Consider the following 71,562-nt stretch of genomic DNA (forward strand, 5'->3'; position numbering starts at 1 on the left):
CAGCCCTCCCCCACCCCTCCACCCAACTTGGGAGCTACCTGGTTTGAATGCTCTGGACAAGCAGCAGTCTTCCCAGCAGTCCTTGCTCAGCACAGACCTATACGTACGGGATGTACCTAGAGCCAGGCTGAAGACCTGGCAGTCAGAAAGGGACACTGAGAGTTAGCGCTTTATGAGTGTCTCCTCTTTCAGGTTGGGAAGGTCCAGGCCTGCTCCACTAAGAAGCAGGGGCTGTGGTCATGAGAGGCCAGAGAGCCTTCCATGCTATGGAGTCTGGAGATGGAACTCGGCGGCTTTTCTCATTGCGCGAGCTCACCTGCCCTACTTTTTCTTTGTAATCCATCTACTCACCAACGTGGTAAGATGCTTCCATTTTCAGGCTACTGTGATACTGCTCTCAATGTGGGTATCCAGATAGCCACTCAACATCCTAGTTTTAAATCTATGTGTTATATTCCCTGGAGAAGTGGAATTGCTGGCTCACATGGTAATTCTACAATTCACTTTTTTTGAGGGGGGGAATCATCTTTCGGAGCATAAAGATACAGAAATTGACTCACCGAAAGGTTTCTGTGCCCATGTATAAAAAGATCTTCTGGGCCCCAGATTGAAACCACCTGTTTCAACAAGTCACCTCAGAATGTAGAGGTAAGGTGGTAGGAGGGGCACGAGTTTGCAATTAGGTCCTGGTGGTGAGAATCTAGTGTGTATGTGGACTCAGACACCTTTACAATCACAGCACATGGAAGGCAAAGGTGGATTCTGAATTCCAGGGCAGCCTGGTCTACATAGTTTCAGACCAGCCAGGATGATACGGTAAAACCTTGTCTTAAAAGGGGGTGGGGGGAACGGGACACCCCACACAGCACTAGGAGTGGAGAGATGCCTCTGTGGTGAAGAGCACTTGCTGCTCTTCCAGAGAATGAGTTCAGTTCCCAGCACCCACGTCCAGAGGTCACAGCTGCCTGGGACTCTAGGCTCCTGGAGATCTGATGATCTCTTCTGACTCCCTAAGCACCTGCACACACACAGCACACACATGCACAGATGCACACACGTACACAAAAGCCACAAGTATCCTGTAGAATAAAGGTTACAATAGTTCCTTTCTCAGGGCTGTTAGGAGACTAAGGACAAACTAAATGGGGTGACACCTTGTAAGCAATTAGGAGATGCCTGGCCACCTGAAGGCCCAAAGTTTTTTTATGGGAGTAAAAATCTTGAAGGTCGTAGAAAGTTTTAAGCAGGGGAATTACATGGATTAGTGTTCTGAAAAAATCACTCTGGGGAAGGCAAGGAAGATGGGCTACAGAAGGATATCACAGGCGAGTAGGCAAGTAACAGGGAATAATGGGACTGTCACAACAAATACGCCCAGGAGAGAGAAAAGGCCTGTGCTATGATAAAAGTGCCAGCAAGGCAGGCTTTAAATGTGCGGAGGTGGCTCTCACCTGTATTCCAAGAGTTCAGGAGGTTGATATGGGGGAATTACTTGAACTTGAGTTTGAGGACACCAGGGCAACATAAGATTCTATTTAATAACAACAAAGGAAATGCCCTGGTATTCACCTGGATGTGGATGCTGGAGAAACAGGAGTCCTAAGAGAGGACTCAGCACAGACTAGACCAGTTTTCTTCCTCATCCTCCTCTGTAGCTACCCCTTCTTCCCTGCTCAGTAACCAAAGGCCACCACAGCATCTTTCCATTTCAAGTTTTAATAAAGCTTAATGAAACATATTTTATCTCTTGTGTTTGTTTTAACCCCAGTACAAAAATACAGTTGGTGAATTGACAAAATGGCTTCATGTAGGGTTTGCAGACTTGAGAGTTTCTCTAACAGCAACAGGGAAAGCATGCTTCCAGTTGGGGCTGTCTCAGCGCACAGCCATTCTTGACACGCATTCGTGCAAACAGGGAAGCCTGAGCAAAGGGTGGGCAGGCACAGGGGTTCCGGGAGAAGTCCAGGAGGATTACCAAGACAAAAGGAGAATGCCGCCTTTAAAAATTGGTAACTCCTGCAATTTGTACACTATAGAAAAGATCCTTCTGATTTGTTTCACTTCAGCTTGAGTACAGTAGGAGAAAATGGGTAAAGACTCAAATACTGACATGGAGTTAATCCCCAAGTGGCTCAAAGTTAGTATCAAAGAGTTTCATTCTTTACATTCAAAGGAATGGATACTTAGGAAAGGGAGCAGGTGACAGTCAGTCGGCCCCGCTGCTGGCTCCACAGAGCAGCTTCTGTCAGTGGCCTCTCCACAGTGAGAGCTCCTGCCAGTGTAGGTAGAAGCATGGTTTCTGGTGGCTTAGCGGTTCTGGGTGATTCTTCAGGATTCTCTCTCTGCTGCTTTTCTTCCAGAACACTCATTCATGTCACAACTCATCCTGAAAGTGTTTCTCTCTGAAGGCGTCGCCCGTCAGCCTCTCCTGAGCTTCCTTCATCCCTTGAACAACTGGAATAAAGGTAAGGGGTGGGGAAGTGTGGAGCGCCTTTAATATCTGACCGGTGACAACACAGACTTTAAATGTTTTAGGAAGAACAAGATCAAGATCTCCTTCTGGTTTTCAGCCCTGGCGTCAAGGACCTGCTTTCCCTTGAGAGAATGCTACTCCCATCGGACTTCGACAAAAATTAAGCAGAGGATGAATAACACAGGTGTTTCATAAATATCAAGACCTACAAACCCGCTAGTTGTTACTTTGGTTAACCTCTAGCACTTTTGCTGACCCCCTGTCACGGCTACACGTGCTCACTTGACACTCAGGGAGGAGGGAACACCCTCCTGCTGCCCCCATGATCAGTCACATTGATCATGATGTGTGTGTAAACACGCACATATGTGCCTACTACAAGAGGAAATGATCTTTACTGAAGGGCTTAATCATTTTTACTATTAACCAACAATAATGGAAACAGCCAAGTTTTTAGGGAAAAAAAATAGGAGAAGCGTACGGAAAGGGAGGTGCGGGTGAAATGTCTTCTGCACTGATATCCCCCACAGACTGACTTGTCCTTCCAGGAGGACAGTGACGTGAGTGCAGGCCTGGGAATGGGAGCTCTAAAATGGCAGGGTAGGCGCTGGGCTGAGCCAGTCTGTCCTGGGAATCCTGCAGACCCCGTATGCTTATAAAAGCAGCTCACATGGGTCGTTTCCCTTTATGTTTTACTTACATTTTTGGCAAGACAGGTTTAAATGTTTCCAGTCCCATACCAACTAAGCCATGAGGACTCTGGGAAAAGCCTTGTGCCCACCTTTGGGCTGTGTTAGTGTAGGGATGACAAGAGCAATTTCGTAAGAGTCTAAACAGAAGGAGAATCTGAGAGACACGTGTTTAGGACCGACAGCCCCACTGCCCACCGTGTGGGAAAGTCTGCATCTAATGTCAATCTAAAAACCTGCATTAGGCTGAGGCAGATGCATCCTCCTGACTCAGGGGCAGAGATAGAACCTCTCCGTGTCTTCCCCTTTCCTATTCTGGGAATAAGAGTTCCAAGAACAGGAAACACAGTGACTTGACAGGCTCACAATAGGTGACACACAGCAACTTAGTAAGCAACTAGCAGCACAGGACATCTATTCCAACCCCTGCCTCTAGAATAACAGTGCTTCAAATGCAAGAGACCAAAAAGCAAGGCAGATATGCCAGCCTTCCTTCAGCACTGGGCTAAGGCCATTCCCTGTCTGCCATATGTGCCTTTCCCATTTTCACTAAAACTCACTCTTAGGGACGGACTCAAGCTACGTGTTTCCAGCAAGTCTTACCCTACACACACCCGCTTTCGTAGTGGGAAATGTCCTTGTGTCTTTCTAGGGGTAGATTATTATTCTGTATTACATGTTTACTTATTGTGTGTGCACGTGTAAAGCACTCCTATGTGACAGCACCTGTGTAGCGGTCAGAGGACAACTTGCAGGAGTCAGTGCTGTCCTTTTACCGGTTCTGGGGCTTGAACTCAGGTCATCTGGTTTAGCAGCAGGTGCCTTTACCTACACCATCTTGGCAGAGCCAGAGCCTCTTTTTTTTTTTTTTTTTTTTTTTTTTTTTTTGGTTTTTCGAGACATTGTTTCTCTGTATAGCCCTGGCTGTCCTGGAACTCACTTTGTAGACCAGGCTGGCCTCGAACTCAGAAATCCGCCTGCCTCTGCCTCCCGAGTGCTGGGATTAAAGGCATGCGCCACCACGCCCGGCTCAGAGCCTAATTCCTATACTGCCTGTCCATTTGGTTTAACATCTATAAAACTGCTTTGGCTTCCTCAGCGAAGTCTGTATTCCTCTTCCTCTGGATTCTTACAGGAAGAACAGTATAGGTGTAATGAAAAAACAAAACTAATCAAATCCAACTCTGACGTATTAACTGAGGCCAGGAACCAGTAACTACCTTCATAAGCCCCGGTCCTTCAGCTTCCAGCCAGCCAATGAGCTTTCCCACTGGAGTCTAAGTAGCTGGAGAAAGGCTCAGTTTTATCTTCCTCCCAATTGTATTCAATGTAGGATCTACTCAAAAGCTAGTCATGTGGGCAATGTTCAGCCAACAGGCACATACAGCTAGGTTTCTGTCACAGACCTTGCCCATGACCAACCATCCTTCCTCCTTTCTCTCAGAATGATACCTTGCTCAGCACTGACGTAGAAATACTTGTAGCTGGGGTTTCCACTCTCATTGATGATTTCAGGACGCACCTTGCCACTGGGATCTATTGAAGATAAATGGTGTGAAGACCACAGTTATGACAACAGAAAAGTATTCTGAACACCCGTTGGTACACGAGACCCATCTCTGCAGCCTACATCTCTGCTCACCACCCTCCATGTGAAGTTTCATGCCACAATCATAAACAAGTGCATGGATTTCCTTGAACATAGCTCACCACCTCCATCCCATACCTTGGCAAATGCTATTCCCTTCCTGGAATGTTCCTTTTCGGCTTGATGATAATAAAATTATACATTTCCTATTTGTATCACCCACTAAAACTGGCCACAATTTTTTCTGTATATTAATTTGGGGGTCTATTTATTTGTTGAGATAGGGTTCATGTATTCTAGGATGAGCTAAAACTTCCTATATAACTGAGACTGGCCTTGAACTCTTGACCCATCCTCCTGTCTTAGTTTCCAAGTGCTGGGATCATAAATTTGTGCTACCACACCTGACTGGCCAAATGTTGAATGAAGATTAGATGGTCATCCTAACTTATTATTGAAAGACAGCCAGGCAGTGGTGGTACATGCCTTTAATCCCAGCGCTTGAGAGGCAGAGAGATAGGCATATCTCTGAGAGTTTGAGGCTAGCCTGGTCTACAAAGCGAGCTCCAGGACAGCCAGTTATACGGAGAAACCCTGTCTTGAAACTCTCCTCCCACAAAATTGTTGGAATACAAAGCTGGACATGGTGGTACACACTTTTAGTCTAGCACTTAGGAGGCAGAGGCCAGAGAGAGTGGCAGGTGGATCTCTGTGAGTTTGAGGCTAGCCTGGTCTAAAAGTGAGTTTCAGGATAGCCAGGGTTATTACACAGAGAAACCCTGACTTGAAAAAAACAAAATTAAAAAATTGTTGAAAGACATGTATCTGTTCTGTTATCCCACTGGGTTAGCTGCACAGAGACCCAGGGGTAGAAACTGTTTTTCTCTAGTAGTGTCTTACATGGTGTTTGATATATGAGTGATGTCCAAATGACTATGAATGACTCAGTGCAAGGTTACATTCTTTATCTTGCCCGATAAAAGCAGACACTTCGTGGTGAAAGCATGTTCATCCTCATATTCAGATTCTTAGCACCACCCCTGCCCTGCCCCTCCCCAGGATCGCTCTGTAGCCAGCCTCAAACACATGAAGCTCTGGTGCTACAATTGCAGGCATGCAGCACCTTGCTTCTGACTGTTGGACAGGTGCCTTTGTCACCACTACAGTTCTAGTGCTTATCACTTCTCTCTCCCCACACCTGAGCCTGGGTCACCCAACAAGCTCCAATGTAAGCCTTACCCAAGAAAAGGATGCGTGGGATATAACCCCCATCAGGACTGAAGTCTTCATCCCTGGGCTCCTCTTCATCCTGTTAAGATAAATATAAACCACAGATAACATAATCTTCCTCTCTCCAAAGCCTTCCAGTGGATTCCAGGCTTGCTCAGGCCAGGAGGCTCCATGATCTGCCCATGTCCCCCTGCCTGTTCTCAAACTTCATCTTCTATCTTGTTTGGGTGCCTTTAGCTACAGACACATTCATAACTTGGGCTTCTGGACTGCCTAGACACACACTTCCCAATCATACCTGGGTTCACTCCCTTTCCTGTTTCTGAGTTTTGGTCAAATATAATTTTCTTTTCTAGACACCTATTTTAAATCCTGAGTCACGGTATCTCCTTTACCCTTAACTTTGCCGTAGCATTCAGCACCATCTTATGTATTCCATTTTACCTGCTTCCCCGTGATAGAATGCTACTTCCACAGGGAACGTGTTCTGTTCACTGCAGGACGCCCAGCACCTCCATCCCCACCAGCACATAGGACCCCCTGAGTGCATGAACAAGGCTGACACTGTGGCTACACTTTCTTCTGTTTCTAGTTATTTATGTACACGAGTATTTTGCTCCCATGTATGTCTGTGCACTATATGTGTGCAATGCCCTTGGACGTCAGGAGGCCATCAGATCCCCTGGAACTGGAATCATAGATGGTTTTGAGCCACCATTTGGGTGCTGAGACTCAAACTTGGATCCTCTACAGGAACATACGCTTTTAACCACGTAGTCATGGCTACACTCCAGCTCGTGGCTACACTTTCTTACATGGAGTTACTCACTGGAAACATCTTGTCCTCTGTGAACGTGAAGTCCCAGTTTACCCCAGAAAGTAATGAAATCATGTTCATGGGAAAGAGAGTAATTTATAGCTTGTGGTGAGGTTCCCATTTCAGGGATTAAATAGGGTCATGTATTTAAACTGCTTTAATTAGCACTGGGATACACTAGTTATACAGGGAAAAATGTTTAATACCTCCATGTTGTCTGTTAATGTGTTCAGAAGGTTCTTGGATCTGTGTTTAGCAAACAGTCTCTTTAATGAGACTCATGTCTAGAAGCGTCACTGTGAAGTACTACATGATCCCACACCTGTGCTGAAGAGCACGGCCTGGACGGGAGCACAGCTGCATCATGTTTGCTCACTTACTAGGTTCTTAGCATGTTAACAAAGATCACATCCCTGACCTCAGGCCTTTCTATAAAATGGGAACAATACCAATGACCCCAAAAAATCCCTTCCAAGTCTAACTCTTGATATTCTAAGATTCTGGATCACAAGAGCTGGATCCTGTATAAAGGACATAAAAGATGCTTCCACGAGGAAGCAGGCTGCACATAAAAGCCTCGCATGGCCAACCATCCAGTAGGTGCTCAACTGAACCACAATTTGCAGGAAGTAGTAGCCTCTACATATGACTATCTATAGAACAGCTATAGGAAGATATAAAACATATCACAATCAAAAGCTAAGGATGAAAAAACTCCAAATTTTAGTCACTTACTCAAGTTCTCCCTTCCTCATTGCTCTCTAATGCTGGGTGGCTGATACATCTCCCCCATAAACCTCAGTCTTAGAGGTCAAGAGAAAAACAACACACAAGTAGCCCATTCTGCCCATTTCACTTTATAATAAACCTAAAACAATACCTTAAAAATCACCGCCCCCCCACGCCGGGAGGGCATCTTTAAGTCTTACCTCCAGATTTACCATAACAAAATTATGGGACAGTTCTGAAATTTCTGTAGATTCTGCAAATTTGGGTTTTAAAGCTAAGGAGAGAGAGAAAAAAAAAGATTTTGCAATGACAGAAACATACCCAAACACTAATTAGCATAAACAACACTAACTTTTATTGAAGGGTCAGGCATTAGCATATATATATATTAACCCATCTAATGGAAACGTTGTTAAGTCTAAATAACGAAAATTGAGGGCCGGAAGACGGCTCAGTCTCAATCCCTAGCACCTACCAAAAAAGCCCGGCATGGTGGCACACGCATGTAATCTCGGCAATAAGTGGATCCCTGGGACTGGCTGCCTTGCTAGCCAGCTTTGCCTAATCTGGTAGCTTCAGGTTCCAATGAGAAGGAACCAGCAATACTGCTGAGCAGGTGAAAGCAACTGCCATGCAGGCCTGGCAATCTGACTTGGACCCAGAATCCATGAAAAAGTAGGAGGAGAAAACTGAACCCATGAAGGCGTCCTCTAGCATTAACCCGCACACACGTGAGCACACATATAAGAATAAATAAAATGAAATGAAAAACATGGTGGAAACCAATTGGAAAAAGACACCAAAGGGTGATCTATGGCCTCCACAAGAATACAAATATACATGTCCTCAATGAATATGATTAAAACAACAAAAACAATGCCTGGTGGCACACAGTTGCAGACCAGATTCTGGGGAGACTGAGGCAGAAGGGTAACTTGAACTTAAGTGAGTGTAAGACCAACCTGTGACCTATCTCAATTAAAATAAAAAAACAAAACAAAACAAAAAAAACAAACAAACAAAACGGCACAGGGTGTGGTGTGGCACACCTTTATTTCCAGAGCTCCATACTCAGAGACAGGTGGACTTCTGTGAGGCCAGCCGGGACTACATAATAGACCTTGTCTCAAAAAAACAATATGAAATAAGGACAAGAGCTTTTTTTTTTTTTTTTTCCCCCCGAGACAGGTTCTCTCTGTGTAGCCCTGGCTGTCCTGGAACTCACTCTGTAGACCAGGCTGGCCTCGAACTCAAAATCCACCTGCCTCTGCCTCCCATGTGCTGGGATTAAAGGCGTGTGCACCACTGACCAGCAAGTAGGACAAGAGCTTTTAATTTAAAAAATACAACCATAAAACCAGGCCTGGGTACCTAGATTCTCATCCTGCTTCTGGCACTTACTTTGTTATGTGACTGCAACGTGCATCAAACTTAAGAAATAGGGACAATGAGGGGCTGGGTGTGGTAGTACAAGTCTTTAATTGAGGAGACAACAGGAGGATCTCGGTCAAGGTCAGCCTGGTCTACACAGTGAGTTCTGACATAGCCAGGGCTAGTGAGACCCTGTCTCAAAAGAAATAAAGACAAACTATTCGTGGGCTGAAGAGAGTGGATAAGGGTGTCCTGTCCACTCCCTCTCCTGATGACCCCGGTTCAATCCCTGTAACCTTCACCACAGAAGAATAGACTCTCACAAGTTGTCCTCCGACCTCCAAACACTATAAAAAATAAAACTGTAGTGTATGTGACTGCATGTGCCACAGCACACATGGAGGTCAGAAGACAAGTGTGGAGTCTGTGCTCTCCTTTTACCTTCCCATGGGCTTCAGGAACCACACTCAGGCCAGACTTATGTAGCAAATGTCTTTACCCAATAAGCCATCCCACTGCCCTCCATTGTTTGCCTTTTATAGTTATGTTTCAATAATTTCTATTGAAAAAGGAACCACGCCAGGCGTGGTGGAACACGCCTTTAATCCCAGCACTTGGAAGGCAGAGGCAGGCAGATTTCTGAGTTCGAGGCCAGCCTGGTCTACAAAGTGAGCTCCAGGACAGCCAGGGCTATACAGAGAAACCCTGTCTCGAAAAACCAAAAAAAAAAAAAAAAAAAAAAGAGAGAGAGAGAAAGAAAGAAAAAGGAACCACAATGCTAGCGGTTGGTGGAGGGAGCCCCTGGGCCTCACTGGAATTCTCATGCTCCAGTCCCCCCCCCCCCCCCGAGTGCTGGGAGGAGCCCCAACTCCCCTTCTGCTTGTTTTTGTTTGTTTGTTTGTTTTGTTTTTGATGGGGTCTCGGGCTGGGGGTGTAACTCAGTTAGTAAAGTGCACAGTGCTTATATCCCCAGTACTCAGGTATAGTGACATATGCTAGTAATTCCAGCACTTGAGAGGCGGGAAGATAAGAAGTTTGAGGACATCTTTCACTATATGTACATTTCACTAATGTATGTTTAACCTGGGCTACATGAGACCCTGTCTCAAAACAAAACAAAACACTCATACAATAAATAAATAAAATGCTGGGCTGGATAGATGCGTCAGTGGTTGAAAACACTGCACCTGCAGAAGGCCTGAGTTTGAGTTCCAGGATCCACAGGGTGGTTCACAAGGATCTGTAACTCCAATTCCAGAGGATCCACCCTCTTCTGCCCTCTGAAAGTACCAAGCATAAGTGTGGTACACATATACTCATGCAGGCAAAAATACTCATATGTAAAATAAAACAAAAGTAAATAAAATGGGTACTAAAGAAGAATCAACTAAAATAAAAAAATCCAGGTCATGCCTTTAATCCCTGTATTAGAAAAAAAGAAAAGAAAAAAGGAGGCAGAGGAAGAGGCAGAGGCAGGTGGATTTTTTGAGTTTGAGGCCAGCCTGGTCTACAAAGTGAATTCCAGGACAGCCAGGGCTACACAGATAAACCCTGTCTCGAAGAAAAAAACAAAACAAAACCCAAGCATGTGCTTCCTCCCAGGTGTGGAGATATGGGCCGCTTCACAGCAGCTGACTATGATTTGCCTGGAGTTCTAACAGAGCATGGCTTTGCCAGCTGCAGATAATTTCTGCAATCGTGTGACTCTGAAATTCTGGAAACATTTCAGAGGTATAGAAATGCTAAGGCCCTGAGAGGTGAGGTTGGTTGTGGTTTGTTAGTAGTTGTGCTTAAAGAAGAAACAAAAGGAAAGAAACTAAACCCAGGGCTCTCTCCCTCCCTCCCTCCTTTCCTATCTAATGATAGGAGGTAAAATTGGTGTGTGTGTGTGGGGGGGGGGTGGTGGCAAAAAGAACCCACAAAGTAGCAAAGATCAGCTACAGAGTCTCTCAGTGGGACCCAAGCTAGCCTTGAACTTCTGATCCCCCTGCTTCACCAAGTGCTGGGATTACAGGTATGCACTGCAGTGTCTGGCATTCACATTCCTCTTATTCATTTTATTTATGTGTGCGTGTGCGTGTGTGTGTGTGTGTGTGGAGGGGGGGGGGTATGTACATGAATGTGAGTGCTTGAATGTGAGGTCAGGTGTCAGATTCCCCTGGAGCTGCAGTTACAGGCAGTTAGGTGTAAGTCACCTGCTATGTGTGCTGGGTACTGAACTCCGGTCCTTAGGAGGAACTAGTGTGTACTCTTAAGCACCGAGCCATCTCTCTAGCCCCTTACTTATGTCTGAGACAGGCACTCACTCTGTTGTCAAGGGTGGCCTCACACCTGTGCCCATGCTTCTGCTTCACCCTCCTGAGAGCTGGGACTATAGGCATGAGCTGCCATGCCCGGCTGCATTTTTGAAATAGGGTTTTACTAGTTGTGGAGTTATCAGTGAAAAATAAAACCTGACTGGTATCACAACAGGCAGAAAGAATACACACCACAGTCAAAAATATCCTCTGGTTTTGATTGGTTCCCTCCCTCCCTAAGCCGTTTATGCCCCTCTGTAAAGGATTCCAGCCTCTGCTAAGATGCTCTGTCTATGACATTTGGAAGTGCTCCAGGCACTCAGCAGTGCTTGGCCATTTCTGGTACATCTGAAACCTGACCTTGGGATGAAACACTCGTACTTACCTTTGCAGGCTCCACACCAAGACTTATGGATGATCACCATCAGCGGCAAGCCACTTGAAAACAAACAAAGTATATTATAGTAAAGTCCTTCAAAAATACTCTAACAAAATGATTGGTAATGCAGAAATGTGGTTTTTGTATGGTTTCAAAAAAAAACTGTAAAACAATCCAACTACTTAAGTCATAGATTATTATCAGAAAACTAGTATAAATACTGATGTTTCTATAAATTCCACAGATTTGGGCTTTAAAAGTAGGGAGAAAAAAGGTAGAAGAAAAACATCATATTACAATATTCTAAACGTTACTGTATGTCCAAATGATTACTATTACATAGTTATTGAAAGGGTAAAAAGTAACTTTCATTAGTATGATAAATATAAAATAAGTAATAAAATTATCGACAGGGCCAGGGAGATGGCTCAGTGGGTAAAACACTTGCTGTGTAAGCATGACAGGTTGAGTTTAGATCCCCAGGGCCTACAGTCACCATTAGTGACAGTCCACTAGAACTTCTGGGACATTTTCATTTGTCTTTACAGTCCCTATGCCAACACATACAGTATTACTGATATCAAACATACAGTATTTACCATATACCACTGCTATTCTACATGATTAGCTAGTTAAATAAGTTCTAGGTAAACTATTTAGCTATCTCACCTGAGGCCTAAGAATCTGAATAGACTGACTCGTTAAGGGCTTGTAAACCACAAGTGTAAGTAGATGGCAGGATCCAGGTGATCATAATGAAAATGTGTTGAATGTCACTATTATATGTTAAATACTTTGCATGCATTATACTATACAGCCCCACAAAGAACTCTAGAAACGGTTTTTAAAAATTACAGTTATGGGCCATGCATAGTGACAAACATCTTTAATGCCAGCAATCTGAAGGCTGATTTCTTTTTTTTTTCTTTTTGCCTTTCTTCTCTTTATTTGTGCAAAACCAGAAATTAGCAACACATCTTGTTAAACCCTAAGCACTTTGTTTAGAATATTCCATCTTGCTTCCTTTGTTTTGTTTTATTTATTTATTTATCATATGTAAGTACACTGTCGTTGTCTTCAGACACTCCAGAAGAGGGTGTCAGATCATTACAGATGGTTGTGAGCCACCATGTGGTTGCTGGGATTTGAACTCCGGACCTTCGGAAGAGCTAAGAGCTGTCAGGTGCTCTTACCCACTGAGCCATCTCACCAGCCCGTTTTGTTTTTTTGTTTTTTTTTTAATAAAAAGATTGAAACCCAGTCCCTTAATGTGACTGAGTCCATTTTTCCAAGATGTCACTGTTGGAGATAATTTAAGTGTTTCTGGAGTGAAGGAGAAGGCTGATTTCTTAATTCAAGGCTAGCTTGCTCTAAATATTGAGTTGCTGGCCAGGCAAGGTGATGTAGTGAGACCCCGTCCCTTTTCCCCCAAGTAAATAATTACATTTGCTTGTGTATGTGAAACATAATTCTATTTATTTGAGTGTGTGTGGACCCATGCACGCTTCAGGGAGGGAGAGACCTAGCAAGACATGAGGGAGAGAGCATGTACACTGTGGAGCTCAGAGGTCCTCTCCTTCCATGGAGTAGGCCCTGGGGATTGAACTCAGCTCCTTAGGCTTAGAGGTGAACACTCTTAGCACTCCAGGGCATCTCATCTGTCCTCCTTTTACTTTTGATGTAGGGTCTTTGCTATGTAACCTAAACTAGTCCAACACTCGTGGCAACCCTCCTGCCTCAAGCCACCATGTGGTTGCTGGGAATTGAACTCAGGACCACTAGAAGAGCAGCCAGTACTCTTTTAACCACTGAGCCTATTATTGACAGTCCTAGAAGATGTAGGGTTTGGTTTGTTGTTTTAAGATTTATTTCGTGTCTTTGAGTACGCTGTCTTCAGGCACAGCAGAAGGGGTACTCAGATCCCTGGATGGTTGTGAGCCAACATGTGGCTGCTGGGAACTGAACTCTGGAAGAGCAGTCAGTGCACTTAACCACCGAGCCAGCCTGAACATGTAGGTTTAAATCCAACTCAATCAATAATCGACTAGAAAATCAGATATGAAGGTTGGAAAAGGTTGTTGAGGTTGCCTAGTTCAAACCTACATTTCCTACATGAACCCTTCCTGCCCTTCATATATATCATCAAAGGTGGTAGACACTACCAAGGAAACATTAACCAAGGCGGACCACCAGTTTTCAGAGCATGCATATTTTAGAATGTCTTAGTCCTGTCAAACATCTATTAGCCATTCTAGAATAAGAGTTAGCCGAAATAATCTGTAGGCCAAAGTCAACCCACTGGTTGCTTCTGTACAGACAGACACTCCCTGGGCTTTTTTTTGTTTTGTTTGTTTGTTTGTTTGTTTTTAAAGGTAGGCTCTTACTCTGTAACTCAGGCTGACCTCAGCTGTACAACAATCCTGCTTTCACCTCCCAGGTGCTGGGACTACAGGTGTGAGGATCCTACCTAGTGAAAAACTGAAGGTTGGAAAGCAAGTCTAAGGGATGGAGAGATGGCTCAGCGGTTAAGAGCACTGACTGCCCTTCCAGAGGTCCTGAGTTCAATTCCCAGCAACACATGGTGGTTCACAACCATCTGTAATGGGATCTGATGCCCTCTTCTGGTGTGCCTGAAGACAGCGACAGCATACTCATACACAAAATAAATAAATCTTAAAAAAAAAAAAAAAAAAAAAGGAAAAAAAGAGAAGGAAAGCAAATCTAAAATATTTTTGTGACACAAATATAATTTGGAATATGTTTGTTAACTCTTTCCAAGTAGCAAGAAACTTCCAAGGTCTAGAAAGTCTAAAAAGCTGCATTTTGTTCCTTAGCAGACTATTATTCTACAGTGATATTTCAAATATTAACTTTTCTAAAGCTCTTCCTCAAACACCTCCTAGCCATTGGTCAACAGTCAGTAATAACCCTGTACAGGTTATTCTGGGATGGCTGGCATTCATCCTGCTAAGCATGTTTGCACTTCACACAGCTGCCAAGTCTCAAAAACTGTATGGATAATGAAAATCCAATACTGTTTGCTACCAACAAAACTAAGAGTAATGTTTGCCTTAGAATATTCAATAAACATGCAAAGTGCTACAATATATAGGCCAAGCAATCAAGCCTCTCATATAAAAATACTACATGAACATATAAAATACTAAGTTGCAGGAGGAACATTAAACTACATCAAGAGACCAGCAGATAATTTTAGAAGATTTTATTAGAGAAAATATCTAGTGGCTGTCTTACACAAATATCAGTTTCCCAGGGACAGAACAAAAGATATGTGTTCGAAGTGCCAGGTCAGAAGCAAGAGGCTCTGTGCTCAAAAGTACTTGGGAGTACGAAAGGGCCATTATGAATACAAAACTGTTATCTTCGGTTTCTACTCACAGTTGACTTAATTCTCCACCCCGATGGAAGGCCAACAGTGGTATGTAGTATTCCCAAGTAGACTCCAACCGAAGCCCCCTAGTGTTTTTGAAGCTACCACTCAATGCCTCAGCTTATGCTACACACTCAGGGTATGGCAGTGGCAGTTAAGAAAACGAGTCAAAACTTGGCCATCTTACTACAGTATGCTTTGCAGACCTTCGGACTGTTCTTCCTGGACAAAGTACAGTGGAAGAGTCAGACACGAGCCACAGCTGCTGCCCACTACCTCATTAGTGCAAACTCTGGTTCAGATACTGAAGAAACATGTTGGCCAATTGAGGCAGGTTCTCGTTATTGGGATGCATTTTGGTGTAGGAAATAAACTGGCGACGGAGGCGACTCAATTCTGCTAAGGTCAAGGGTCGGGTAAATCGGAGGGGCTCCGTGGTGCCAGGGAGCTTTAGGAGGTCTCCCGGCACAGCGCTCTTCTGGGCTTCCATCACAGCGGTCAACACCTGGCTCGTGGCCTGATCCAACTGGTGCAGAAAGCTTCCAGAGGCTAGAGGCTGAGACTGTGTAGACTGATGGGGCGGGGGAGCCCGATTCTCAAACAGGGCAGACCGGATCTCCGCGAGGGGCAATGGCTCTTCTAAACCCACCACGGTGAACAAGGGGCGATCCCAGCGGTTCCGGGAGTCGGGCGCCTCAAAGCGCAGCGCTAAGGACTCCAGAACCTCGGGAGGAAAGGCACAGGACGCAGGCTCTGCAGATTTCTCGGACCCCGGGGTCATTACAGCGGAAGGGTTTGATGGCAGGATTTCTTCTGGATCCAGTTCCTTTGGGACAGCGGCCAGAACTCCCCCGTTGGCTACGGGGCTGGTGGCGCGCTGTTCCTCCACAGCGCCAACCACCTGAGACTTCCCGCCGGTTTCGGCCCGCGGCCTCCAGCTCACGCTGACAGCCGGGTCCTGGTTCTCGGAGGCCCAAGCCTCCCGAAGCCCGCGGCTCGGCCAGTTCGGCCGCACGCAGTAAAGTAAGCAGAGCGGCGTGCGCGTGGCCCGGGCGAGGCAGTACAGCTCGTAGCGGAAGCCCTTGATGTAGTTCACCGAGTCCAGGATGACCACGTCCTGCCGGCTCAGGCGCCGCTCCACCGCGGCCCGCAGCGCAGCCCGCAGCGCCTTCTCACCCGCGGAGTCGCTGTACACAGTCGGGTCCTGCGCGCCCAGCACCGAAGCATCGTCCACCACATACACCGCGCGGCCCTCGCTGGCCAGCGCCCGACGGAGCTCTTCCGTCCGCTGGCTCTTGCCGCTGGACGGCAGCCCGCAAACCACGACGAGCGGCATGATCCCCAGGGGAATCCATGTGCGGATGCTTGGCGTCAACTTCCGGCAGGAACCGGAAGAGAAACCCGAACTTCCTGTTCCTCTACGCTCTTAAGGGACCTTTGGTTTCTATGGGAAACCGGAACTCTAACCAACCAGATCAAGGACCAACATTCTCAGAAAGGAGACGTAAAGATTAGAATGGCGTTAGTTATTTACACCAAACGTTAAAGCCCTCAACAGGATAAGATTACCCTCCGTCAAAGAGGGTATTTATTAAATGGGATTTAATGGGCATTCAACGAAATTACTAGCACCACATATAGCATACAGAAGGCAAATTACAAATGATGTTTCTCTATTCAGGACTTACACCTAGTAGCTCTTAGTAAATATTTATTCATAACAACTATTTCAGTCGTCAACATCCTTTCATGGTTGGGGTCAGAGATGAATAAAACTGTTCCCCTAGGAAAATCAAGGTTCAAAAAAAAAAAACTATATATGGAAAACAAACAAAAACAAAGAAAAAAAGAAAATCAAGGTTCGTATCAGGAAGCATTAAGTGTCCACGCAAAGTAAACACTTTTATGGGTAGCTGTACTTTAATGTGAAGAACAGAAGTGAAAAAGCTGCCCGGAAACCTCTTTGAAGACTTGATTGATGCTTGAATTTGTTTCTATTTGTTTGGTAGAGAGGGTGAATGCTCTATGCCACAGCACTATACCCTCGGAGCGAACTTGATTTTGAACTTGAAAGAATAATTGAAATTTTCATCGTGGATAGAGTCGCCAAATACAATGAAGATTTTCCAATTAAATCTGATTTTGAGATTTTTAAAAAGTTGCATAAGCTACATGGGCATATTTAATTTTCCTTTGTGTGAAATTTAAATTTAGCTGGGTATCTTTTTTTTTTTTTAAATTAAACTCGGCAATCCTCCTGCAGAAAGCTTGAGTTGAGACCCCAGTGTCATGAGACTTAGGATCTGTTTTATAACACCAAGCACTAGTGTGGTAGGTACAGAAGTGTAAATGTGAGTATGTGTGTGCCAGGAGTACGATATAATATAGGACACACATGCTGGAGTAGAGTAAGTCTCTAATACAGTATAGGAGACACATGAAAGCCCACTTAATGGCAGTTTAAATACTGGAAAGTAATTTCACTTTTCTGTATTTCAATTCTCTTTTCAATAAAATGTAACAGTTATTTCATAGTTGTACCAATCTCAGAGGCTGTAAAGACTAAATAAACCAATCTTTGTAACATTGGCAGCTCCTTGCTTCTGCCCCCACCCCCACTCCCCACCCCTTATGCTCTAACCCTCCCTGAAACATTACACTATTTTAGCTTAAGGCTAGTATATAACTCGCTGACAGAGAACAAAGAGGCTGTCAGAAGCTCAGCTCTGCTATGTACCAACTGGTGATCTTTTAACTGTTGAGTGACTTTCTCATTTCTAAAAAAGTAACAACAATACTTCATAGAAATGTTGTGAAACTAAATGAGTTAACCAATTTAGATTATTTAACACCCGGTACAGAGTAAGTGCTGACTTTTTGTTATCAGGAAACTTACATAGTTCTTGTGGGGCCTTGACCTAGCCCTTCATCTGAGAGCAATGCTAAGTTAATGGCTAGAAAGCTTTGTTACTATAAACATCCCGACTGTGTTTGATACCTTGCAGCTGCTTCCTTCTTCCCATCTTCGAGAGTCCTCCAGTGAATGTGATCTCCAAAACCTAAAAGGAAAGAGCCTTATAAACTTCCAAAAAACAAAGGACATTCACACAAGAAAGAAAGGAGACATGCTTGTAATATATCCATGAATAGAAAAAAAAAGTTTCCCCTCTGCTAAGAGCCTGGTGTTCAACGCCAGCTTCACCGTTTTCTGGGCATATTGAACCATAGGTAGTCACCTTCCCCAAGTCTGTTTTCATACCTCTAAATGTGAGAACACCATTTCGTTAGTGATTATTAAGGAGCTTAAGTAATGAGTCCTGTGTGAACTACCACACTATGCCAACAATACAGTGAGAATGAATGAGACTGTCTTACACAGTGATCAGAGAGCATCATCACTGAAATGACCGGCAGTGCAGTTTCAGACACACAAAAACATGGATCTGTAACTCCACTTCCCATTAAGGCTGTAGAGTTTTGAATGAAGCCATCTAAGTCCTGGTTCACCATCTATAAAATCAAGACACTAATTTCTACCTCAGAATATTGGTACAAGAAACTAATAAATGAGGTCAGGTCATTAACTGTCATTATTCCCACAGTTCAGCCAGAATGGTCTTTTCCATTTTAGAACTACATTTGTTCATGTATGTGGGCATGCATACGCTACAGTCTCCATGCAGAAATCAGAGGACAACTTTCAAGAGCCAGCCCTCTCACCTGGCAGTGATGGCACATGCCTTTAATCCCAGCACTCAGGAGGCATAGGCAGGAGAATCTCTGTGAGTTCAAGGCCAGTCTGGTCTACAGAGCTAGTTCCAGAACAGCCAGGGATACACAAAGAAACCTGTCTCAAACAAAAACAAAAACAAACAAACAAACAAACAAACACACCAAAAAAGAGCCAGCCCTCTCTTTCCACTGTGTGAGCCCAGAGTTAAGCTCTGGTCAGTGAGATCTGTGGCAAGCTCCTTTTCTCATTGACACAGCGGCGTGGCCTGGCATGATCTCTTTCAATTATATCACTGCTCAATAAGAAACATTTCAGAGGCTATCCAGTGACCCAAGGATAAAAGGTCAACCCTTACAAGGAGCCCTTACAAAGGCTTCAATGAGGAAATTACACATGGCTGGATGTGGTGACAAATACCCTTAGTCCTAGCATACCAAGGCCAGCCTGGTCTACACAGAGTAACAGGTCAGCTAGGGCTACAAGGGAGAACTTGTCTTAAAAACACAAACAAATAAACAAACAGCATACAAACAAAAACACTCTGCCCACTTCTGCAATTCCATTCCAGCATTTTTGTAAGACTGAAGACACAGGAGTGCTTCTGCCCCTCTGTGCTGTGCTGTGCAGTCCTCTCCCCCGAGGGCTCCACCTCTGCCTAGTTCCCCACTCTCACACTCAGGTATGAATAATCCCGGAGGGCATTTCTCCTGATGGGGCCTCCCCTCAAACCACTCCATTCTAGTCCCAACACCACACTTCCCAGACAAACCTCTTGTATCTTTCCCTGCTTCCCTAGCACTTAGCAATACACAAGTATGGACTACTCCAAGTAGCCCATAGAGTGCTCGAAATCTGAGACCAAATCACATAATCTTATGTTATATCCAGAAAAATTGATTTATTCTTTCTAAATTTCATTGTGTGTATGTACATGCATATATAATCCTCTTATCCCTTCCCCCTTTCATTGAGGCCTTTCTAATAAATCTTCCTATTTTCTTGTGTATGTGTCTGTAACAAGGGTTGCTTGCATGAGCCTGGCTGGATGGGAGAATATCTAATAGGTTTTTTTCTGCCAATATAATAAGCCAATTCAAGCTAAATTAAAAGTTTAAAAGCAGGTTTATTGGGGCAGCTCTGGGGGTGGGTTCACTGGTCTCAGAGAACAAAGTCAGGGAAATCTCCAGAGAGAGAGAGAGAGAGAGAGAGAGAGAGAGAGAGAGAGAGAGATGGGGGAAGGAGGGAGGGAGGGAGGAAGAGGGAGAGGGAGGGAGGGACAGAGAGAGGCAGCACTGAGGTGGCTGAGGTTTATCTGCAGCACACACCTGGTGTACCTAAAGGCAGCAGATGATTAAATAAGCAGTTGCTAGGTCCCTGAGAGCAGTCAGGTAGAACTGCCTGTATATTAACAGGGACCAGGTTTGGAGCCTAACATTGTCTACTTGAGCAAGGGCAACTTACTAGCAGCTACAGCACTGAGGAATGACTCCTCCTCCTCCAGAAACCAAGACAAACACAACACCAACAGGCTTTGCCTTTTATCCTCCTTCTCCTGGCTAAACCATAGATTACAGTCCTAAAGGGGCTTCCCCAGGCTGATTCTCTTATTTAGTTACGCCCTTCTCCTATCAAAGTCAGCTATCAAAGTATTTAAATCAAGTAATCCGAGGCCCCCTCCTGGCTACCTTAACTCACAATCAACACAAACCATCTAACCCAGTCAGGGGTTTCTCCTTTTCCCATTATAAACTGCCACTTATCTATGGGCCTTTGTCTCCCCTCAATCCAGAAGCAGTCCTTTGTCCCTCCAGGGCAAATATCCCTCCCCAGCCCTGGCCCTTTTCTCTTCTCTTTTGTCCTCATCTCCTTCCTGTCTTTGTCTCTTATTCACCACCCTTTGTCCCTCTGGGGCAAATAAATCTCCTTTGTGCTGAGGGTGCCCAGAGCCAATTCTGGTCCTTTTACCTATAGCTCCTCAGGGTGGATGAGGGCCTTGTGAAACCCCTGTGCAGGGAGCCACAGTTGCTGTGAGTTCATGGTACAACTGATATATCACATCCAGAAGACAGACATTCACAGCACTCCTTCCCATCCTCCGGATTTTACTCTTTTTTGCCACTTCTTCTGTGACGTTTCTTATATCTGTTATTATTATATGTGTACAGCATATTATACAAGCCAACTCGGGTTACCTTAACAATAATTCCTCTCTCTATATCTTCACTTTTCAGAACTCAAATAGGTATAATAATTGTCTCTCAAAAGGTTACTGCTAAATAGCAAACAAAATACAAAAATGTCTTAGGGTATGAACATCAGTGGCTTTTGCTCTTCTTTACAGTTGAGGCTCCAAGAAGCCAGTCATCTATATCAGGTCTTCTCGCTGCTGGAAAGCCAACCTGGGTTTAACATCCAGCCTTGTGCCTTTCTTTCTTCCCTCCCTCCCTCCCTGCTTGTTTGTTTTTCAAGAGCTGGTTTCTTTGTGTAGCCCTGGCTGTCCTAGAACTTGCTCTGTAGACCAGGCAGAGAACCGCCTGCCTCTGCCTCCTGAGTGCTAGAATTAATTAAAGGCAAAGTGCCACCACAGCCTGACACTTTATGCTTTTTCAATCACTATATTTGTCTTTCAGAAATTTATTTCCCCCACACAAATTAAAATCTAATTGTTATGAGTGTTCTCCCAAAGGAAAATAAAAGTTCCCTCCTGTTAACACACAGGAGCGGTGTCCAAACCAACCACCACCACATTTCAGTCTATGCTGCCAGCTGGCGAGAGCAGGTGTCATTTACCTAAGGCCCAAAGAGTGAATAACAACAGGGTGACGTTGGGAGGATGCCGGGAAACTGGAAGGTGCTCAATGTGTCTGTTATCACTTTACTCACAGGCCTCAAACCTGGACAATTGGCCATGCCCCGCTAAAGAGCCTGAAAAACCCACCCAAAAAAACAATGAAATTCCAGAGAAGCAGACTTTCAGAGTGGACTCACTTCGATAACAGAACTCCCTCCACAAACACAAAGGAAACCAACGTCAGAGGAACAAGCAAAGGTCAGGTCACCCACCCCAAAAGTAAATATCTGCTATCAGGTCGCAAACTGGAGACAGACTGAGACTCTCCGCTAAGCCACTAGAGAAAAGTAGAGGGATTCATGTCCCCAGTGCAGCTCGCTCCCCAAACCTTCCTAGGGGGAAACATTCCCCATGCTAGAACTCCAAGAATGTTCATGATGAATAATTACTGTGCGTTCACCACTACAGAGCCACAAAATGCTAAACAACAACAACAACAAAACAATCAGTCAAAGTAGGAAAGATCATCAGAAGCAACAGAATTAGACCACGAGGACTTTAGGTACCAGGCTTAACAACCACAGAATTAAAAAACAAACAAAAACTACATTTGATGTGTTAGAGAAATATTTATTACATACATTCATGGAATCACAAATTAAACTGTCAAATCTAAACCAGGAAAGGTGGCACACATTTGCAATCCCATCATTCAAGAAGTGGAGACGGCCGGGCAGTGGGCGCACGCCTTTAATCCCAGCACTTGGGAGGCAGAGGCAGGCGGATTTTTGAGTTCCAGGATAGTCTGTCTGGTCTACAGAGTGAGTTCCAGGACAGCCAGAGCTATACAGAGAAACCCTGTCTCGAAAAAAAACCAACCCCCACCCCCCCCCAAAAAGAAGAGGAGACAAGAGGATCTTAAGTTTAGGGTTGTTGCTTTGAGTCATACTAAGTTTTTGAGTTTTGAGGCTAGTCTGGGACTCATTCAATTCTGTTCCAAAATCAAACAACAAAACAAGCAAAAGCAAGGACAGTGGAGCTATCTCAGGCAGCAAAGTGCTTGAATGTGTGCCCCAGAACCCACCTGCCATGGGCTGGGATACCAGCAAGCTATTTTGTGACACTGAGGCGCACTGACAGATGAACTGTGCACATCCCTGTAGATGTTGAAGTTCTAATCTTCAGTACTTTAGAGTATGGCTGTGTTTGAGGATGTGATCTTTAAAGAGGTAATAAAATTGGCCGGAATTCTTTTTCTTTCTTCCCTTAATTAAAAAAAAAAAAAAACTGGTGCTTTGCTTGCATGTCTGACAGCATCGGAAGCCCTAAAACCGGAGCTACAGACAAGTGTGAGCAGCCATGTGGGTGGGTGCTGGGAATTGAACTCAGGTCCTCTGGAAGAACAACCAATACTCTTAACCACTGAGCCATCATCTCTCCAGCCCAGATGTTTTTGTTTTTGTTTTTTTTCCAAGACAGGGTTTCTCTGTGTAGCCCTGGAAGTCCTGAAACTCCCTCTGTAGACCAGGCTGGCCTAAGAGATTCACCTGCCTCAGCTTCCCACATGCTGGGATTAAAGGTATGCTCCACCCACCCTCTTCCCCGACCCTAATTCTTAAAAGAGATTAAATATACACAGAAGGAAGACCCTGTTAACACAGCAAGAGAAGGGCTGGTGAGATGGCTCAGCGGGTAAGAGCACCCGACTACTCTTCCGAAGGTCCAGAGTTCAAATCCCAGCAACCACATGGTGGCTCACAACCATCCGTAACGAGATCTGGCGCCCTCTTCTGGAGTGTCTGAAGACAGATACAGTGTACTTACATATAATAAATAAATAAATCTTAAAAAAAAAAAAAAACAAAACACAGCAAGAGAAGACATCCACCCACAAGCAGAAAACCCTGCCAACATCTTGATCGTTATTTCAAGCCTTCAGAATCATCAACACAAAAAACACAAAAATTTCTGTGGTTTAAGCCAACCAACCTAACGCTGAGGAGCCATCCCAGTCTGTGAAATGTTTGCTACACAGGCATGACAATTCAAGTTCCATCTCCACAATCCATGCAGAACGCTGGGCCTGACGGGGTGCACATGCAGCTCAAGTGCTGGGGAGAGACACGAGGGGTACCCCAGAGTTTACAGCAGCTGCCTAGCCCGGTCCCTGTGAACGATCCCACCTCAAACACAGGGAGAATGGCCCTCTGAAAAACAAGGGCTGTGGTGGACCTGTGGCCTCACACACACACACTCACACACACACACACACACACACACACACACATGCATACACAAATAAGTACATAAAGACAAATAGAGAGCCGGGCGTGGTGGCGCACGCCTTTAGTCCCAGCACTCGGGAGGCAGAGGCAGGCGGATTTCTGAGTTCGAGGCCAGCCTGGTCTACAAAGTGAGTGCCAGGACAGCCAGGGCTACACAGAGAAACCCTGTCTCGAAAAACCAAAAAAAAAAAAAAAAAAAAAAAAAAAAAGACAAATAGAACCCCACGCAATCTATAGTACTTATTAAAGTAGTTCCAGCAAACTAATAATGTCATTATATTTGTCAGAATGCACAAAATATACATTAAGAGTGAACTGGAGCTGGGCATGGTGGCGCACGCCTTTAATCCCAGCACTCGGGAGGCAGAGGCAGGCGGATTTCTGAGTTCGAGGCCAGCCTGGTTTACAAAGTGAGTTCCAGGACAGCCAGGGCTATACAGAGAAACCCTGTCTCAAAAAAACAAAAAAAAAAAAAACCAAAAAAAGAGTGAACTGGAGGGGCTGGAGAGATGATGGCTCAGCGGTTAAGAGCACTGATTGCTTTTCTAGAGGTTTTGAGTTCAAATCTCAGCAACCACAGGGTGGCTCACAACCATCTGTAATAAGATCTGATACCCTTTTCTGGTGTGTCTGAAGACAGCTACAGTGTACTTATATATAATAAATAAATCTTTTAAAAAAAAAAAAAGAGTGAACTGGAATATAAACTGGAGATCTTTGTTAGTAAATGTGTCAACACTGGCTCATCAAATATAACAGTCTACATTAACATAAGATGCGAATAAGTAGGGAAGAGGGTCTGGAGAGATGGCTCAGCGGGTAAGAGCACTGACTGCTCTTCAAGACGTCCTGAGTTCAATTCCCACCAACCACATGGTGGCTCACAACCATCTGCAATGGGATCCGATGTCTTCTGGTTTACATTAAATAAATAAATAGATAAATCTTAAAAAAAAAAGTGGGGAAGGGAAAGGACATATATGTAAACTCTTATTTTCTGCTCTTTTTAATGTGTACTTGCAGGTGTGTGCATGATCTGTGCATGTGGGAGCACATGCATGGCACACGTGTAGAAGTCAGAGGAAAGCTTTTTGGAGTGGATTCCCTCTTACTTTTGTGTTGGTTCAAGGGATCAAACATAAGTGGACACACTTGCGCAGCAAGTACTTCTATGCGTTGAGCCATCACTCAGGCCCCCTTTTTGTTTGCTCAATTTTTCCACAGACATAAAATTGTTCTAAAAATAAAGTCTACTGTTTTTTTTAAAGCATCAATGGATAGGTTAAAATAGCAGCAACCCATAGACAGGCAAACTTCACCTCTCCTGAATGCACCACAGATGCAGAGAGATGGAAAACATAAGAGCTTAAGATAATTAATAGTGCCAGGCAGTGGTGGCGCACGCCTTTAATCCCAGCACTTGGAAGGCAGAGGCAGGCGGATTTCTGAGTTTGAGGCTAGCTCTACAGAGTGAGTTCCAGGACAGCCAGGACTACACAGAGAAACCCTGTCTCAAAAAACAAACAAAAAAAACAACAACAAAAAAAATAGTAATGATAATGGTGTGGGTTTTGTTTGTTTGTTTGTTTTTTGTCTTCTCTGTGTAGCCCTGGCTGTCCCAGAACTCTCTCTATAGACCAGGCTGGCTTCTAACTCAGAGATTCTTCTATTTCTGCCTTGGGAGTGCTGGGACTAAAGGCATCACCATCACCATCCAGCTGGATTTTTTTAAAGCATAGCAGTTTTTAAAATGTGTTTACAGGTATTAATTTATATATCCTCAGAATAACCTTATGATATGCTAATTCTATCCTTCCTCCTTAAAGATAAGGAAACTAAAGTTAAAGAGTTTGCCTAGGGTTACATTGCCCCTGAGAGGCAGAACTGGAATGGAGGTGGTTACTCTATAGTTAAACCATTCCCTACAGTTGGCTAGCTCACTAACAACGGTTAAAGATGAATGGATGAAGGGATGGACCTTGAGAACACTGACTTCAGCTATAGAACACCCACAGGGGATGGGGGATTGCTTTGTTTTTGCTTCTCCCTTTCCTCTTTTTTTTTTTTTTTTTTTTTTTTTTTTTTTGGTTTTTTTGAGACAGGGTTTCTCTGTATAGCCCTGGCTATCCTGGAACTCACTCTGTAGACCAGGCTGGCCTCGAACTCAGAAATCCGCCTGCCTCTGCCTCCCAAGTGCTGGGATTAAAGGCGTGCGCCACCACGCCCGGCCTCCCTTTCCTCTTGAAAGATGACTTAGACAGGTAGTTTTAAACAGCTATTCTCCTGGCCAGGGCAGCACGGAGCCTCTGCAGACAGTGCAGTTTCCTAAGGTGTTATCTGCAAGGCAGTTCATGCCATCCATCTGCAAAGGAAGCTAAAGGTTCCCACATCAACAGCTCTTTTTCCCCACCCAAGACGATATTTAAAACAGGAAAAGTCAGTTCTAAACACAGTATTTATGTCGGTGTCCAAGCTCTTCTTCCTAAAGATTGTTTTAAAGACAACAGAAAAACTCCCCAGGCTCCAGCTGGTGAAACCTAAATAAGGAAAGGTCAGATGTCAGAGCTGGCAGCCAGGCCTGAGTTAGGCAACACTGTACCTGGAAGGTAGAGTAACAGTGTAGCCAAGTGAAGTCTCTGTCAGAAGGCAGCCTTTCTACCATCTGCGCAAATGTTAAATATAGCTAACAAAAATATCTGTCTCATGAAGTGACTGTGGCTGTAAAGGGGACATGGAGCGTAAGTGTTACTGTGCCAGCTTTGAATTCCAGAGACTGAAGTCATCTATTTCTATTACAGGCGGGAGAGCACATGAATGGCCTCTTTCTAGATTCTGCATGGGAGGCCAGAGTGGTGCACTGGGTAAAGACATGGGCTGGGGATTCATCTTCCTGCTCTCGACTTACTAGTTAACTTCTAATGTTTCATTTTAAATTCTTCATCTGTGAAATGGGATGATAATAAAAATATTACCCACCTCATAGTTACTATGTATGAAAAAAATACGCAGGCAGATCAGTGCCTGGAAGCTAGCAGAGAGGAAGGAAATGCTAGCAACCATACTTCTTTCCAGGTGATGGAGTTAAGTTTCTAGTCTACTGAGAATAATGAGCGTGTTTTCGGACACTGGAATGTTAGAGCTGCGGGGCCCTTAGGACACATTCCTAGTTCAACTCTCACTCAATAAATGGTCACTAGGGAAGACCATGGCTGGCTACATGGCCTGTCCAAGATTAAAATCTAGGCCTAATAATTCCAGCCTAGTGCACACTATTCCACACCAGCGTGCTTCCTCTTCATAATGAAAACTGTAGGGGAGGGGAGGGAGGGCTACCCATTGTTTCCTCTCTGCAAACCTCCAAGGAATCTTCTAGAAAGAGCTGGAGGAGCTCTTTAGACATTTTGGAAGAAACAACACTCATCAAAATTTTCAGGACTTCCTGCCTCAGGTAGTACTTTTTACTTTTTTTAGGTGGGGCGAGTATATTTCTTATGTCCAAAGAATCTATACATAAACAACACACAAGACAAACACTTGAAATAATATTAATTCCTTTTAGAAACAAGCAAGTATTCCTCAATGGGGGAAATAATAACAATATTTCACTTACTCGATCTTTTTCAAGTGTGTGACACTTCACACGTCTTTTGCTTTTTCATTCAATTATCACAAACTAGCTCTTCCACTTGGGTTCCCTGGAACTCACAGAGATCCGCTCACCTGCTTCTACCTCCAGTCCTGGGATTCAAGGCTTCAATATATTTTGGAGTTGTTTATTAGGCAATGATGCTAATTGAATAACACAGTATTGACTGCCTGACAAAGAAATGATACACAACACTTCATAATGTTATATGCATTCAACAGTCGATTGAGCAGGGTATGTATGTTATGTGTTGAGTGTCTGAGGTAACAGTCACACCCATTTTGCAGCTGAGGAACAGAGGCAGAGAGATTAAGCTACTTGTCACAGGCATCTTGTCTGGTCACTGGCAGAATACATTGAAACTCAGCTCTGCATACACCCTAGCACTCCAGTCTCCCTCTGTACATACAGTTCTATTCTAAATACACAGCGGCCTGTTTTACAATAGGATCATCAGTATTTGGATCATTTTGACCTAATAGGACCCACTGTGCAGTTTTCAGCACTTCCTTCATAGGCAGAAATCCACATATCACCTTAGAAAAACTTCTTTCTCAAAAGAAAAAAGAAAAGAAAGAGAAAGAAAGAAAAGCTTTGCCAGGCATGGTGGCACACACCTTTAATCCTAGCACTCAGGAGGCGAGGCAGACGGATTTCTGAGTTCGAGGCCAGCCTGGTTTACAGAGTGAGTTCCAGGACAGCCAGGGCTACACAGAGAAACCCTGTCTCGAAAAAACAAAACAAAACAAAAAAGAAAGAAAGAAAAGCTTTTTCTCACCCTCCTAATTCAAGTAAATGCCAGCTCCCTTACCCTCCTCAGTCTGTACTTCCCAGTCTACCACAGTATTATATAAGCTGAAATTCTTTTATTAATCTGTCGTAGATCTATCCTATTTCACTCTCTGACTTAAATATATACCCAATGAAAGCAAGAACCTCGTTTGTCCTCTTCATTGTCATGTCTCTAGTACCCGAGTCAATGATCAAAACACGGCTGATGATCAAAAATCAATACTGAACTGAGGTGACTCATTTAATTTCCACTCAGTCTCATTGCCCACCAATGAATGTAAAAATAAAGAGCTCGAAAAACAAACAGCCAGGCAGTGGTGGCGCACGCCTTTAATCCCAGCACTCGGGAGGCAGAGGCAGGAGGATTTCTGAGTTCGAGGCCAGCCTGGTCTACAGAGTGAGTTCCAGGATAGCCAGGGCTACACAGAGAAACCCTGCCTTGAAAAACCAACCAAACAAACAAACAAACAAATAGGGTCTGGAGAAATGGACCAGTGAAAAGACGCTGTTGCTCTTCAGTGGACTCAAGTTCAGTTCCCATGTTAGAGGCAGCTCAAGACTGCCTGCACCTCCAGCTCGGGCCACACATTTACCTAAACAAACAGACAGACAGACAGACAGACAGACAGACACACACACACACACACACACACACACACACACACACACACACGGCTCCTCTAGCCTAAATGGTGAACTCAAATTCAATGGGGCTGTTTCATAAGGTGGAGAACAAGCAGAAGAGGAAAACACCCAACATCCTCTTATGGCCTAGTCATGTGTACCAGAAAACAGGTGGGCAGATACCACACTGAAACACACACACCACCAGCATCAGAAAAATCCCATACAGTAAAGGTCATAACACAAATCAGTCAAAGCAGGGCTGGAATCCATTTATAACTCAACCAGTTAGTCAATTCAGCTGCCAAAACAAACAAACAAAAAACCCAACTGATGAGGTGTTCAAGCTTAGAAATAGAGCTGGTAATACACGGAATTAGGGGTCCTTACTTCCTAACCTTCATTCATAACCACTGATCCATCGCTCTAAAGAAATCAGTTTCTTCCAACACACTAGCTGAGACACACCAAAACCAACTGTTGGTGACCTAGCAAAAGGTCTACCTTTCATTTGCTCTTTTTTCTGCATCTCCTGGGGGAATAGGGAACCGGGTCTTGGGGGATACGGGGGAATGTGGTGAGGAATCTTCAGACTCAAGCGACCACTACAGGTCACCAGCGACCCTTTTTCTTCTGGCGGGAAGGTGACGGTTCCTGGAGGCGTCCCAAGCGCCTAATATGACACATGAATGGACTCTTAAACAACCTAGTCCTAATTTAAGGGCCATATCTTCCCAAACCCAAGAATTAAGAGTGCCCTCAAGTACAACTTCCTTCTCTTAGACCCTCTCCCGGACCTGGTACTCCTGACCCCCAAGAAATCCCCAAAAGCAGTTGGGGTTAGATAAAAAGGAATCTAAAGTGGCCTAAGATACAGTGAGAAAATAAAGTGTTAAGAAGGCCCGGGGTCCGTAAAGATTACGGTAAGAATGAGGTCTGACCCTTTCCAAGCCCAGTGCGTCCGTCTGAAGAAGTGATGAGGAGCAGGAAACTGAAGCTCAGCAAACAGGTGGCACCGAAACGAAGCGACATCTCCACGGTGGTAGTTGCACAGAGCCACCGGATTGAGGGAACACAGGATTTCCAGCAGAAGCTCCGCTCTGCCCCCTTATCGCCGCTCAGCCCAACCCCTCGGATTCCCAGATTTTTTTTCTCGCCAAACACTGAAGGAAGTGATGTTAGACGGATGTGGGCGGTGCCTCGAGGGTCCGCTTTGGAATGGAGTAAGTTTAAAGGTGCAGATCACGTAGAAGGATGGGGGAGTACATCTCGAGTTTGCTTTCCCTCAGTCCTTGATCTCCAGGCTTAGAGACAGTGCCGGATGAGGTGGGCCGAATTGGTGAGGGCTGGGGAAAGGTTCGGGAAAACCGTTGTTAATTACGTGTGACCTAGCCCCTCCCTCCAATGGACCACTACACTATTCAAAATGCAAATTATTATCTTTGAGATCAGCCTATCACAACAGAGGGCTTGGAATTTCCCGCCCCCTCGCACAAATTAAAAATACTGGACAACAGCATTTCATTGTTAGATTTCTGTTTGGGATTCCAAAGAGACCCGGTAAGCCCGTTTCGCTGTGCACGCGTCTGTGTCTTGCAGGCACGCACTTTGGAGAAGCGCTGGACCCACCCACACACACACACTCGCATCCGCACGACTTCCACTCAGGCATGATGCAACCAACTGACATAAGGTCCAAGAAAACCATGCTTGGGGCCTTTTATTGCACAACTGACGAGGTAGTCCGAGGGAACTGGGACATAAGTCACCTCAAGCACGTAAAGTGTAAAGCTTCTTTCCGTTAAGTCTGTTGCTTTTTGTCTTGGGTCGAGTTACTACCTAACAAGTCAACTGCCGACTTTCCCTCCTGATGAGAGTCCATTAGAGCTCAATGCTTAGTGAAGGACATCCAAAGTGTACAACCCGAACTAGACCCCACACCACCCTTCTGTTAAGACCAAGACAAAAGGTAAGCGCAGACACAATGGGACGCCGAGGGGACCTCCGCCTCCTCCAGGAAGCAGCGCGGCCCCCGTCCCCGGCCGCCAATCAGAATAGTGAGGTGCGCGAGGCATGCTGGGCTTTGTAGTCGGGAGGCAGGCGCGCGGTTGCCGTACCCATCCCCACCTCGCCTCCCTCCCGCGGTCGAGGCGGGGCCGTGCGTCACGTGGACCTCTCCCGCCGCCGCCGCCGCCACTGCCGCCGCGGTCTTTCTCTGTCTCAGCTGAGGCAGCCATCTTGCTCTTGCCGCGTGCTGGTGTTGGAGGACCCTCCCCGCTGCAGGTGAGACCCCCGGCGGGCCCGCCACCCCACGGCCTCCGGCCGCTGCGCACGGTCTCCCCCCGCCCTCCCCTCTCGACACCCGCCGTCCGCTCCGGCTGCCACTTCCGCCGTGGCGCGGCGAGTGGGGGCGGAGGCGGCCGGCCGGGCCTGTCGGTTACGGGCGGCGCAGCTGGGGGTCGGCACCTGAGGGAAGGTCCCCAGCACCACCGCCCGCTGTGGAGGAGCCGGGCCCGGGCTCGGGCCGCTCAGGTCCAGACCCAGGAGGGTAGAACCCTCCTCGTCCCATCACTCATTATTCACAACCACAGTGTCAGACGCTTTGAGCAGCAAATCTGTTGTCATCTCTTTTGCTCCTCCCAAACTGAGGTTAGCACCCGGCCACCAAGCTCTTGGGGCCGAACTAGGTTGCAGCGCTCTTCACTTTGTAATGGAAGTGTTTGTTTACAAGTCTCTCTTAATTTTGAGACAGTTACCTATCCTTATAACCTCTTCACACTGCCTGATGATTGATCACCAGGCACAGTGTTACACAGCTGGTGAATGGCGGTTTCAACTTCCGTTCCCACGTTCTTTCATTATACCTAATTAGTGGCCCTCTGGAAGAATGGTAACAATAGTTACCAACTACTGAGTGTCGTACCTGAACTTGATAATCTATGCTTTAGCCTTCAACTCAGTAAAGTATGTGATGGTATACGTTTTTTTAATGCGGGAGAAACACAAGTACAAAGAAGCTAAATACCTTTCCAAAGCCCTAAGTGGTAAAACCTCACATAAAAAGTCAGGGCTGAAAATTCAAATTATTTTTATCTTTGTGTAAACATGATTAAAGTACCTGGATGCTTATAATTTGGGCATCCAATAAATATTGATTCATCTCTGTATACTCTTTTCGGAAGTCCTTGAGAAAAGTGCAAAAAGGATTTGTGAATATTCCACTCAGTGATCATGTGGCCCTTGAAAGTCATTTCTCCCTTTGGGACACAGAGAGGAACTTTCCAGGCCTTCCAGGCAGCTAACAATTTTGTTTATAATTTATGCCCTGCTGCACTAACAGGTATCTGAAATGACCTCACACTTGAAACAAGAATGACAGGTACATTAAAGATATTAAGTAGGGATTAAACCAGGTGACCTTTTAGGTCTCAGGCTGAGTCTAAATATCTTTTCCTATTAGAATCCTACACAGCCCAATTTACTGTTGGACAAAAGGCCATATTTCTCCTTCCCCTGCTACTTTAAGCTTCTAGGTGCCCTAAAATTATGTCTTTTCCCTAAAATACTCCTTAGGAATAAGATTTCTTAATTCTGTTATACTGACCACCTGAAATGGAATTATTCTTTCATTTACACCATAAGAAAGAGTTAATTTGGGCTTTGCTTTTGCTTCAAATAAGTCTGGACTTTTTGTCTTATCTTTCCAACTGCCAACTCTTTTCTTTAGGAATGTTACCTAAAATGCAAAATAGTCACAAAGGGCTGGTCCTGTGCTTAATTTTAATATTCTCTCCTGACCTCCTTTTTGCAAGAAATTCCTTAAGTGCTGTGTTATTTCACTGTAGCTCTTTTATGGATGTTTGAATGCAAGGTTGAGGTTTCTATCAGCACATTTCAGTCTGCTGCACAGCTAAGATTGGCACACACCTAAAAGACTGTTTGGATTCTACACACAACTCCCATGCAAAAGCTTTTACCTGCTTGACCATTGTGATACAATGTTGAACAAAGGGAGAAGCCATAGATTCTAATTTTTGTTTGTGAAATGGATTCAGCCTTACAGCTGTGATATATACAGGTCAGTTCTTTACGTTCAGCTTCTGTACAGAATGGTTAGTAATTTACATGATCTTTGAGTCTTCTTTTTTTCTTCTTTCAAATGTAAAAAACAGGATCCTTATCATCTGAATGATGCAATTACAAAGTTAGAATTAGGGAAAAAAAAGAAGTTTAATAATAGCCTATTCCCTTATTCCCTCCTTCACATCTCAGTAATGATCTGTTAAGCCACAGAACAAGTCAAACAAGACTGTTAAATTAGCTTTTGTTTTTAGTGCTTGGTATGTTCTTTTCCAAAGCAGGAGTGTCACTGTCAAGACTAGAATTCATGATTTTAGAATGTCCTTAGAATCTTCAAAGGTCAAAATTTGCATAGCTCATTTTTTTGTCTTGCCCCACTAACTTAATGTAACCATGATACAAATGTAACAAGATACTATTTGATCTTTGTCAAATAGTACAGTGAGGCATTTTACCGCTGATGCAATAATATCTTGTTGAGTGTGACATTATCAGTGCAAGGTCTAGAATGAACTGGGGTGCTGCAGAATCAGTGAGTATTTGGAAATCTGGTAGCTTCCCACTATTAACACATCTGACCTTGAATAGAGGACGTGACTTGTTTGCTGACAGCCTGACAACTCCATTATTCAATTTCTTCTTTGCCTAGCCTTTTTTGTGTGTGCCATACTTATTCTTTAAAAGAAATACAGAGTGTGATTCCAGAGAAAATGATCTATTTGAAGGTTTTGCTAATAACATTTGGTAACTGTTCTCTGCTGTGAAAGTCTCTGCAAGAAAAAGCCTGCTTTCCTGAAGAGATTTCATAATTGGTTAGGTTTTTCTGAATGCCAGAGAGCTGAGTCATGTGTTAAAGAATGAATCTTTAAATAGGCAACTTTGAATCCCATTCATTTGCTATTTGTATATTTGACTCTCATGTGGTATTTAATTTTTTTTAAAAGTTGGTTTGTGGAGCTAGAACAAGTTACCACTATTTATTAAGAATAGAGACGGTATTGATATGACCTTGATGTTAGTGGATATTATATTAACTCAGTGAAGCAAAATTCTTGTTTGTATAAATGATTTTTTAACTTGGTAAAGCAGTGAATTTAACAAATCTGTTTTCCTCCCCTAGATTTAACAACAGCATGAATCAAGAAAAGTTAGCCAAACTTCAAGCTCAGGTCCGGATAGGGGGCAAGGTGAGTGTGGTGTAAAACAAACTAGTAGGAGAACATGTGATTGCCTGATAGTATCACTTCTGTGTACGGTGGTCCTTCAGTCCAGAATCTTTTCAGTGATTAAAACCAGACCACATTGCTGTGTGATGGGAATTTGTCTAGATCTAAAGCAGGTAACTAGAAGATGCTTCTCTCCGATGGTGCCATGAAAATGGACCCCTTAGTTTGAATCCTCAACTTTTTATTTTGTGTGTGTGTGTCTTTGTGTGTATAAATATATGTGGGCATTTGAGCATATGAAAGTGTACATGCATGTGGAGGCCCATGGGTGATGTGGGCTGGAGTTTTTCTCATTCATTCTCCATGTTATATATCAAGACAGAATCTCTTGCCAGCTGCTTCGTAGGGTTTCCTGTTTTCCATTTCCCACATGCAGGGATTGTTTTCCCTTTATTTGTGGTCCAAGGCTCAAGGAGAATACTGTATGTACCCTCATCTTTGCACACTGCAATATTTGCAAGAAGAGAAAGAACAATACTTACTTCATACATGGATCGATATGTAGAAAAGGCAGAGAGGACAATATATAACAGGTTTTATCCATGCTTTTAATTGATCATAACCACAGATCTTGAGCATAAACATAGAGGGAGAAGGGAAGAAGTGACTAGTACTTTTTTTTTTTTTTTAAGATTTACTTATTGTTATATGTAAGTACACTGTAGCTGTCTTCAGACACACCAGAAGAGGGTGTCAGATCTCATTACGGATGGTTGTGAGCCACCATGTGGTTGCTGGGATTTGAACTCAGGACCTTTGGAAGAGCAGTCAGTGCTCTTAACAGCTGAGCCATCTCACCAGCCCCACTAGTACTTTTTCTCTGATAAAGTTGGATGATGTCAGTTAATATTAACACAGGGATAGCCACAATGGTCACATTGTAGCACATGTTACAAAACATGTAGTTTTGTAACAACTAGGTAAGACCTGGAAGGGACTGATGACTCCATCACAATTACATTTATTTATCTATTTAGTGTGTGTGTATGTGCATTGATATGTATATATATACACGTGTATGCTTATGGACACATGGCATGTGTGTGGGTCATAAGTAAGCATTATATATCTTCTGTTGCTTAATACCATATATATATATATGTATATGTATGTATATATATATAAAATATGAATTATATATATATGTAATGTGTGCATGCACACACACACAGATCTGAGCACAGTTTGCAGGAGTCAGTTCTCTCCTTCCACCATGTGGGTTCTGGGGATTGAACTAAAGTTAACAGGCTTTAATTTGCTGAGCCATCTCACCAGTCCCACCTTTTTTTTTTTTGAGATGGTTTTTCACTGAACCTAAAGCTTGCTAATTTAGTTAGACTGGCTGGTGAGTGAACTTCTAAAATCCTCTGTCTCCACCTTTCAGCTTGGTTACAGGTGTACACTGCCGTCCTTAATTTTTATGTTGGTTGCCCATATTCAGTTCCTTAGGTTTGGCACAAGTACTTGATTTACTGAGTCATATCCTCAGTCCCATAATTATCTATTTTTAATGTAGTGGTTGGTACATGCATAAATTTATCTACTGTTAACTGAATACTTAGTTTGTACCAGGCATAGTAAATAATACCACGCCCGGCACGTTTCTTGCTTTTGACATTGACATAGCTCAGCATAGAAGAGAGTCATGCTCATAAGTACAATGAAGAATAGCAAGTATTGTAATGAAGAACAAAGTGTTTAATTTAGGAGAGTCATGCTGGGACTTAAAGGATAAATAAGAATCTAATCACTAGACCAGCAAATGAAAGAGCTAGTGAGAGCTAGGCTAAAATAGGGGGTATCACTTGCCTCTGTGCCTTCGCACATAGAGTGCTGAGAGAGATTAGAGCTTGACACTGCTAGCTTTAGTTTGGTATGGCTAGTTTAGAGTATACAATGGATAGAGAGAAAGTTAGCGATGAGGTGACCAGTCGTTTGGGCTCCATCATACTTTTTATATGCCATTCCAAGGAGCTCAGGATTTTATCCATACGCAGTGGACAACTTTTATTTATTTATTTTGTTTTTTCAAGACAGGGTTTCTCTGTGTAGCCCTGGCTGTCCTGGAACTCACTCTGTAGACCAGGCTGGTCTCGAACTCAGAAATCCGTCTGCCTCTGCCTCCCGAGTGCTGGGATTAAAGTGCCAGGACAGCCAGGGCTACACAGAGAAACCCTGTCTCGAAAAACCAAAAAAAAAAAAAAAAAAAAAAAAAAGGTGTGGGCCACCATGTTGTTGCTGGGAATTGAACTCAGGACCTTTGGAAGAACAGTCAGTGCTCTTAACCACTGAGCCATCTCTCCAGCCCCCACCCACATGGACAGGGTTTTGCAGGCTCTCTGAGTTTGAGGCCAGCTTCACCATTTTAGAACTGGTTGCAATGTGAAAAATGGGATGAAATGGGATCAAATAGAGAACAGTCTAGAAGCTGTTGCTTACAGCATGGTACACAAATTTAGGGGTTGGACTGACATAATTTAATGAAAGATGGGTGTGGGGAGATGAAGGGCATAGAGAAGAATTGAGGGTTTCCCAGGCTCTTATTTAATGTGGGACTGTGGTGTTAACCAAGTATAAAATCTAGAAGATAAGGAACTCGTATTTGTGGACTGTAAGATCTATAGACATGTTGAACTTTTTGGGTTTTGGGGGGAGTATAGGAGGGAACAGTCTCTAAAGTCCATGTTGCTCAGGAATTGATATGTTGACTAGACTGGCTTCAACCTTTTTTTTTTTTTTTTTTTTTTTTGAGTCAGTGTTTCTCTGTGTAACAGCTCTGGCTGTCCTGGACTCACTTTGTAGACCAGGTCGGCCTTGAACTCACTAAAATCTGCCTGCCTCTGCCTCCCAAGTGCTGGGATTAAAGGCGTACGCCACCACTGCCCGGCTTTAGCCTCAAACTTTTAAACAATCTTGCCTCTGCATTTTTGCATGCTGGGATTATAGGTAACTTAGTTGAAGTACTCTTTCTATAGAGTAGCTCTGCATGGTGGCACACCCTGTAATCACAGCACACTGAATTACAGACTGCCTCACTAGATAACAAGACGCTGTCTCAAAACAAAAATGTAGAGCAAGCAACTAAGCTAGCCCTGAGTTAGGAATGCTTCACAAGTAAATGCCCATCTCTGTGAAGAATGATCTGTTACAACTGAGTGTCAGCAGAGCCTTTGCAACCAGAGCTTTTTTCTCCCGCTGGGATTGCTAAGAGAGAACCCAGCTTTCTTCTGGAAGTCCCGGAGGACCTCTGCAGGAGCTATTAAGAGACAAAGACCCTGTTTGCTTTCGGTCACTCTTTCTTTCAGAAACTTAGGCTTTTGGTAGTATTTCAGCTCTGATGTTGGCTACATTTTTTTTTTTAAAACTGACCCAGAAAATTAATCCATTATTTTAAATATTTTTTAATGGAAAATGTATTTTTCTGAATATATTTTGTGTATGTGACTGTGCCTGCTGGTATCATCAGGGGCCAGAAGAGGGCATTGGGACCCTGAAGCTGGAGTTATGGGCAATTGTGGGTTTCCTGACTGGGTGCTAGGATTTGAAGAGTAACAAGTGCTCTTAACCACTGAGCAATATCTCCACTGCTGAGTTTCTAGTTATCAGTAGAGAAATTAACTTTTTCTGACTTAGTAAATGGTTATAATTCTTAACTTTAGGCCAAAATTCTGACTTATCATCATATATCACATCTAACCCATCAAGTTATTTCTGTCTCGTGACATTCTGACCATCCTCAGGCACTACCACAGCTCTCATCTCTCACCGCATTTGTGCACTAGCCCCTGACTGGTCTCATAGCCTCCAGGTCCAGTTTTCATGTAGCAACCTTAGATGGGAGTAAACAGGTCAAATGAACTGTCAGTAGCTTCCTGTTATAATGAGAGTAAGTGAGATTCTAATCTACACGGTGTGGCCCTTGTGTGCCTGTCTGATTTCATTTCCTTCTCCCTTCCTCTTTATTCATTCTGCTCTGGCCACATGGGCACCCCTCTCTGTCTAGAAGAGCAGTTTACAAGTTCCGTCTTGTTTGGTTCTGCTTGGATCTTTCCTTCCTGATCGTGGGTCTCATTTCTAGGAAGACAGTGCTTTGTTCTTTTACCATTTTGTTTTGTTTTGTTTGTTTCTTATCTTTACCCTGTTTGAAATGATCTATTTAAGTACTTGGTGACATTTTTTTAAATTATAATATAGGATTGTAAGTAAAATCTTGATGTTCTCATTTCTAGATTCTTAGACTCTGGAGAACTCAGTAATAGGAATTTAATTCTCAATATGTAGTAGTTCCTGAGATTTCAGACCATCCTTAGACTTTATTGGCAGGGGCTGTCAGGGATTCTATGAAAGTATACAATGCTAGAAAGTTGTTATTAAGCATACTAAATGGCCTTAGAGTTATACAGTCTGTTCAATTAACAAACAGGATTTTGAAACAGAATTTACTGGAATGATAAAATCTAGACATTAAAAAGGAGTAATAACTGACAACTGCCCTTTAGTTGTTGGCTGAATATCTCAACTCTGTGGTCTTGTTAATCACTGCTATTTGGTTAGTTTTCTCCATGTGAAGTTTAGATTGTGGCCAGGAGGATGTGGTTGCTGTAGCCAGTTGTTATGCTTAGTAACACCTCTGTCTGATTATTTTCCAGGGTACAGCTCGCAGGAAGAAGAAGGTGGTACATAGGACAGCTACTGCTGATGACAAAAAGCTTCAGAGTTCACTAAAGAAACTGGCTGTGAACAATATAGCTGGTATTGAAGAGGTATGAACACTTGGAAACCCAGATCATAGAGAACTAGCACACGCACAGGTCTTCTGACTTTTCACATTAATTCCTGGCTTGGAAGACTAGTGCTTCATGTACATGTCTTTGAAAGAATGTAGTGGTTGAGTTTACTTAGGGTGAAATTACTTTAGTAGGCAGTTAGGGCATTTCTTCACACTCTCAGGCTTAAGTATTTGCCTGCATGACAGTTATGAAACTGCTCTTGAACTTCAGTATAAAGTAAGATTTCTTTTTCTGTTTGCTTTGTTTCTATGGGCCACTCTGTATGCTGGACTGGCCTCTGACTTGTGATCTTGCCTCCTTAGTGTTGGTATTTAACAGAGTATGTGGCCTGGTGCCTAGCAAGCTCTTATTTCTAATGATGTAGAAGTAAAGCCCAATTTTTTTTTCAAGTGAGACTTTTATTTTTACCATAAATTCATCTTTCTGTATTAGTCTTTCTGTACTATAAAGTCTCTATTATGTCATCCAAAAACATCTAGCAGTAGTTTTCTGTGGACTTGATTCCCTCCCTGTCTTTATTCCTTATTTTTATTATTTATTTTGGTATCTTCAAGACAGTGTCTCACTATGTAGCCCTGGCTGTCCTAGAAGTCACTCTGTAGCCCAGGCTGGCCTCCCAAGTGCTGGGGTTAAAGGCATGCTTTATTTGTAAGCCATTGTCTCACTGGATAGTTGCCTGTCCCTCTCCAGTGCATTCAGCTGGTTGGATATACTACTCTTTCCAAAAGATAACGTTTAAAAGTCTATTGTTTTCTCATTGCTATGACAAAATACTTGACCAAAGTGTCTTGAAGGAAGGGTTTATTTGGCTCCTGGTTTGAGAGTGCAGTCCATCATGGTGGGGAAGGCCTAGGTAGGATCATGAGGCCCAGGCCATATTGACTGGGTCTCGCTGTAGCTTTGGCTGGCCTGGAACTTACTATGTAGACCAGGCTAGTCTTGAACTCAGAGATCTCCCTACCTCTGCTTCCAGAATGCTGGATTTAAGGCATGTAATATCCCACCTGGCTATCACTGAGGTTCTAATAATATGATGATCCCAAAGACAAGGCATGACGTGGCAGAGTGCTCCACATGCATGAACATGCAAATGACCCAATTAGCTTCCTTTAAATCTACCTTCACGATCAGTATTGATAAAATCATAGAAAATGTACAACATATGTACTTTCTCCTTTCTGCTTGAGGTGACAGCATTCTTAGATAAAAATTAGGCTGTAATTTGCATAACTAATTTCAAGTTTTTTCTGAGCTGTTGAAAGCTTTTATATATTGTCCTTTAAAATATGTATTTATTCATGATGGAGAGCTGGTGATGTGTGGAGATGAAAGGAAATTTTTTGAAAGTTGGTAATTGTCTACTATGTGGGTCCTAGGAGTCTTACTCAGGTCACTAGACTTGGCAGCAAGCACCTTTAGCTGATGAGCTATCTTACTGGCTCCAGAGCTTTTATAATTTGCATTGACCTAAAATTTCAGAGAAGCTGGGTGTGGTGACACATGCCTTTAATCTCAACACTTGGTGGGGTAGGGGAGAGCAGAGACAAGTAGATCCCTGACTTTGAGGCTTGCCTGGTCTTTAGAGTTAGTCCCAAGGCAGCAGGGACTACACAGAGAAATCCTATCTTGAAAAAAAAAAAAAAAAAACAATCAGGTAGTCTCAGTCATGGATATATTAGAGAGAAAAGACACCCTGGGGCTGGAGAGATGGCTCAGTGGGTAAGAGCACCCGACTGCTCTTCCGAAGGTCCGGAGTTCAAATCCCAGCAACCACATGGTGGCTCACAACCATCCGTAACGAGATCTGACTCCCTCTGGAGTGTCTGAAGACAGCTACAGTGTACTTACATACATATAAATAAATAAATCTTTAAAAAAAAAAATTAATAAGACACCCTGAAACCTAATTTTAACTTATTTTGGATGATATAGCTCAGTGATAAAGTACTTGCCTTGCGTTTAATCTTAAAAACACTATAAATATTTATTACCCTGAGTAAAAGCCACAACATATAGTAAGTTACAACAGACAGTAATAATACCAAAGTTAACATAACTGAAATGTTTACGAAGTTTTAGCTCTACTCCTTTTTCTTTCTTTTTTTTTTTTTTTTTTTTTTTGGTTTTTCGAGACAGGGTTTCTCTGTGTAGCCCTGGCTGTCCTGGAACTCACTCTGTAGACCAGGCTGGCCTCAAACTCAGAAATCCACCTGCCTCTGCCTCCCAAGTGCTGGGATTAAAGGCATGCGCCACCACCGCTCGGCTCTACTCCTTTTTCTATCTTCAACCCATTCATAGATCCAGCCTCATCCCTAGTGATATTTTGGAGCAGATAGTTCTTTTGTCAGTTCTCTAGTGCTCCGTAGGATGTTTCGAGGTATCCCAGGCCTCTGTCCACTAATTGTTACCCCCAACACTGTAGTGGTAACAGTCAAAAATGTCCCTGAGATGGCTGTCTTGGTCCACCCCTGTGATCCCTTTGGAGTTTGCACTCTAGTTCAAGTTCATACCAGCTTTGACTGAATGGAAAGACCCTGTCTCAAAAACAGTCACTGCCACAATTAAAAAAAAAATTCTAAATATTGTGAGATGGTTCTTTGAAGGAAAGAATTACCTTTGACTGAGAAACATTTGTATAGAGAAATAAAAAGTATATTTCTCTTGTAGTATAGATTAATGTGTGTGTGTGTGTGTTATTTTATGTAAATTAGTGTTTTGCCTACATGTGTGTCTGTTAGAGCCCCTGGAACTGGAGTTACATGCAGTTATGAGCTGCCATGTGAGTGCTAGGAATTGAAGGTAGGTCCTCTGGAAAAGTAGCCAGTGCTCTTAACCACTTAGCTATCTTTCCAGCCCCAATATTTTTGAGAACATTTATTCATTTTTATTTTACATGTGTGCATGTTTTGTCTGCAGCATTTGTGTTCACTACGTGCATGCCAGGTGCCCAGAGAGGTCATAAGAGAGGGCATTAAATCCACCAAAACTCGAGATATGGGTGGTTGTGAGCCACAGTGTGGGTACGGGAAACTGAACCCAGGTCTTCTGGTAGAGTAACAAGTGCTCTTAACCATTGAGCCATTTCTCCAGCCCATGTTTTGTTTTGTGAGATAAGGTCTCAGTATGTAGCCCAGGTTAGCCTTAATCTTTCGGTAGTCTTTTCTGCCTCAGCCTCCTCAGCTGGGATTATAAGTTTAGGCACCTCATCCCGCTTTGTGGTGTTGACATTATCCATGTAGTATCTCTAAGGATATGTATTTCTAAATCTTGTTTTTGTACAAATTCAGAAGAATTTATAGCTGTTTGTCCTACACCTTAGCCTCCAGAGTCCTGTGTATGTATGTTATGTGTACATGTGTGTGGAGGTGCATGCATGTATGCATGCTTTCTATCATTTTCTGCCTTATTCCTTGGAAACAGGATATCTTACTGAATCTGGAGCTAGGCTGGCAGCCAGCAAGCCCATGCAATCCTCATGCCTCTCTCTTTCCCCCAAGTGTTAGGGCTATAGAGAGCAGTGTAGTTATTCCCTGGTTTCTCTATGGGTTTGGGGGATTTGAACTCAGGTCTTGATGCTTGCACAGTAAGTGATTGTACTCACCTAGCCATCTTTCCAGCTCCCATGATCCTTCAAATTGCAATTTATTAAAATAAATGTTTCATAATGAAATAAGGACACAGTAATTTTTCTTTTGGAGGTATTGGAAATTCAACACTCTATTACTGAGCTACATCTTCAGCTCTAGTTAGTAATTGTTAAACTACTGATACTGATAATGCTGTGCTTTGTGTGGCCATGGTTCTGTTGCAACTGAAATTGTCACACTGAAGAGCTTAATGGCAGTCAACACTTATTGCATGTCTACTGAATACTAACCATTTTGCCAGAGGTGGTACAGAAAGTATTACTCATAACCTCTGTCATTTCTAAGTTACAGCCATGTGGGAAACTAATTAGACAGCTAGCCATATTAATATGTTACTCCATTTCAGCTTCATAGCCTCTGATGAACTACTAGTTACAAATCAGAGAGCTGATGCTTGCAGTTTCACCAGCCCCTGGTATCATACCTAACAAGGATTGGAATTCTAGATTTGAACTAAGGAATGTTAAAAACCAGAGTTGATACTATGTTGAGGTAGCTGGCTTTTGATCTTTTCAGTTGTACTTTGTTTTTAGCCTTTTCCTCTTCTCTTGTATCTTCCACATTATTTCCCCACCCCCAAACAGCTAATGCCCTCAAATAAACCTGTCCTATGGCCTGGAAGAGAAGAAAGAAAGAAAGAAAGAAAGAAAGAAAGAAAGAAAGAAAGAAAGAAAGAAAGAAAGAAAGAAAGAAAGAAAGAAAGAAAATTCATAAATGTATTGGATTTGATCCTATGTTGGCTTCTTTGTAGCCAGTGAGATATATATTCTCCACATGTTTTTCTTTCCCGTTTGACCTATATTCTGACACAAGTAATTGTCAAGCTTGCATAGAATTGGATTTTTATAAATAAATAAATGGAGCCGGGCGTGGTGGCGCACGCCTTTAATCCCAGCACTCGGGAGGCAGAGGCAGGTGGATTTCTGAGTTCGAGGCCAGCCTGGTCTACAAAGTGAGTTCCAGGACAGCCGGGGCTACACAGAGAAACCCCGTCTCGAAAAACCAAAAAAAAAAAAAAAGAAGAAGAAGAAGAAGATGGCCTAGTAGCCAGGAAACCAAACAATAAGTTGAGAGACTCTAGTTCATCTCAAGTACTTATTTCATACTTGGTTCACACTTAGCCAGCTGTTTGTCTTTGGGTTTAACCAACAACACTGTCCTGTATTTCTTCTCTAGCATAAAGAACAATATAGATTTCAAATCAATTATGACTTCAATGTTTATAAGTCAAGAATGTCTCAAATTAGCTGGGCAGTGGTAGCGCACGCCTTTAATCCCAGCACTTGGGAGGCAGAGGCAGGCGGATATCTGTGTTCGAGGCCAGCCTGGTCTACAGAGTGAGTTCCAGGACAGCCAGGGCTATACAGAGAAACCCTCTCTCAGAAAAACAAACAAAGAAACAAAAAACAACAAAAAAGAAAAATGGGAAAGAAGGAAGAAAGGCAGGCAGGCAGGCAGGCTGGCTGGCTATTGCTGAAACTTGGAGTTCATTTCTCCCCCTCCCTCCCTGTTACCCCCTCTGAAAAAGAGAAGCCACTTCCCACTGTCACTGAGAGCACAAGGACAAGGACAGTTCTGTACCTTTAAGTAGTTAAGTGTTAACACTCCTGACCTTTTATATAATAAGCCGATAGCACCAAGGTGACTTTTAGAGTGGAATCAACTTCATGATGGAATGACATTGTTTACACATTTAACTTGTGTAAATGGGATCATACCAACCCATAACAAAAGATGCAGAAAGGAAATACAGAAAGGGAGAAATAGCAATTTAAATAGCATGTATTCACTCCTCTGTTTCTGTAAACCCCAAGCCAGTGGACTAAATTAATCTCTGTTAAAGAACTCCCAATTATTAACAAAACATGTTCTGGTGGGTAAGTGTGTAGGAGAGCTTTGTTTGCAGAAATTAATGAATGTGGCTGAGAAGAAATATTTAAGAATTGGAGAAAACTGTCAGGCCTGTTGGTACAAATCTATAGTCCCATATACTTAGAAACCTGAGGAAGGAGAAATAATAATAAAGACCAGCCTGAAGCCGAGTGGTGGTGGCGCACGCCTTTAATCCCAGCACTTGGGAAGCAGAGGCAGGCAGATTTCTGAGTTCAGGGCCAGCCTGGTCTACAGAGTGAGTTCCAGGACAGCCAGGGCTACACAGAGAAACCCTCTCTCAGAAAAACAAACAAACAAAAAACAACAAAAAAGAAAAATGGGAAAGAAGGAAGAAAGGCAGGCTAGCTGGCTGGCTATTAAACCTCCCGGGATTCCTGTACATATGTGGTGCATATGTACACATTTAAAACAAAACAAAGCAAAAACATTACGACATATACCTTTATTCCCAGCACTCAGAGGCAAGCAGAGTTCTAAGCCAGGCAAAGATTCATTGCGAGACTATCTTAGACAAAAACAAACAAGAATAACAGTAAAAACTAGGTTGAAATTTTGGTATATTTACTGAGCATTCAAAGAAGTAAAATGCTTGGCTAATTAGATTTCTGTGTCATCTATGTGGGTTTCTCAGTGGTTATTTTTACTTCATACTTTTCCCGCCTTCCACTCTGTCTTCTAAGTAAGTGGTAATTGCACTGATTTTGTTTGAGTAACTAATTAAGAAGTTGGTTCATGAATGTAGTTCTACTTAAGAAAAAAGAAGTGGCCATGAACTTCCTCCACCTGAGGCCTGAGTGACTATTTCATAACCTCTCCAATAATCTGTACTAGCCAGCACCATTGTAATCCATTATGAGACTCTTTCTCTGCCATATTTACTGCTGAGATAATCAGTACTATATAGGATTGCTACTATGTAAGATAATACTGCTTTTTAAAAGATATTTGTAGTTGAGTCTAGCATGTGAAATACATTGTTTTCTGTGCCCATTCAGGTGAACATGATTAAAGACGATGGTACAGTTATTCATTTCAACAATCCCAAAGTCCAAGCTTCCCTCTCCGCTAACACCTTTGCAATTACTGGTCATGCAGAAGCCAAACCAATCACAGAAATGCTTCCTGGAATATTAAGTCAGCTTGGTGCTGACAGCTTAACGAGCCTTAGAAAGTTAGCTGAACAGTTCCCACGGCAAGGTATGTATTTCAATTTAGTATTTTTCCCTTCTTCCCTGCTGTCACTAAAAAAAACCTAGTAATGTTAAAAGCACCCCATCTGGAACTAGGGCCTAGCTCAGTTGACAGTCCTAACCTTGTTTGCATGGCATTCTGGTTCAGTCCCCAGCAGTGCTAGGTATGTTGGCACACACTTGTATTTCCAGCACAAGTTCAGGGTTATCCTCAGCTGTATAGGGAAATTGGAGTTAGCCTGTCCCAGAGACTGTTTCAGAAACAAACAACAAAAGGTGTTTTACTTAAATTGAGAGGATTTTCCTCAGTAGGTAATTCTTTTACTTTTTATAATGCCATTTGTGTGTTTCATAAAACTTGTAGTTTTCTTTTTTAATTAATGAAGTGTGTCATAGAATATTCAGATACAGTATTATCAATTGCTACTAAGATCATAAGTAATGATAATCATCAATTCTGAAATTTCAGATTAGTTTTTATTTCATACATGTCTTGTTGCCTCTAATTATAAAAGAGCCTTGTATTTAAGCAGTCATATGGTCATACTGCATAGCTAGGTACTTAGATCAAAATAAGTGGTAAATAAGTCTCATATTTTTTTTTAGTTGGAGATTAATAAAGGATACAAAGGAGGAGGCCTTTGTTCAGGCCTGTCAAAATCTACATTTTGTAACTTTAACCTTTACTGCACATTGGAATTACCAGCTGTTCTGTATATATTTAATTCACGTTAAACTTTTATTGTTTTTAGTGTTACTTAAGCAAAAAAAAAAAAGAAGTAAATTTTAGATTGTCTGAATTCAACAGCCACATGAGATTTAGACAAAGAGAAGAGAAGTCTTGGAGGTGTTGTGTGAAGCTCTTTGTTCTCAGTGACTAATGTTCAAATGAACTTTTTGTAGTATTGGATAGTAAAGCGCCCAAGCCAGAAGACATCGATGAAGAGGATGATGATGTTCCAGGTAAAGGACGTCTGTCTCAGGCCAGGGACCCACATAGTAGAAGGGGAGAACCAGCAACACAAGTTGTCTTCTGACCTACACCTGCACATGCACACATACACACACAAACGCAACACACACAGAATAATACAGTGTAAGTTTTAGAGGTCACAAAGAACAGGGAATCCAACTGAGATCCCCATGATAGGATATACATGAATACAGAAGTCCCTTCCTCATTCAGAACTTAGGATCACAAAATATTCCACAAAGCTCTGTTGCCTGCATATATTAAATTGAAATCACTATGATTATCAATATACATTGTTATTGCTGAAAATTTTTGTTGAGGGGCTGGAGAAATGACTCAGCAATTAAGAGCACTGGCTTCTTTTCCTGAGGACTTGGATTCAGTTTCCAGCATTCATATGAAAGCCCACAACCTTCTGTAAAACCAATTCCAGGGGATCCCACACCCTCTTTTGGTCTCGAGAACTGCATGCTCGTGGCACACAGACATACATTTTGGCACAACACCTATACAAATAAAATAATAAAATAAATTTTTAAAATTGTTGGCATTATAACTGACAAAATATTATTTACCTTAGTTATTTTTGCATACAATTTTAAAAGCCATTTCCTTAAGATTGCTGTTTTATAAAAGTCATTATTACTAAAATGCACTATTTTTTTTAATCTTTTCTGCTTTTTGACTAATTCTAGTTGCATCTATTTTGACTCATTTGTATTTTACTTATTTTTTTCTTTCTCTTTGTCAGATCTTGTAGAAAATTTTGATGAAGCATCGAAAAATGAAGCTAACTAAAATCCTCTGGGTTTTGGAAGCTGGCATGGACTAGATTTAACAATCAGCTCTGTTGTTCCAAAGTTTTACAGACATGGAGAACACACCTGTTATTAGTTCAGTAATATAAATATTTTGTATATTAATGATGCTGCCTGCTCAGCAGTTCTCGGTCATTTGATTTTGCATTTTGCACTTCTTCCCAGGATCTATCTTCCCAGGATCTGTTCTTTTGGTCAAAATATGAAGTATTGGTACAGTTTGAGGGTGGTTTTTGGTTTTTTGGGGGGTGGAACTTTTGGTGTGTATGTATATGTATGTGTGTGGGTATGTGTGTACACAGTGGACAGCAGATTTGATAACAGTTATATCTATCCTATTCCTTCCCCCAATAGAAATAAAGCAAATCTTTACATTTGTTACTTTTTTTTTTCCTAACAAATACTGCACATAATTGATGAAAAGTGAGTACCTCTGATTGCAGAGCTGAGGCGAGTCCTTCTGTTAGAAGCTTGGTGTTAGTTTGTTGAATTAACTTTAATATTTTTATACATTTCTCTGGATTGAAAATGTCCTGAACTATTTTGCCACCAGATTGCTGCCAGAGTCACAAGATGGGCCCCTTTGGTGTGGCTACCTTAGACTCATTAATCAGACCCATACAATGTCCTTTTTTAGCTTTCTTCCTGGTGCCCTGCCTCCCACAAACTGGTCAGCCTTTGACTCTTCTCTTCTGCCTAGCTTGAGACAGAAGTTCTCCATATAGAATTGAGAGAGTGCCTAATTCCTCTTTTTGTTCCTCACCTCGAGGAACAATGCCAGCAATGTTTTATTTCTTTCACATTTATAGTTGGTAGAGTTCAAACTGGAATAGCTAGCATGTGCTTGCTAAATAACTTTATACTCAGCTTATCCTGTTTCCTAGGTGTTCTTGGTAGCAGGTGCAGGGTGCCTCTCTTTCAGCAAAGTTGAACCTGGGAGTGTCCTTTTGAATGAAAAGAACATGTAGGCCATATTATCTCCTAGCATAAATAGGCATTCTCTGAAATGGTACTGGCTGCAGGAGAGTTTCTTCAGGCAGTTTCCTATTCTTGGCCTTGACCTTACCTCTGAGTAGATCTAATTGATTGTAGCTGCTCTTAACCCCCTCCTGCATGCTTAGGATAGTGCTTCGGGGGAACAGTGGTAAACACAGTATTTAATTGCTTACCTTCTTTCTGAGAACTTGGAGGTAAGTTATATTCATTCACTCAGGTTTTCTTCTTGCTGTTCTGATAAAAGCTTGTGTTTTGACATATCAGCATTTATTATAGCCAATATTTTAGGATAAGATTTAAAGAATCTGTTGTTTTCTGGCCCATCACCAAACTAACTGCAGCTTAACCTTGCAGCATGCCAACTTTTGTTTCAAGCTAGATATCTTTCCTTGATATTTAAGATGCAAGACCAACAGCATATTGAGAGATTTACAGACATGAAGGCAAATCTCCTGTGTTCTTTTTCATCCAAACATTTTCAATTTATTTTATAAATTTGTTGATTTTTTTTTCCTGTTATGTTTTATATATATGGACGTAACAAATAACAGTAATAAAATAACAGTACAAAAGAGGAGATATTTCCTCTAGTGCTTCTGTTAATTGTTGTCTTTTCTATTTCTCCTCTATTCTCCATACTAAATTAATTCTCATGTGGGCATTGTTTAAAATAATCTCATCCATTGTAATAAAATAACAGTACAAAAGAGGAGATATTTCCTTTAGTGCTTCTGTTAATTGTTGTCTTTTCTATTTCTCCTCTATTCTCCATACTAAATTAATTCTCATGTGGGCATTGTTTAAAATAATCTCATCCATTGTTAGGTCAATATCTGTAGCTGGTCTACTTACTCCAGAATTTAGTCGTTCCTTTGCCTGTCCAAAGGCACATATTGTGAAGCAGAGAGCAGTGGGCAATGTTGTAGATGAAAAGAGAGAGTATATCTAGATGTGAGAAAATTTGTGTTCTGGTCCAGACTCGGGCATTATGTTGCCGTGTCCACCCACATCACCCAGTAAAGTCCATCATCAATCCATTAAGAGACTTCTGAGTGTAAGCTTTGTTCTGCTCTCGAAGTTCAGAAGCTCACCTGGGAATTCTCAAGAAGGGATTTTGTCATCTATTCAAGGATGTTATTTTTATCAGTACTAATAAACTTTATATACATATACCCCTTTGCATTTTGATCACATTTTAGTTTCTGAAAGTAATTCTGGTCATTATCTCCTTTTATCCTGCTGTCAGCAGCTCTCTATTCTGGTCTTCCTTTTGTATAAAGGATTTAAGGAGAGGTGACTCGGTGAATTAAGGGTGCACTGCCCTTGTAGAAGACCTGAGCTTAGTCCCAACACCAATGTCAGGTGGCTTAAACTGCCTGCAACTCAAGCACCAGGCATTTGACATACTCTGCTGGCTTCCTTGGTAACTTCACATACTTTACAATAAAATTAAAAGAAGCAATATTCTTTTTTGTCTCATTTCTATACTTTCCTTTTTCTGAACAAAAATATTTTGAAATGCTCAACAAAGAATTATGTTTTCAAGGTGGGTAGGCATAGAATAAAGGTAAAAACATAGGTGAAACTTTAGTAAATTATATGGATCTTGGCATAAACATGAATTAAATGGTTACATTTCTAAATTGTGTGTGTGTATGTGTGTAGTTGTTAAATATATGCTTTGGGTTTGGTTTGGTTTGGTTTTTTTGTGTGGTTTTTCGAGACAGGGTTTCTCTGTATAGCCCTGGCTGTCCTGGAACTCACTTTGTAGACCAGGCTGGCCTCGAACTCAGAAATCTGTCTGCCTCTGCCTCCGAAGTGCTAGGATTAAAGGTGTGTGCCACCATGCCCAGTGCCTTGGCTGTTCTGTAATTCACTCTGTAGACCAGGCTGGCATCAAACTCAAGAGATGTGCCTGCCTCTGCCTCCTGAGCACTGTCATTAAAGGTGCGTGCCACCACTACCTGGCTTAAATACATGCTTTCTAAATAAAAGCTAGATAAGAGTTTCCTAGGGATATTGGCCTTAAATTTTAAGAATAATTCAAGGAAATAAAGAAAAGGAGCTTCAAGGCCAGTCTGGCCTACAGAGTGAATTCCAAGATAGCCAGGGCTACACAGAGAAACCCTGTCTCAAAACAAAAAAAAAAACAAAAAAAAACAAAAAAAAGAGAGAGAGAGAAAGGGGGAAACAGTACAGACTGCAGAAATTGGTGTGCAGTCTGCTGTGTTTTGTTTTTGGTTTGCACTGTGTAGTCCTGTTTGGTCTGGAAGTCAGTTTGTAACTAGACTGGCTTTAAATTCAGAGATGTACCTCCTGAGTGCTGGAACTAAAGGCATACACCACCACACCTGATTAAGTGTGTAGTCTTTTTGGTCTTTTGAGACAGGGTTTCTCTGTGTAGCCCTGGCTGTCCTGGAACTCACTCTTAGACTAGGCTGGCCTCAAACTCAGAAATCCACCTGCCTCTGCCTCCCAAGTACTGGGATTAAAGGCGTGTGTCACTACTGCCTGGCATGTGTAGTCTTTTTATGACTAGTATTTTTTTTTAAGTATCTCATTTATCTATTTGGGGACACTCAAAATAGTTGGACCTTTATATTTATTTATTTTATTATATTTTTCCTATCAGATGACAGTTAAAGAAGCAAGCACCTTAACTTATTGTTAAGTAATGAGAGCTTATAGGATTCCATTAAATTCATTCCAAGAAGCCAGACTAAAAAAAAAAACTGTATATGGGACATACCTGATTGTTTTAATTCAGTGTTTAACTCCAAGTATGCTGTGTCCCCATAAAATTACATCACAACAAGAGATATGGTAGAACAGGGAAAGACAGATTTAAAGATAACCTTTCACAGAGATGCTGTAGTGGACAACTCCAAGAGCCATGGTTCATGTTGCTATATTCGGAGGGTACCATTTTTGAACTAGAGTATGAATTATACCCTGTTCATAGTGATCTCTAAGTGATGTTTCCTCTGTAATTTTTAAGATTTAAGCAGATGTCTTAGAATCTGCCTGAGTGAGGTAAAGATGGATGATTGATGTGTATTATCTTCCAAACCATGGCAGAAAGTTATTTCCTAGGCTGTTAATTAGGCAGAACAAGGTTCTACTCTATAATTGTTTTCAGCTCTGCTTTTATTGGTTGCCTTGACGCACAATTTGCATGGATTAATATCGCTGCCTTATTAATATCTTTTGTGATTAAGTTCCCTTACTATTCTACCTAAACTTCCTGAGTATGTCATCCCTACATTCATCTTCAGCATACCATATTGTCATGTTGTACATCCTTTGTCTCCAACATTTACTCAAGAGCATAGTAACTAACATATACCCACTACAAAATTATCTAATTTAATTCTCAATTAGTAGGACAGGTATCTGTTTTATTTATTTATTTATTTATTTATTTATTTATTTATTTATTTATTTTTTCTTCAAGACAGGGTTTCTCTGTGTAGCCCTGGCTGTCCTGGCACTCACTTTGTAGACTAGGCTGGCCTCCAACTCAGAAATCCGCCTGCCTCTGCCTCCCGAGTGCTAGGATTAAAGACGTGCGCCACCACCGCCCGGCCAGGTATCTGTTTTAAAGGGGAACTAAAGAATACAGGAGGGGGCTGGTGAGATGGCTCAGTGGGTAAGAGCACCCGACTGCTCTTCCGAAGGTCCAGAGTTCAAATCCCAGCAACCACATGGTGGCTCACAACCATCCGCAACGAGATCTGGCGCCCTCTTCTGGAGTGTCTGAAGACAGCTACAGTGTACTTACATATAATAAATAAATAAATAAATCTTTAAAAAAAAAAAGAATACAGGAGTTACTAAAGGTTAAACTAATTTGTAGAACTAATGTAGGTGTTATGTAGATATATTAAATTCCAGACTCCAACTCCTTAACATCATCCCATATTCTCAAAAAAAAAAAAAAAGTTATTTTGTTTACTTGAAATACTGGGGATTGAACCTAGGGCCTCATGCATGCTATTTAAGGCTCTACTATTGACCTTATCCCCAATGTATTGAGATGAAAACTATGTGCACATAGCCTTTAGTCAGATACCAAGCTCAAAGTATCTAGTTTTAGCCTGTAGGCCAAACCTATCTTAAGGATTGTTCAGGATGTAATTTTAAATATTTATATTTTTATTTTATGTGTATGGATGTTTTACCTGCATAAATATCTGTGCACCACATGTGTGCGGTACCCACAGAGGTCAGAAGAGAGGGTCAGAATCTTGGGAATTGGAGTGAGCTGCTGTGGGGTGCTGGGAACAGAATGCAGAATAAGTGCTTCAACGCTAAGTTCCCTCTCCAGACTGGTTTTCTTTTTTAAAGAAATACTAAATAGATGGATCACCCAAAAGTTGGTAAGTGCGTCCTACCACAAGCATAGTTGTCACAGGTGACTGTGGAATAGTAGTGGCCTTGACATGAAGCCATTCTCCAGGCCAGGTACTCTGAGCAGATAGATTACGAAGCTCCCTGTGCACTTTCCACTTGAATTCTCTTGCAGCATGGCTGAGCTACACCCTTGGTCTCGGTCATCTGAGCCTTTTAATTCCTATCGCCATGGTTTCCCATGGAGGTTATGGTAATCTCTGTCATTTTCTACAGCTCCTCTAGCTTTTGCTTCAACAGTGCATACCTTACATTGGAACAGTAAGAAGATTAGGATAGACCCTGTGCAAGTGTGGCACAGGGATGTGGGTCAATGAACTGTGCCAGGAAACTTGGTAAGGTAGGGTGGGTTCAGAAGCCCCAGAGGACAGCAGGCGCTTCACCTCCATGTGCAGATGAGGCATCCCTGACATCTCAGATCAAGACAATAGAAAACATCTGCTGTCAGACCCCAACCTACCCCTAAAATGTATATAAGACCCTACGCAGAAGGAATAAAGGTATTTGAGAATTACTTCATCGAGGATTGTCTGAGAGCTGCTGTCATATAAAAGCTTTAACACTTAGTGGAAAGGAGTTCTCTTCTGAAGCTTTCACCTTTGGAAGTTGCCTGGGCCCATTGAGGTCATTTCCCACCCTGTGATCTCGACCTTGGTTCCTAGTTGCTGAGCTCTGCCATTTCTGAGCTGACTCCTGAGCAGCTGCTGCTATTGTGCTTCCCCTCCTTGCTGGAGCCAGCATAGAGGCGGTGTCTAGAGTGGCAGCAGCCATGGAAGAGAGCAGTGACCACCTTGACTCCCCTCTCCCCTTGTAGTGCAACTCCTTGTCTGCTCCAGCCAGGCCAGAGCCACCACAGATCTCCATTTGTATACAGACCTTGGGCATACAGGCCGGTACAGGGATTCACAAAACACTCCATGTTTCTTCTTTTTCTTCAGAGAAAAGGAAACTTGATTTTTCTTTTTCTTCTTTTATTTTTTATTCTCTTATACAATATATACTGACCACAGCTTCCCCTCCCTCTATTCCTTCTAGTCCCCCTATCTTCCCCCTTCCTCCAGATCCATTTTGCCTCTTGTGTGCCCCCAGAAAACAGTGGGCCTCTGAGAGACATCAACTGAACAACAAGAGAGAGTAAGACCAGGCACAAACCCTCACATCAGGGCTGGGTAAAGCAACCCAGTAGGAAAAAGTAGTCCCAAAAGCAGGCAAAAGAGTCAGAGATATCCCTACTTCCACTGTTAGGAGTCCTCCCCCCCCCCCCCCAACACACACACACCAAGCAACAACCATAACATGCAAAGGACCTAGCACAGATTCATGCGGACATCACTCTTTTTTATTTCTAAATGGAACTTGTAATGATAACTAACAAAAGTGGTGTACATAATCATGTGTTCGGCCCCTTGTAAGACGCCAAATCCTGTCACAGGAAAGCACTTCAATATTGTAACCTCTTCTCTTCCCAGCCTAGCTTGACTCTCATTTACCCTGCCCTCAAGCACATTTTCCTGGCACTTGGGAGCCAGGTTCTATGGCTACTTTGGAATATTTTTTTTTTTCCTTCTTAGCAGACCCCATATTTACCTACCTGTTCTAATTAGTAACAGTTATAAATTTGGTGGCCAGGGGGGGAATCAGGGAAAAGCCTAGGGATCTGTGTTTTTGTAAATTACCAACTTGGGGCGGGGGGTGGACATTTATCTTCCCATCGGAGACAGTGGGTCACTTCTACAGTTCCTGGGGAGTCAGAAGAAGCTTGGAATTCAAGCACACCTCCGATATATCTTCACCCCATTGTTTAGGACTATTAGGACTCAATTTGGAGAGGACACTTGATTATGCTAGGAATAGAACCTTTTCTAGCATCTCCCAATCTTACATTTTACTTAATATATTTCTATAATATTTCTGTCCACTGGCTTCAAGAAGAGAAGATCCCTTTAAGTGCTATCAGTGAGGAGGACTCTTGTGGTAAAACATGGAAATGTTACATATATTTACAATATGAAAGGAATACTAGTGTGACTAGTTTTGCCTGGAAGATTCAGAGCAATCTTCCCAGAGCAAAGAGGCATCGATCTGCTCGGAGAGGGATACAGGTTTCTGTAGAAGGGGAGAAACTCTGATGGTGACCAACAAAAAGAAAAGAATAAACTTAATAAAGGCTGGTGACATGGCACAGTGATGGAGTGTTTGTGCTGGGTGTGACTCCTAGCACCACACACACACAAATGTATGGTACATGCACATGTGTGTGCAATAAGTGCTTGTGTGCATATGGAGGCCAAAGGAAGATGTTACTATCCCATTCCATCACTTTCTGCCTCACTGCCTTGAAACAGGGGCTTTCACTGAACCTAGAGCTAGGCTAGTGGCCAGCAAGCCCACTGGCCTTCCTGTTTCTGTCTTCACAACAGAACTGTGTTTATACCGTGCCTGGCTTTTTTTTTTTTAAGATTCATTTTATTTCTCTGTGTGGGTATGTGCACATAAGTGCTGGGATTCTCTAGAGCTAAAGCTGCAGATGGTTACCAGCTCCCAATGTGGTTGCTAGGAACCACATTGGGATCCTCTGTAAGAGCAGTACATGCTTTCTTTTTTAAAGATTTATTTATTTATTTTATGTATATGAGTACACTGTTACTATCATCAGACACACCTGAAGAGGGCAACAGATCCCATTACAGATGGTTGTGAGCCACCATGTGGTTGCTGGGAATTGAACTCAGGACCTCTGGAAGAGCAGTCAGTGCTCTTAACCACTGAGCCATCTCTCCAGCCCACAGTACATGCTTTTAACTGTTGAAATATCTCTCCATCCCCATAGGTGTGCATAAATAAATAAATAAGTAAATACAGTAAGTAAGTAAGTTCTATGGAATTCATCTCAAAGAGCCCTAAAGATTGCAATGAAATACACAGATCATAAGGAATGAGAGAAGGGAAGCCAAAAAAGCCCCATCCTAGCCTTCTCTCTAACTGTGGTAAAACACAACTAAGAGCTACTCAGAGAGGAAAAGGTTTAATTCATTCTTTTTTTTTTTTTTTTTTTTTTGGTTTTTCGAGACAGGGTTTCTCTGTGTAGCCCTGGCTGTCCTGGAACTTACTTTGTAGACCAGGCTGGCCTTGAACTCAGAAATCCACCTGCCTCTGCCTCCCAAGTGCTGGGATTAAAGGCGTGCGCCACCACGCCCGGCGGTTTAATTCATTCTTAACAGCATTCAGTCCACCATGAAGGGAAGTCAGGGCAGGAACCTGGAGACAGGAAACTAAAGCATGCTCACTGGCTTGCTCAGTATGCTTTCTTATAAAACCCAGACCTTGGGTGGCACTGCCCACAGTGGGTTGGGCCCTCTTATGTCAATCACTAGGAAAATACCCCCACAGACTTACCTACAGGCTAATCTAATGGAGACATTTTCTCAGTTGGGGTTCCCTCTTCCTAGATTACTCTAGTTTATATCAAGTTGACAAAACAAAATAAAACAATCAAAATTTACCCAGCACAGAGCCCTGAGGGATGTGAAATGTTACATGAAGACACAGGATATCAGGGCGGAATTGAGACTGATCAGAGAGGTGGAAACGAGCATGTAGTCACAGAGGCAAAAGAAAGCAGTGTTTCCTGTGTGGCGGCAGGGCAAGCAAAAGGTAAGCAAGTTGCAAACTGGCTGAGGAAGGTTTTGCCCGCTCCAGTGTTCCCAGTTTGCCACACATAACTTCGCTTTCCTTGATTTAGAATTCTCTAGTAACAGGAATGCACATTCCCTAAGGACTTTGCTGTGCTCTTGCTCAGTTCACACACTTCGTCCCACTTAGTTGGTGTGGGGTAGGCATTAGCTGGGAAGCACCATCCCCTTAGTGCTACATCCACGCCAGTAGTGAAAACCTAGGCGCTGTCCTAAGGCGAAAAGTTCATGGAAACTTAGTCTCCTGGAACCGCGGCATCCTGTATAAGGAATGCTCCAATGTCCTTGCTTTAGTTGGTAAACGGATCTGTGTGCTTTCCCTTAATATTGCTTTATTACAAGTGCTCCTAAAGATTGATATTTTGACATATAGCTATAGTTAGATTCTAGGCAGTCCTTGATCCGACCTTGGGCATGGATAGCTAAATCACTACCCTACACAGAAATTTACCATTATCTAGGAAGAAGGAAGTTTGTGACCTAAAGAGGAACCAGAGTAGATACTTAGAACTATAGATAGCTGAGTTACACCCATACACAAGTGTTTACTATGGCCTCGGGGGAAGGTGGACTATACAATAGACTAGAGTAGGAACTATGGCAAGGGCATGAAGCCCTTGACCCTGGCTTCTAAGATTAAGTGGACCTTAGGTGGAGTTGTTTTTGATCCCAGTTGTTAACACTGAATTTTATTCCAGTTGGTTCCTGCCAGTTCTTCCATGTTTGCATTCCTCTGTTTTGTTTAAGAATCCAGTAACCTCTTTGTACCTTTCCGGTGTGTCACCCAACTTCCCTATTTTCTTCTGTATAAAAAGTTTGATGCGCCAGGCATGGTGGCGCACGCCTTTAATCCCAGCACTGGGGAGGCAGAGGCAGGCGGATTTCTGAGTTCGAGGCCAGCCTGGTCTACAAAGTGAGTGCCAGGACAGCCAGGGCTACACAGAGAAACCCTGTCTCGAAAAACTAAAAAAAAAAAAAAAAAAAAAAGTTTGATAGTTTGATGCTCGATTTGACAAATTACATTCAGATCCACACTCTTTTGTGTCCAGTCTGTCTGTCAATCCCCACCGACTCCTTGCCCACCTGTGACCAGAGAAGCGTTCCACGCAGACAAGGGACCAAGAGGATCTGCAGCACCTTAGTAATTATTAATGCTCAAAAACAAAAAAGAAAAAATAAGAAAAAAAAAACCGGTAAAAACAAACAAAAAAAGAGAAAAAGAGAATTATTAATGCTCATTGCATTGTGAAGCCCTGAACAGGCAACATGTTAGTTACTAAATGAAGTCATCAGCCCTCATGTTGAAACAAAAGTTTACAAACAGAGAAGGTAGAAAGCAGAAGCCACAAAACAGAGAAAAGGACAAATAAGGAGAAAAGTTTATTGGTAGCTGCAAGACCAGGAAGAGTAGACAGCGGTAGTGTGTTACCACCACTGGGGAGCAGAGAGTGTCCACTGCGTCCAACTGTTAATCAAACATGACTCTCTCTCTCTCTCTCTCTGCCTCTCTTTCTCCTCTGCTCCCCCTCCCCTCTTAGACAATCTCTCTATTTTGTAGCCTGGCTGTCCTGAACTCACTATGTAGGTTAGACTGGTTTTGAACTCAGTCTGCCTCTGCCTCCAGAGTACTAGGATTAAAGGCATGCATCACCATGCTTAGCTTGATCCTTCTTGAAAAATAGACACTGAGCTGGGTGGTAGTGGCACATGCCTTTAATCCCAGCACTTGGGAGGCAGAGGCAGGAGGATCTCTGTGAGTTCCATGCCAGCCAGGGCTAGTGAGACCCTGTCTCAAAAAAAATCACACACACACACATACACACACACACACACACACACACACACACAAAGGGTTGGCACTTTCACTTTGTAGCTTTGTAAACTAAGTCTCTGAGAGGAGAATTAACCTGGCAAAAATCACATCATATGATAGGTAGGACTTTAACCGTTTTCTAGAGCTATTTTTCTTTCTATTCTCCTTTCCATATAATCCTGACTTTAGTCTTTTAAAACACCTTGTTGCTAAGTGAAGGTGAAATAAACATACACACAGAGAAAATTTGATGGGTAAAACATGATAGGGGCCTCTGGCTCGATAGTCATGGGTGTATGCATGTAGGACCTTTCCCCTACATTTTTACAGGCTATATGTAAGCAGGACTGTCTCTCTGTGTTAGTCAGACTTTTGTTGCTATACCAAAATACCTGAGCAAAACCAGCAAGGAGAGGTTTGTTTTGGCTCCTACAGTTTTCAGGCCATCCTGGTGGGGAAAGGATGGTGAACAAGCAGCTTACTTTATGGTGGCCACAGAAGCAGACGTCGAGGGAGGGAGAGGAGCGAGATGGCCTTTCTCCTTTTTCCCTTCCCCATATGGGTCTCAATTTATATTTGGATGGTACCATTTACATTCAAGACAAATCTCTCACACACACCCTTAGTTAATCCTCTCAGAAACACCTTTACAGACACCCAGAGGGGTGCTTTACTAATGGCCTAGACTAAAAGACTAGAGAACTGATTCCCACAAGTTTTCCTTTGAGTTCCACACCATACAACAAATAACCTAAATGTAATTTAAAAGGCTTAGTTATCCCATCTCCGATTAGTCTACTACCCAGTTAGGACCTGACCTTAATTAATGTATTTTTGTAGAATGACTCTCTTAACAATACATCAAGTTTTGGTCACTATGTAAAGACACCAGCATGACATGGAATCCCATTGAATGTCTAACCTGAGCTGAGCCTCATCAATGACCAAGCCCTCCAAAGTACCTTTTCTCTACCTGCCTTCTGTGTACCTAATTTCTGTTTCTTTTCTCTACCTGCCTTCTGTGTACCTAATTTCTGTTTCTTCTGTCTGAAGTGTTCTTTTCCTTACCCAAAGACTATGCAGAACTCAACTCACATTGTGAGCACCTTTGTGGTCTTTGGTGGGGAGCTGGTTTTTTGTTTTGTTTTGTAACAATGTAACTTTGGTTAACCTACGACTGACTATGTAAACCAGCTATCCTGGAATTCACAGAGATCCACTTGCCTCTGCCTCCCATATGCCAGGATTAAAGGCATGGATCACCAGGCCCAGCTGCATTTTTTAAAAATTAGTTTTACTTACATTTATTTATGTTTATTTTGCCTGCATGTATGTTTATGCAACATGATGATGGCACGCCCATGGAGGCCAAAAGAGAGTATTGGATCTCTTGGAACTGTAATTGTATACAGTTGTTAGCACTATGAGATTTAAACCCAGGGCCACTGCTCTTAACATATGAGTCATTTCTCTAGCTTCTCTCCTTTCACCATTACTTTTTTAAATTTAGGTATGTGTCTCACGCACAACACACACACACACACACACAGAGAGAGAGAGAGAGAGAGAGAGAAAGAGAGAGAGAGAGAGAGAGAGAGAGAGAGAGAGAGAGAGAGAGAGAGAGAGAACACATGCATATGATACCCATATAGGTCAGAAGAGGGCGGCTGGGAACCAAATTCAGGTTGTCTGGAAGAGCAGCAAATATAGAGCCGTCTCTCAAGCCCCAGTTAAAAGAATTTTATTTTATTTTTTTGTGTGTAGTATATTTGTGTATAAGTAAGTAGATATGCATTTGGGTGGCCACAGAGACCAGAAGAGGATATTGGATCTCCTGGAACTGGAGTTATTTGCAGTTGTGGGCTATCTGACATAGGTGCTCAGAACCAAATCTGAGTCCTCTGCAGGAATAGCAAGCACTCTTAACCACTGAGCCAGGTCTCTAGCCCTCCCTTTGTATCCTTATAACACTGTGTCCATAATAATGACTACCACATGATGATTTACACACACACACACACACACACACACACGCTCGCACACACACACACACACACACACGCTCACACACACACACACTCGCGCACGTGCACACACACGCACGCACTCATGAATGTTCACACTACTCTTTAAGGAAGGTACCATTAGCCCCTCTGTATAAAGAGACTAACTCAAAAATGTCAAAGGGGGGCTGGCGAGATAGCTCAGTGGGTAAGAGCACTGACTGCTCTTCCGAAGGTCCTGAGTTCAAATCCCAGCAACCACATGGTGGATCACAACCATCTGTACAGCTTCAGTGTACTCATATACATAAAATAAATCTTTAAAAAAAAGAAAAAAAATGTCAAAGGGCTTACCTAGTCTCAAGGCTAGTTAATCTGTGGGTCAACTTTTCAAGCACAGATCTGTATAAAGTCATTGTAAATTTCTGGGAATGTGTACCTATAAAAATTAAAATTTTTACTGGGTGATAGTAGCACATGCCTCTAGTCCCAGTACTCAGGAGAATCTCAACACTTGGGAGGCAGAAGCAAGCCAATCTCTGAGTTGGAGGCCAGCATGGCAAAAAAAAGCAAGTTCCAGGACCCTGTCTCAAAACCAAACAACAACAACAACAACAAAAAGCCCAACAAAACAAAACTCAACTTTTTGAGTGTGTATATTCATTGTGAGACTGTGCTATGGAAAGATAGTCTCATACACATACATTTTATACTTTGAGCCTATGTTCTCTGTGCCCTTTGGTTTCCCCTTTCTCAGTCTATAACTGTTTTTTCTGTCTTCTAGAGGCTGAGACCACTAATTATGCTGTCTGTTTGTAAGGACCTATATTGACCCTGGTGAACAGTAGACAACAAGTGTTTCCCTGCTGAAAGAAACTGCTGGCATGCAGAATGCTGGTCCTATTTCCATGTTTTCACTTGAGCATCCCCCATGAGCAAGCTCCTACTTTCTATGTAAATTCTCCCCAGCCCTTCAGAAGGCCTCCTCTGAGCCCTCCCTCTTCAGCCCACACAGAGCTTTCTTCCTTGTCTGACTAACAAAAGCCCATGCACTCTAGCCATGGACTACATTTCTCACTATGTCAGCCTTGTATTGATTTACTCCTGACTAACTTGTCAGGACCAGAGCAGGTCTTCCCTTGGAGACATCCCACAGCATGTCACAGGTCTGATCACATGGCTCATGGAGTGGAAAGTTGCTTTCATCAGCCGCACTAAAGTTGGTTGGAAGGTTCCATTAGATTCTACATGATTCTAAAAGTGGCAGTACAGCTACTCCTCTCTGTCTAGGAATCTCCTCTCACTGAATAGAAAGCATTTCTTTTTTTTCATTTCTTTTCTTTCCCTTTCTTCCTTCCTTCCTTTCTTTCTTTGTGCAGAAACACAAATCCACCTACTAGCTCATGATAAAGATTGAAACCTGAGAAGAAAATTAACCACTCCAATTTCTTTTTCTTTTTCTGTTTTGTTTTTTTAGTTTGTTTGTTTGGTTTTTTTGTTTGTTTGTTTTTGTTTTTGAGACAGGGTTTCACTGGAGCTCTGGCTGTCCTGGAACTCACTCTGTAGACCAGGCTGGCCTCAAACTCAGAAATCTGCCTGCCTCTGCCTCCCAAGTGCCGGAACCAAAGGCATGTGCCACCGATGCTCGGCTCAACTGGAACTCTTTATTATTCTACTGGAATGCAACACTAAATTCTAATGTTGGATTCCTGGATCTACTCTGAGAATGCCTAATTCTATTAGCAATAGTTCATATTCTGCTACAAATCTATGCAATTTACTCAACTGAGTTGTAGACGCAATTCTAGAAACACAGTCATTTATAATTAAACTCTAGATCCTATTTTGGAAGTCTTATATTCTCCTGCTGAACAGATTTCACTATTTTTGAAATATCAAGTACAAATATTTCATGAGTATTTTGCCTGTATGTGTACTGTGGGTTCGCCTGATGCATTTGAAGGTCAGGGGCAGGCACTGGATGCCTTACAACCAGAGTTACAGATGCTTGTGAGTCAGGGAACTCTAAAATCAACCAGTGCTCTTAACCACTGAGCTATCTCTCCAGTGCCCTGCCCAAAGGCTCCACTGTTAAAGCCCAAGACACTGCTTTTGGAATTACAACTTCTAGTTTGGCAAACCCAGATTCTTCTTTTAAAAACACTTAAATTACATTTATTTGAATGGAGACTGCTATACATGTGCCACAGCATTCGTGTGGTCGTCAGAGGACAAGTTGCTGGGAGTTGGCTCTTTCCTCCCCTGTGGCCACAGGGATGAAACTCATTCTCAGGCCTGGCCGTAGACCTGAGACGATCTCACCTGTCTCCAATTCAGACTCTATAACCTAAACTTCGGGTTTTTACTTTCTAATAACTTCAGGTTCTGTAATCAAGGCTTAAGCTTCCGGCACTAGAGCTCCAGGCTCTATTCTTGGAATCACGTGACCCTCTACTTCTGCAGTGCTGCACTGTAGTCTCTGTAGCCAGGATCCTATTATTGGAGTTTACATTCTACTACTGCAATCTCATATTTCATTCCTGGAATCCCAATTTCCAATCTTGAGAACCTCAATAATTCCAGATTTAACAGTTAACACCTTACTCTCCCAGAATTCACTATTAAAAATTCAAGGATCTACTTACTCTCAAAAGCTAAAATTCTGCTATAGGAATTAGACTTTAGGAAATATTCACTACATGACTGGAAGTAGACCTGAGGCTTCAGAGTTGAGGATAAAGTTCTAAGACTCCTGGACTGTAATGACTTAAACTGAACTCTTCTAATTTCACAAATGAATAATTTTTTTTAGAGCTCCAGTTCTTATTACATGAGTTTTTCATTATCACAGGACATAGAGATTACATCACTAAAACCCAAGATGTTGCTACTGAGCTATCATTTGTTTTATGGTAACTCCAGGTTTTTCTTGATCAGCCCAATATTTACTAATGGAATCCAAGAATCAAGAAGTACTTATGACGGTGGTTAAAAAAGCTTGTGCTCGCCGGGCGTGGTGGCGCGCGCCTTTAATCCCAGCACTCGGGAGGCAGAGGCAGGCGGATTTCTGAGTTCGAGGCCAGCCTGGTCTACAAAGTGAGTTCCAGGACAGCCAGGGCTATACAGAGAAACCCTGTCTCGAAAAACCAAAAAAAAAAAAAAAAAAAAAAAAAGCTTGTGCTCTGGCACCAGGCTACTTATGGTTGGGTTCCATTTCTGTACTTCTCACATGTATGACCTTCGGGAAGCTGCTTAACCTCTCTATCTATACCTCATCCGTAAGTTAGGGCTGACACTAGAACTCACCTGAGGTAGTAGTAACAATAGCTCGAATGAAGCGCTTCAAGTGATGCACAGCACATAGAAAGCAGTTAGTGGAGGTTAGGTGTTGGTGTAATTACTGTATTTTAATGCCCCAACCCCAGTACTTCAGACTGAACCTGCAAGGATTCCTGTTTGAGACAGTATCTTACTAAGTTGTCCCACTTCAGAGCTGTGTGGTTCCTGGGCTTCTGAGTCCCAGGACACCTTCTCATCCAATCAGAAAGGGCAACAGCTCAAAAAAAAAAAAAAAAAAAAAAAGTAAAAGAATCTCAGACTTTGTTGCCATTGATGCCAGATTTGGTCGCATGCACCTATAATCCCAGCACTTGTGGCTGAGGTGGGAGGATCTCTTGGGTGCAGGAGATTTAAAATCAGTCCGGGAAACACAGTAAGATGCTGTCTCAACAAGAACCTAAAATCTGGAACTCACAGATTAGAATGGGGTGTTCCTCAGCAGAGGTGTTGCAGCTTCAGGGGAGGGGATCCCCAGCTGAGCTCAGGAGCCTCAGTCCCGCTCCTTCTCTCCCCTTCTTCTCTTCAGTGCTTACTGTCTTTTTCCAGAGAGTCACACCAGTCAGCGATCTCACAAAGAGATTATTGTTAGAGTGTCCAGGGTGAGGAGGGATGAATCCATGAGGCTGCCTATGCTCCCAGGAGGGAGCAGACAGCAGCAGGAAAGTGGACAAAGTGAAGTGCTTATATAGTAGTTTTGGGGGAGTAGAGCTTTCTAGGATGGAGATTTCCAGGGTAAGGACTGATAGGATTTCAAGTCCTGAGTTTGGGGGAGCTCAGGAATTGGTGGATCTCTGTAGTTCAGGGATTGGTGGGTTTTCCTAATCAGGGATTGGTGTCTGTCCCCCCTGCCCCCGCCAGTCTTTTCCCTTAAAAGTAGCATAATCAGAGGAGGGTCCTGCTGAGGGGCTGGGGATGACCTTGTGACAGTTATGACAGTTAGGAAGGTCTAGGGGAGGGGCCTGGCTACTGGAGTTCCTCAGACTGGGGCCTGGCCACTTTCATGCCTTGAGGATTTACAAAGTTTACAAAGTATACAAACTTACATCTGGAGTTCATGGCAGGGAAAACCTTTCATACCATTTGAGTGTGCTGAAAATCTAACATGAGCTTTGAGACAAGGTCTCCCTACACAGCCCTGGGTTGTCCTGGAACTCACTATGCAGGCCAGTCTGGCTTCAACTCCCAGAGATCTGCCTACCTCTTATGGGATTAAACGTGCATCTCCACACCCAGCTCCAAAGTCTGACATTCTAATACCAAATTTCTGATCCTAAATTTGGAATTGTAGATTTTATTATTTTACTCCTTTTTTTTTTTGGATCCTTATGCAGATGTACCCCTCTCAATTTTATATCTCCTATCTACTGGCTAGGAGCTTCTTCTTCTTCTTTTTTTTTTAAGTACACTGTAGCTGACTACAGACATCAGAGGAGGGCATTAGATCTCATTACAGGTGGTTGTGAGCCACCATGTGGTTGCTGGGATTTGAACTCAGGACCTTCGGAAGAGCAGTCAGTGCTCTTAACCGCTGAGCCATCTCTCCAGCCCCAGGCTAGGAGCTTCTTGAGGATATCCCAAGAATAATGCTCTTATAAACTGTTCTTTCAAATGTCTGGAATAACCAATCTCCTGATAAATGGAACCCGGTGGCAATAACCATAGCCACAGGGAAGCAAATTGACCCTAAGGAACTTCCTACAATCTGTCCTTTTCTTCACTGACATGCTTGTGGCTCTTCAGGTCCCTAGAAATCACATGCACGGCTGGAGAGATGGCTCAGCAGTTAAGAGCACTGGCTGCTCTCCCAGAGGTCCTGAGTTCAAATCCCAGCATCCACATGGTGGCTCACAACCATCCATAATGAGATCTGATGCCCTCTTCTGGAGTGTCTGAAGACAGCTACAGTGTACTTACATATAATAAATAAATAAATCGTTAAAAAATATATTTATGTGGGGTGGGGTAGGGATGTAGCTCTGTTGTTTGAGACCTTGTCTAGCATGAATGGAATTCTGGGTTCCATTGCTGGCATCAAGATGAATTGGGTGTAGCGGCACATACCTGTAAGCGTTGTAGAGAGAAGTAGAGGAAAAGAAGGCTCAGGAGTTCTAGGTCGTCCTTGGTTACAAAGGGAGTTTGAGGCCAGCCTTGGATACACGAGACCCTGTCTGAAAACACCAAAAATAAACAAGAATTCATCAGTGTGCATGATGGTGCGTACCTTTGTTCCCAATGCTCAGGAGGCAGAGGCAGGTGATTCTCTCTGAGTCTGAGGTCAGCCTAGTGTACAGAGAGTTCTAGACAAGTCAGGGTTACACAGTAAAACCTGGTCTTATATATTTGAGGCTTGCTATAGTGGCCCATGTCACCATAGTGGCCTAGTAACCAGAAGGCAAGAGGCAGGACTGCAAGCTATAGGAGCCTGGGCTAAATGGTAAGCCACTGTTTCAAACATTCCCACTTTCAAAAGAACACATCTGGAACTTTTAACACTAATATAAATATGAATTAAGATATTTCATATATCTCTCCCAACCTAAATATTTAAGATTAGAAGGTTTTTATGGAATTAAAGCCCCTAGTCATAGTTCACACACTTGCAAGGAATGAGCTACCTAACTGTAAAGGGACATCCAGGGCTTTTCTGTTGGATTCTTGAAATCAACTCAACTTGCCTGTTTTAAAAAGATTATTCTGTTTTAAAACGTTTCCCATTTTCCTTCATTTATAAAATGTGGCTGGGCTTGGTGGCGCACGCCTTTAGTCCCAGCACTTGGGAGGCAGAGGCAGGTGGATTTCTGAGTTCGAAGCCAGCCTGGTCTACAAAGTGAGTTCCAGGGCTATACAGAGAAACCCTGTCTCGAAAAAACCAAATAAATAAATAAATAAATAAATAAATAAATAAATAAATAAATAAATAATAAATAAAATGTGGCTCAGGATGCCTGTGGATAATATTGTGCAAATATCTGCTATTACTACCCACCCTCCCCCAGGGCTGCTGTGATTATGAATGCTCTGCCATCTGCTGGACTTTGCTTGAATTACACTGCTGTGTCCTGTGTCTCCATTAACAAATCCCATTAAGGTTTTTCTTGGGAAAAGAGAGGACTCTGCTGATTGGTTTCATGGAATTTTTTTTTAGGAGAAAGGAGTTCAGAAATTATCTAGTAACCATGAACTAAGTGGAGAGGATCAGGGGGACACGGGAAGCCTTCATGCCCACCCTTGAGAGGGTGAGGGTTTATGCCATGTATTACAGGACCTCACTGGGCAGACGGGACCTAACGGTCTAGGTCTACCTGACTCTAGAGGAGGGGAGATACATTTAAGTGAGGAAATAAGAACATTTGGGACAGACAATAACCATGTGGTTCAAAGCACAGCTATGCTAGTGCCTTGAGAATGGCACATTGTTAGGTAATCAGATCTTTGCATCCAAGGAAGAGGAGGTGATGACAGTGATTAACAGCCAATTTTCACAGCTCTTTGGTGTGTGCAAAGTCCACTCAAACATCTGCCCTCAGGGAGGTCTTATAGCACAATGTTAACACTGTGGGCTGAGCTAATTCAGGATCTAAATCTGTTGTATTTGATAACTGTTGTATTTGGCAGCTGTTTAACTTCTCTCTGTTTAATAGTTTTGTTTTGTTTTTTTTCCATCTTAAAAACTACTTCACTGGGCTCTCGTCAGGATTAAATGTTTGTCAAGTGTCAAGTTCTTATACACTAACCAGCAGTTAATAACTTCAATAGTCAGTAGCTATCATAAGCTACTATGTTATCTGTGAGGTAGAGATTACTATAGTGTCACAGAGAAAGAGATCTGTTAAGTGACTGAAGTGGGACACTAAATCCTATACATCATTTTAGAGAGCTGCACCAGAGACTACAGACTGTAAAAGGAGGCTGGGCCCTAAGAGTTATGAGCCCTCAATTACAGCTTTACATTTGGGCTTTATACAGTGTAGGTGGTGGGAAGTCACTGGAGATCGTTATGGTGGAGAGGCACTGGAATCAGAGCTCCATTTCTGAGAGAACCTAGAGCCTGCTGAGTTAATTCACACAGCTCACAATCGAGGAGTGTAATTATGACAATAAAGATGTGCTGAGCACTTTCCTGTGAAACATGTGGAAAGAAGTTGCTCTTTTTTTAAAAAGATTTTTTAAAAAGATTTATTTATTTACTTTATGTATGTGAGAACTCTGTTGCTCTCTTCAGACACACCAGAAGAGGGCATCTGATCATGTTACAGATGGTTGTGAGCCACCATGTGGTTGCTGGGGTTTGAACTCAGGACCTTCAGAAGAGCATCCAGTGCTCTTAACCGCTGAGCCATCTCTCCAGCCCGGAAAGAAGATTTTATATTGTATTTTGCTTTTTAAAAAAAATAAACTGTAGACCATGTGACAGAGAAGAGACTGTTGGAATCATATCATTAAAAAATTCATAACAAAGTGGCCCTTAATATTTAATTTCTAATGTGCTTTGAGTGAGAGCGTTTATCGCTTTTTTTTTTTATAAAGATTTATTTATTTATTATATGTAAGTACACTATAGCTGTCTTCAGACACACCAGAAGAGGGCATCAGATCTCATTACAGGTGGTTGTGAGCCACCATGTGGTTGCTGGGATTTGAACTTCAGACCTTCGGAAGAGCAGTCGGGTGCTCTTACCCACTGAGCCATCTCACCAGCCCCGTTTATACACTTTTATCCCAGACGTTACATGCACTCGTCAGTGTTCAGTGGGTATTTCGGATGGAGCACCTTAGGCTCTAACTGTAGAAGGACAAGATGCAAAGGGACACAAACTAAGCTGCTGAAATGACAGGCTGAGAGTCCAACTGTTTACCTAGAGCCCTGGCTCCTTCATCAACACCTCACTTCCTCCCAGTGGGTGGAGAAGATATTTTAAGACAGGAAGGTGCCTCTCTCCAATTATACTCAAACAGTAGCCTGTGAAGAGCTAGGGTGGGGCCCAGGGCTCTCCCTTGAATGCTAGGAAGGAAATGATTCTGAATCCCGGGCACCTCTGGCCATCAGCTGACGCTCTGGAAGAGCAAAGGAGGACGGGGTGGGAGGCAGGAAGAGCCTGGCAGTCATTACATTCCACCTGAGAACTCCACTTCACCAGGCAGCCAAGCGTTCTGGTGCATCTACTCTGTGCCAGGGACCTGCAATTGTGCAACTAATAGTTCTGATCCCCACGATCATCAATATCAGGCCCCCCCTTAGAAGTGATGCCCACAGTCCTTATCAAATAGATGAAACAGGCCTATAACAGAACAAAGATTTGTCTTGGGGGTCACACAGCAGCAAATGGCAATATTCAGGGCCTATGCCTTACCAGGATTTGACTCTTTATTCATTATTATGGTAATTCATGTCATGGTAAAAGTGGTGGACAGAAAAATCTTTTCCCAAAGTATAGAGTGCACTTGGAAGAGGAAATTCAGAGGTGGGAGAATAGGACTTTCAAATCCCGAGGGATGCTCTAAGAAGCTTCTCAGGGGTAGGCTGGCCATTAGGGAGTTTATACCTTCTTTATATAAAGGATACAGACCTCGTGTTTCTGCAAGAGACCTCCCAGGAGCAGAAATTAGATCCACAGTTTCCACACCTAGAGTTTGTTTGATACAGAAAAGGACATTTGGATCAAATGACACAGCTTAGTGCCGTGGGAAGCAATGGTTGGGCATTGACAGACCTGGTGTCAGCCCACATCTGTCTCTCATTCTAAGAGCCTCTGGCAAGCCCCCAGACCCTTTGGAACTTAGATTTTGTCTGCTGATCTGTGACCTGAGACATTTGTGTCCAGTTATCTGGAAGTAATTTTTCCAGCTCAGGCAATCTACAGCTATATCTTTTTATGGCCTGAGTTAAATTCATCCTTCCTTCCTTCCTTCCTTCCTTCCTTCCTTCCTTCCTTCCTTCCTTCCTTCCTTCCTTCCTTCTTTCTTTCTTTCTTTCTTTCTTTCTTTCTTTCTTTCTTTCTTTCTTTCTTTCTTTCTTTCTTTCTTTCTTTCTTATTTAGATTGTCCAGCTTCTAGCGCCTGGAATCCAGAGGAACTGGTGACCTGATGGTGTGCTAGGCTAAATACAAAGTTCTATTAGACTAATCTCTAATCCCAGACGCTACCTATCTAGGCCGATCTCTACATCTGGAGGTAGACAGGGTTCTCAGACAGGGTTTTCCATATATCCATCACCATGACACCTACTTTGGGTTTCAAATATGAGTTTTTCTACCCAAGAGATCACTATTAATTGAAAAAAGGGAAAATACAAAATATGGTCATTAAATCTCTCAGTCTCAGCTTCCTCATTTATAAAGGTCTGTAAAAACAACTACATCACTAGCTTGTGAGTTTAAATAAGAAATTTTATAGTACCTAGATATATATTTCGAATTTATCTGGCATATATTTCACATTTATCACTTACAGTTTTCCCTGTTTGCTGATATTGCTCTGGGCCTAGACTAGGCCACCATCTCACCTGGCTTCTAAAATAAAACTCTCGCTACTATGTCTCAAATATTTTGTCTGCAATTTCATTCTTCTCAATAGTCAGAGTAATATTTTGAACATAAATTAGTTCATATTTCTCCCTTGATCAAAAACTCTTTAAGATTTCCCACTGAGAGAAAACCTCAAATCTCTCCCAACAGGCGTGGTCCTTATGACCCAACTCTTGCCCCCTCTCTGTGGCCCCACTCTTGCCATTGTCTGTGCTTAAGCACACACTGGTCTCTGCCTCACTATGACTTGGATTCTGGTCTCAACTTAAATATCACTTCCTCAAAAAGACTTTCTTGGACTCAGGAGTAATTTTCTCTCAAAGATCTCCCTGTCCCATTTATTCCCTCTCCCAGTGATCTCATAATAGTCCAGAATTTACACAATTTATACTGAATCCTTTATATTCACTGCTACCCTCCCCCATATGTATATATGTATGTGTGTATATATATATATATATATATATATATATATATATGCAGTTTAATGGTAGAGATCTAACCTGTTTTACTCTATAACTTTTTAGTTTATACATAGCACAATCTGAAGATGTGGTTCTTAGGGAATATTGATTAACAACTGAGTGGTGGAAGCTTAATTGGTTTAGTTTTCTTTCTCCTTCCTTTATTAATGAATAATTTCTATCTAACACAAATACCATTTCATGGGTCAGGAGCTAGCTATTTGATATGGGTGTAACACTGGGAACTGAGTTTTGGATTTAAACCCCTGCTCTGACAGTTCTGCTGTGTGATCCCGGACAACTTCCTTAAATTTTCTAAACTCTGGTTTCTTATTCCTTTAATCCGAAGTTTAGTGTCAATTCAGAACCCTAATATGGAGGTGCAATGACAGTGTGTGGGATGCGTTTTTATTGTAAATGACTATGGTCATTCTGAGCACTTCTAGCTCTAGGGTATAACGCTTTTGTTTCACAGAAGACAATGTGTTAGCATACCTGGGCACCATGTCTCTAGGCCTCTTTTTTTTTCTCAACAATAGATTTACTAGCCCTTCCATACTCACCATACAAGGCCATTAGGGAGCTTACACATCTTGCATGGACAAAACTTTGTAAGTTGGAAAGGGCTGTATGTAAAAAGCTGTTTTTATTAATCCCTGGCTCACCTCCCAAGGAGACTCTGAGTAAATAAGATAAAGTTGGAGTAACATTCCAAGTGATTAAAGCCAAGGAGAGAGCTTTGGACTGGAAGCCAAGTTCAGACCTGACTCTCTCATGGGGCCAAGTCTCTGTTTAATTCCCAGCTAAAGACTACGCCTCGGGGAGTAGAGTGAGAGGAAAGAAAAATCCCAAAACAAGACAGGGCTTAT

The 71,562-nt window shown here is 42.7% G+C and overlaps 3 protein-coding genes across 7 annotated transcripts; 1 reads left to right on the plus strand and 2 right to left on the minus strand.

Annotated features, from left to right (window-relative positions):
• Nucleotides 1-1,700: 1,700 nt before the first annotated feature.
• Txndc12 (thioredoxin domain containing 12) lies at nt 1,701-30,016 on the minus strand. Its single transcript, XM_021161089.3, has 7 exons — nt 29,777-30,016; nt 17,963-18,023; nt 11,580-11,632; nt 7,727-7,800; nt 5,990-6,059; nt 4,615-4,698; nt 1,701-2,454 (listed from the first exon to the last, which is right to left on the minus strand). The coding sequence occupies exons 1-7, from the start codon at nt 29,865-29,867 to the stop codon at nt 2,375-2,377; spliced, it is 513 nt and encodes a 170-aa protein (XP_021016748.1). The 5' UTR covers nt 29,868-30,016; the 3' UTR covers nt 1,701-2,374.
• Kti12 (KTI12 chromatin associated homolog) lies at nt 14,782-17,456 on the minus strand. Its single transcript, XM_021161088.3, has one exon. The coding sequence runs from the start codon at nt 16,298-16,300 to the stop codon at nt 15,245-15,247; it is 1,056 nt and encodes a 351-aa protein (XP_021016747.1). The 5' UTR covers nt 16,301-17,456; the 3' UTR covers nt 14,782-15,244.
• Nucleotides 30,017-30,072: 56 nt separating the features above from the next.
• Btf3l4 (basic transcription factor 3 like 4) lies at nt 30,073-49,055 on the plus strand. 5 transcript variants are annotated; one of them, XM_085839104.1, is made up of 7 exons: nt 30,978-31,118; nt 32,891-32,913; nt 34,036-34,102; nt 38,791-38,904; nt 45,467-45,668; nt 46,565-46,624; nt 47,386-49,055. In XM_085839104.1, exons 3-7 carry the CDS (start codon nt 34,049-34,051, stop codon nt 47,430-47,432), a joined length of 477 nt encoding a protein of 158 aa, XP_085695230.1. In that variant the 5' UTR covers nt 30,978-31,118; nt 32,891-32,913; nt 34,036-34,048; the 3' UTR covers nt 47,433-49,055. The 5 variants fall into 5 exon arrangements, with proteins under 5 accessions (XP_085695231.1, XP_085695232.1, XP_021015736.1 ...); XM_085839105.1 differs by lacking the exons at nt 30,978-31,118; nt 32,891-32,913 and adding an exon at nt 30,073-30,161; XM_085839106.1 differs by lacking the exons at nt 30,978-31,118; nt 32,891-32,913 and adding an exon at nt 30,323-30,395.
• The last annotated feature ends 22,507 nt before the right edge of the window (nt 49,056-71,562 follow it).

The sequence above is a fragment of the Mus caroli genome, unplaced genomic scaffold (genome assembly GCF_978045245.1).
Source record: "Mus caroli unplaced genomic scaffold, Mus_caroli_1 scaffold_6, whole genome shotgun sequence".
Taxonomy (NCBI): domain Eukaryota; kingdom Metazoa; phylum Chordata; class Mammalia; order Rodentia; family Muridae; genus Mus; species Mus caroli.

Bases quoted from the DNA above. Each gene is read 5' to 3' on its own strand.
- Kti12 (XM_021161088.3), bottom strand. From the start codon at position 16,300: ATGCCGCTCGTCGTGGTTTGCGGGCTGCCGTCCAGCGGCAAGAGCCAG.
- Txndc12 (XM_021161089.3), bottom strand. From the start codon at position 29,867: ATGTCGCTTCGTTTCGGTGCCACCTGTTTGCTGAGCTTCAGTTTCCTG. The intron at 18,024-29,776 runs GTCAGACCTCAT...CTTTCCTTTTAG, and splicing joins ACGCACTGGGCTTGGAAAGG to GTTTTGGAGATCACATTCAC. The intron at 7,801-11,579 runs GTAAGTACGAGT...CTCTCTCCTTAG, and splicing joins TTGGTGTGGAGCCTGCAAAG to CTTTAAAACCCAAATTTGCA.
- Btf3l4 (XM_085839105.1), top strand. The intron at 38,905-45,466 runs GTATGAACACTT...GTGCCCATTCAG, and splicing joins ATATAGCTGGTATTGAAGAG to GTGAACATGATTAAAGACGA. The intron at 46,625-47,385 runs GTAAAGGACGTC...TCTCTTTGTCAG, and splicing joins AGAGGATGATGATGTTCCAG to ATCTTGTAGAAAATTTTGAT.